The sequence below is a fragment of the Eucalyptus grandis genome, chromosome 8, assembly GCF_016545825.1.
Source record: "Eucalyptus grandis isolate ANBG69807.140 chromosome 8, ASM1654582v1, whole genome shotgun sequence".
In the NCBI taxonomy this organism is placed as follows: domain Eukaryota; kingdom Viridiplantae; phylum Streptophyta; class Magnoliopsida; order Myrtales; family Myrtaceae; genus Eucalyptus; species Eucalyptus grandis.
Window position 1 is genome coordinate 39,192,085 of NC_052619.1, and position 72,089 is coordinate 39,264,173.

At 40.1% G+C, this 72,089-nt stretch overlaps 2 protein-coding genes, 1 long non-coding RNA gene and 2 pseudogenes across 3 annotated transcripts; 4 read left to right on the forward strand and 1 right to left on the reverse strand.

Annotated features, from left to right (window-relative positions):
• Window positions 1-2,280: 2,280 nt before the first annotated feature.
• LOC104414384 (probable pectate lyase 1) lies at window positions 2,281-21,958 on the forward strand. The gene is made up of 10 exons (XM_010025465.3): window positions 2,281-2,391; window positions 2,493-2,632; window positions 2,748-2,770; window positions 16,254-16,525; window positions 17,256-17,306; window positions 18,017-18,099; window positions 19,478-20,120; window positions 20,243-20,346; window positions 20,552-20,690; window positions 21,001-21,958. Exons 1-10 carry the CDS (start codon window positions 2,281-2,283, stop codon window positions 21,220-21,222), a joined length of 1,788 nt encoding a protein of 595 aa, XP_010023767.2. The 3' UTR covers window positions 21,223-21,958.
• Window positions 21,959-47,430: 25,472 nt separating this feature from the next.
• On the forward strand, window positions 47,431-51,446 carry LOC120286557 (annotated as a pseudogene).
• A 3,139-nt stretch (window positions 51,447-54,585) lies between these two features.
• Window positions 54,586-58,407, forward strand: LOC120287713 (annotated as a pseudogene).
• A 4,337-nt stretch (window positions 58,408-62,744) lies between these two features.
• On the reverse strand, window positions 62,745-64,553 carry LOC104447864 (F-box protein At1g47056). The gene is given in 7 exon segments (XM_010061591.3): window positions 62,745-63,310; window positions 63,313-63,589; window positions 63,591-63,862; window positions 63,865-63,960; window positions 63,963-64,022; window positions 64,025-64,246; window positions 64,249-64,553. Coding segments are annotated over 7 exon segments (1,488 nt in total). The 5' UTR covers window positions 64,400-64,553; the 3' UTR covers window positions 62,745-62,900.
• Window positions 64,554-66,261: 1,708 nt separating this feature from the next.
• LOC104449289 lies at window positions 66,262-66,794 on the forward strand. Its single transcript, XR_005545535.1, has 3 exons — window positions 66,262-66,357; window positions 66,437-66,537; window positions 66,657-66,794. It is a non-coding gene; the product is annotated as an uncharacterized LOC104449289 (long non-coding RNA).
• The last annotated feature ends 5,295 nt before the right edge of the window (window positions 66,795-72,089 follow it).

Here is a 72,089-nt window from a genome sequence, read left to right on the forward strand (position 1 = left end):
ATTAATTGTACTAAAAATTCCTAAAAGCTACCCGGTAGGTTAGGTCATGTTAAAATCGAACCCAATTGAAATTAACCGCGAATTTGAACCCGATTTCAGAAATTGAAAATTATGTCATATCACAATTCATTTTAAAAACGTCGACTCATCCTCCGAAGAATTTTCTGCAAACCCGAGATTTTGGTGAAAAATCAAATTTAGGCATTTTTGGACCAGGAAAATTAGAGGAACGTTTTTTGTTGCACTTGTGACATTCAAGTTGGACTAATTGTCAAGGAAAAATGTGGAATGTGATGTGAGCACCTTGGCTGAATTTATGGGCACCAATTTGAGCTCAATTAGAGAGGCAAATGTTCAAATTCATAGCAATGGGGTGTAGCAACATTTTGGACACTTTAGATGGCTTCTAGGGGAAGTTTGGGGAGGGAAAATGGTTGAGGATGAGGGCTAGACATGGTGGGGGCATGGTGATGAGTGTTTGAGATATTATTGTGGACCTTGGAGGCCAATTGGGTCCCCCTCTTCAACATTTGTCTTCTTCTTCTTTAGGCTGCTTTATCCATTGTTAGAGAGTTTGAGAACTCAAAAATCTAGAGGAAAGCCAGCCAGCACCCCTACAGCCGAGCCAGCCGCCGTCCGAGCCCCTCGCCACCTGTTGAGCATTGTCGCTGTCGCCCGCGAGTCGCGCCGTCCCCCACGCACACTTCAGCCCATCCGCGTGTCCTAGTCGCCGTCCGAAGCCCTAAGCTGCCCTGGTCACCATTGCAACTTCGCCTGGCCGCCATTTGTCATCGTTCAGCCGCTAAAGCTACCACCGTCACCCGCTACAGCCATAGCCACTGTCTCCTCGCCATTTCAGCCCAACCCAGCCGCTCATCCAGCCTTCTCGACCCAAGACCAAAACCAAACTCCCACAATGGGCTATGGGCTTTGTGAGGCCTTTCCAGGCTCGTCCGGACCTCCATTAGTGTCACTCCAAGCTTGGTTCTCGTCCGTCTTGGTGTTGCCATCGCCGTGAACTCACCGACCCACAAAACCGGTAAGTTTACTCACTAAACCTTACTTATGATGTTAATTATGTTTAAGGTTTGATTAGCTTAGCCTAAGATAAGATTAGGTGGTTAGTTAATTTGGATTAATGATTTAATTACTTAATTATGCTTGTTAGGTGGTTAGAATAGATTGATTAGGGGCTAAATAGATTGTATTATTTATCTAAATAGGTGCATTAATTTTCTAGGCCCATTTAGGTGATTAGATTAGCATTTCCAACCTAGGTTAGCATTTATTGGATTTAATTTACATTATTTAATTATTTATTATTTTCCAGAAATTATACTGGAATAATTGGTGATTGGAATTTTGTGCTGATTGTAGTAATGTGCTTAGTTTATGCAATTGAATGTTAATTTGTGCAAATTGAGTGGTGATTGTGCTTTTGAGTATTTATTTCAAAATTACGAAATTTTGGTATTTAATTGAAATTATCGAGTGTCGGGTTTTGACACCAAAAATGTTTTTAGATATTATATCGACTAGTGGGATTTAAATGGGAGGATGTCAATTTTTCTAGTTCAAATTGATCATATCTCACACACGATTATTTTACCGTGTGTTTTTAATATAAAGAAAATAAGCTAAGTTCACTATTTTAATTGGGACATTTGAGTGCAATACACGGTATCCTTGGTCGGGATTAAATGATCGTGTGATGGATATGAGATCCCATCCTCAATATGAGTTGGGCAGACGTTGCCCCTATATAGAATGCCCCTGGACAACGAATGCCGGTCGCAGTAGATTCTGGACCGATGCTCCTTCGGAATTGCCGTCTCGAGGTAGACGTTATCATGCTCAATGGAGTGAAACGATGCCTGGTTACTCCAAAAGACCGCCAAATGTCAAGTAGGCCGTGCTCGTTGAGCCGTGATAAAATTGGAACGCATGGTTGAGTGTTTAATCGTGCTTGATTATGTGACAAAATCGTGCGGCATGGTACGGAACGTATCATAACAATTTAGCCTTATAATCGAGACCATTGTGTTTATTGAGATATAAGTTGAGGTGTTCCAATTGATTGAGTTTTATTATTGCTTATGTCTGTGATATGAAACGTACTAACATGCAAGAAGAATCCGAGACAAGGTGAGTCTTTGTGGTTGTGTGGTTGTGTGGTTAGGCCACCTTTGGGCGTATTTCCTTCCTAGTCGGAGTTTAGGGGGTGAACTTGCTGAAACATTATCTCACCCCGTCGTGGGCTCATTCTTTTCAGATCCTTAGATGGCGGTCCCTCCGATACGTTTTGGTCAGCCTCGAGGGGTTACTAAGTGGAGCATAGACGTCCCTGTCCCTAGGAGTCCTTGGATCTATGAGCTTGTTGTGACCACTGTGGCACTGTCTGGGTCGATGAGGGGCTACCTCAAATGGTATCTCATCAATTTAGGTCGTGATTTTACCATGGACTCAATGGGTATAAACAAGGTCCCATTCAGGGTTTTGATATCCCCACTATTGTGATCAACGCCGTTCAAGGCGAGGGTGCAGCTGACCCTCCTAATGGAATTGTGGAGGACACGACGTCCCCAGAGCTTGTGGAGGTGGAAGCTGAAGGATCGGTGAATGTGTCCGACTAGTAAGTCGTAGGACAGCTTCTTTTTAAAAGCCGATCTTTTTGTAGACTTTTGTGTACAACCTAGTTTGTTTATAAAAGTGTGTTTTCTTTGTGAATTTGTTGTCTTGCTTTTCAGTCACATGTTGTTTGCTGTCAAGGGTTTTTATTTTGCTTTCGCATGTGCAATAAAATGAAGGGAAAAAGTCACGAAAAACCCTGAACTTTGCTAAAAAAGACACATTTACCCCAAACTTTTTTTTTTACGTGAAAAACCCTGAACTTTGACAACCGTGACACATTTACCCCAAAATTTTTTTTGTGACACCAAAAACCCCGAGCTTTTGTTATGTAACACATTTACCCAAAATTATAGGGCATTTTAATCTTTTCATTTTTTTAAATTTTTTTTATTTTTTTATTATTTTTTTCTTCTCTCTTCCCTCCACCGGGTGGCCGGTGGAGGGAAGCCGCATCCGGCGAGGGCAACCCTTGCCGGCGTCGGGCGAGGGTCACCCTCGCCGGTGTCGGCTAGGGCGGCCCTCACCGCACTGGCGAATGGGGCCCTCGCTTGCATCGGCGAGGGCCATCCTCGCCCGATGCCGGCGAGGTTGGGCAAGGGTGTCCCCGCCCTCGCCGGCGTCAGTGGCCCTCGCCAGATCCCGGCGAGGGCCGTCCTCACTCGATGCCGGCGAGGTCGGGCGAGGGTGTCCATGCCCTCGCTGCGTCGGGCGGCCCTCACCCGCGTGCAGGGAGGACGACCCTCGCCCGATCCGGCGAGGAGGCCCTCGCCCGATGCCAGTGAGGTCGGGCAAGGGTGTCCTTGCCCTCGCCGACGTCGGGTGACCCTCGCCTACGTCTGGCGAGGGGTGCCCTTGCCAGCGTCAAGCGAGGGGAGCCCTCGCCCAACACCGACGAGGGCTGCCCTCACCCAACGCCAGCTTCCCTCTGCCGACTCCGCCATGGCCGGCGGAGAGAAGAAGAAGAAAAAAAGAAAAAAGAAATAAAGGAAAAAATAAAATAAAAAGACAAAAATGCCATTGATAGGGTAAATGTGTCATGGTTTGAAAAGTTTGGGGTTTTTCACATCACAAAAAAATTTGGGGTAAATGTGTCATTTTGGGCAAAGTTCAGGATTTTTTGTGACTTTTTCCCTAAAATGAATGGGTCAGCGACGCGTCCAGGGATGTCACAATTTTATTGATCACTGAGGAATGTGCGTGCGCTCGAAGTTCGGGGCGGACATGACCCTTGTCAAGCCTTGCTTGGTCGAGGGCGAGCCTTAACGAAGGCTCTCCTTTCACCATGGCCAAGCGAGGCTAGCCTACTCGACCATGGCCGGTGGTCAATCACCAGTAAAGGAAGAAGAAAGGGGACAATAAAAAATATTAAAAGAATCAAATATCAAAAAATTATTAAATATTATTAAAAATTATCCACATCGGTATATGTGATGTTACGTAAGTTGATCAGTGTTCATGTCAGTAATAGCCGGTCAAAATTAGTCATAATAACTAAATTGACTTCGAATCAAAATATTTAAGACTAAATTGGCGCAAAAAAGAGTTGTTAACTATATGACCTCAAATTTTAAATGGCTCATGAGAATCTCATATGTATATGACCAAAAAGAAAAAATTTGAATCTCATATGTAAAGTTTTCCCTTTTGATAAGAGCCTCAATTTTGTCACAAAATATTAGGGCAAGATTTCCGAAATATGCATCAACCTCTCTCTTAAAAGACATTTCGATCTGAGAATCCATAATTTTTCTTTCCTAAAAAAAAAAACTATTGATGAATCAAATTTGTTTTCTTTCCACTGTGATATTGTCGGTCATAATTAATACAATGTCAATTTCAAAACTTGCGATGTCTTGTGTTCTCGAGATTTGATTTGGCTAGATATTCTTAAATTATTTTTAGGCAATACCAAGTCATTTCCCTATATTATCATGTTTACAATTTTTGTTCTACCTAAAAAGAATAATTTTTTGGGTCGAATGAATTTTGTACTTCTATTCTAATGAATTTTCGATCGAAGTTTGGACTTGATTGAAAGAAATTCTCAAAGCTGGGTGGAGGCGGGTGAAATGTCCGAATGCTCGACAAGACAACGGCCCTCTTCGCCACGTTGCATGCGTTCATTGGTCCAGAGCAATAATGCACGTGCTGTTAGCGAGATAGGACGGCCCTCGATTCGTATTACCACACGTGTCCAAAGTCACCCAATCAATCAAATAATTGTTTAAACCCATGATGAGGCTTGTTAGTCTTGGTTTGGCGAACAAAGTTTTGAGACAGTGTCCTGTCTTACTCAATCCCAAAATGTAATGTCAATTCTCAACTTTAGAGTGGGTAAATAGATGGATGGTGTATGGGTAGACACTTAGGGTGAGGTTTGTAGGGATTAGACCCAAATAATTCACTTGTAACTCAACGTATTCAATCATTTTCATGCAAATACAAAATGCATGTGGCTTATACCCATGTGAAAATATTCCAACCTATGCCCACTCAATAATTCACATATATTAGGGCTATGTAATTTCACGAAAAGATAGTGTTGTCCACTTCATGTGGCCGTCGCCACCAAATTGGGGGGAGTATTTGGAGTCAACATTAGATCCCCAATGTGAGAAACCGGGTCCTTTGAGTTCAAGTCCTTGGCATGCGGACAAGGGTCCCTAACGGCTCACCCGGCAAGCTGGAACCAAAAACTTGACACCTCAACACCAAACCCTAGTACAAACCCTACCTTAAAGGCCACTAAAAAAGCACAAAAAGAATTAATGAAAATTCAAAGAAAATCATCGATGTCGGTGTTGCATAAGACAGCTTGCACTAATTAATTACAGCATCAATAAAAGGAGTATGTTTGATAATCGTCAAAATGTTTAAGATTAAATTAACGAAATTTAAATATCACACATCATCCTCATGAATCTTTGTTTGTTACAACTATTAACTTTCCATTATATTTTCCATTAGCACGTGCAATGCATATGACTTTTAAGCGATAAAAATGTACTTTTATCTCTTTTGTTAAGGAAATCTCTCTTATATCCTTGATTTTTGTAAAAAAATTAAAAATTAAAAAGGTCAAAATAAATCATCTAAATACTAATACGACAACCAATAATAATATTACAAATTAAAATTTTAAAACATGATGGAATATTTACTAAACCAGTAAAAGAAACACAATCAAGTGAAAAAGGAATAAAAAGTTTAATGTGGTTTTTGATCTTGAATTTTGAATATTTTCATATGGTTCGAAGTCTAAATTGAATATATAAAGTTTATGGATTAGAATGAACAAATTAAAAATTCAAGAATAAAGCTACACATTGGACTAAATTCCAAAGGCACATTGAATATACTAAAAGTTTAAAAACCATATTGTATATTGGACCAAAATTCATGTACAAGTTATGTCATTTTCCCTTCAATCAAAGTGGCTATTTTTATCAAATCTAAGGAAAATTATTTTTTAATATTAATAATCAATAATTATCTTTTCTACCCTTGGTAGTTAGTCAATCTAGTTTTCTATCATCATTCTTTCAAATTTTACAGTAATTAAAGGCAAATGAAAGATTTTCTTGACAAAATGAAATGAAAAAGTACTTTTACTTTACCCATTTAAAAATCACATGCTTTGCAAATGTCAAAGAAAAAATAACGGAGGGTCAATGACTGTAACAAAATAAAAGCTCAAATCATCATTACGATGTAACAATCGGCGGTCGAAGAGCAAATGAATATAACCGAGAAATTAGTTGGGGGCTTTTGTGGAATTTCTCAAAATAATAACAACAATAACAGCAATGGTAATAATAATAAAACTGGGAATATTCTTTATTAGCAGCCTTAAAAAAAGGGGCAGGCCGGTCAAGACCTGTCCAAAAAGCTCCTCATTTCAACCGCGTTTGCGGAATTTGCATGAGATGTGCGCGTCCGTCACTTTGAGGTAAAGCAAATAGCGAGACCAGGCCCGCCAAATTTCCGGCAACCAAATCAATCCCCCTCCCCCTCCCCCACCTGACCCTACAAAATCTCCCTCCTTTTTCCCCTCCCCCTTTTCTCTTTATCTGGCAAAAAAGAAGCAATTGAGTGAAAAAAGCGCCCCAACAAAAAGCTCTCTCTCTCTCTCTCTCTCTCTCTCTCTCCGTGGCGTGTGTTTCAAGAAATTGAGGATTTTGTCCGAAATTCTTGATGGGTTTCTGTGGGGACCCCCATGAAATATTGCGTTTAGTCACTAATCAAGGCGCTGCCGTAGACACGAGAGACAGGAGAAATTGTAAATAATGAACTCCTTTTTTTCCCCAGTGGGTTTTCGTGATATGGGGATGTGAAAGCTTCTAGCATACCCAGGGACAAGGTGGTTAAACTCTTATGATAGGTTGTTGTGTGCAATTTGCGAGTGATCGAGTGATTATTGATTCTCTAAAGATGTGTGCAATAAGCTCTGGCCTATCATAACGCTGGTTCCATCATCTTAAAGTATTGTTAGTGTTTGGCTACGATCCGATGTATTAGCAAATACAGAATTGTTAAGAGTGTACTTGTTACAGGAAATAGAAAAATGCTTTTTGGGAAATTATTTTTTTGTAAAAAATGTTTTCCCCTTTTTAGGTTGGAGGATTCAATTTCCTAACTTCAAGTATGTATATTTTATTTGATGGTATATACTATTATGTTGGTTGAATATTTTCAACAAATGTGTGAAAATCTTCAAAACGAATTTGCAAAAAATTCTTTTACTCAAACAAACACATCTTAAATGACATATTGAATTAACAATATTCCTTTTTCTTAGGTGCAAGCTAATTTGTCACAGAGGCTAATTTCCTAGAGTTCGAGAATAACAATTACATATTAGTTTTTTTCTTTGGTAAATACCATTCAAAATCCCAAACTAGCGCCCCACAACACAAATGTCTCAAACTAATTCTCATCTAGTATATTATGACATATTTATCCCCAAATTAATTTTTGTCTCATAAAAAAAAAAAAAAAAAACCAAACTGGTTACCCTAACCCAAATCTATCTTTCATTAGCATTCTACCTAATATCTCATTTGAATGTGATGGACGATCACAAGGTAGATCTCACTCGAGAGCAACCAATTCGACATGGAAAATGCACATGTGTTAACATGTATGTATTTTGACAAAGGATATTTGGGTCAGTATAATTGATTTAAGATGTTTTGTGCAATGAAGGGGTAAATCTATTATGGGAGAATTGATTTAGGACTTTTTGTGAAAAAAAAATTAACTTTGAGTTAAGGGTCATGTTGTGATCAATTTGTGATTTTTTTGTAAGGGGGAAATTAGCTTTTGGTGAATGGACAGTGGGATAGGGTTCGAAATTAAATTAACAATAGGTTTTTCCAGAATGATAAAATTTGTAAAACCCAACTAAATGATCATGTCACAAGATTCCTCTAGAATCTGGACCGTCGGATGGCGGGACCTGCAATGATCATCAGCGGTTAAAAAGTCAATGCGCGAAAAAGCCATAATAGCAATCCTAAGCCCGTGCCGAGCTGGTCCACGCAATCAATGGTCCCTGTTCTACCCCCGGAGAGTTTTGATCATGATGGAGGGCCGAGAGGGGCGCGAACACCTTTTTGTATGTACGCATGATGGTGGATCATGGCGAGGGTAAAACTGTAAATCCGGGGCGAAATCACAACAATTTTTAGATTTGCAATTTATTTGTAACTGAGGGGCGTGAAAGAGAAAAGAAAAAAAACTGCCATGATGGGAGCCACTTGGGATGTCGCATGGGGACATAATCCTGCCCCCCCTCCAAAAAAAAAAAAAAAAAAAAATGAAAAAGAGAAAAGGACTAGAAAAAAAAATGAAAAGTTGATGGGGCGATGATCAAGTGAGAGTAAAAAGAGAGTGAACCCGAAGGTCTCGAAGAAGTCGAATTGACTGTTCTTTTTTCTTTTTTACTTTAACTTTTTTTTCCGTAAAAAAATTGATTTTGCCTTTTCTTTGTGTATGAGGGTGAAAATCAATGGCACAGTTGGTTTGAACACGCGATTGGCGCTTCTTTCTCAAAATGGGAAAGAGAATGGCAACATTTTTACTTTATTTATTTATTTATTTTAAGGGTCGAGACTCTCTTGATTTAAAAGATAAATTGAATTTTTTTTTCCAGATTATGTAATTTGCCATTTGATGGCGGAGGTATTAGCATCTCAAGACCCAATGGTCACAATTCAATCCATCTCTACTAATCACACAAAAATAGTAATTTTTAGCTCACAAATTAGGAAACGTAAGAATTTTTTTTTTTTTTTTTAATGTATCAAGTTTCAAACTTCAAAATAGACTCCATTCACATAGATGGAGATTAACAATCCCATTAGACAAGTTTCGAGGAAAAGTTCTTAGACGATATTTCAGTGCATCCAAATTTTCAATATTGGTCTCATGTGCGATTCATATAACTTTAAAAATTAGGATATGTTGGATTGACATGTTTCATCTATACCACAGGTCTACCTAAAGGCAAACAAAAGAACCATATCGAATTGATTGGATCCTGTAGAAACTAGTATGATTCTTGATTCTTAAAATTCAAAATCAATGAATATTGGTCCGTTTCCAACTTTAGATCCACCCACTTGACTAATTTTTTTTATTCTTATTAATTTAAAATTCCAAAAGCCCAATTCTTATTTTTTGTCGTTGAGACTTATTCATGCATGCTTGTCGCTCCCGCCTCTCACTTTCACTTTCTCTCAATCTTAATCACGCACTGCTCATGTCTCTCTTGTGGCTCGACACCTCTCGCTCACACCTTCCTTGCGCTCATTTTATCTTTGTCCATGGAGATGATTATAATGTTTATCTTATCACTAGCTTGTTCTATTGACATTACTCATGTAATAGTTTAAATTGTGCGACAACATTTACGGTCTTGCAAAGAATACGGGGAAAAAAATGAAGGAAGAGATACAATTGGTTCCTAGACTCATCTAAAAACTAGACCGGATAAGTTTCTTAGTGAGTTTAGGATAAGGTGGGCCAATTTTCAATTTTAGGGAGGAACCCAACTCACCTTGAAACCGATCACCTCAAGTCATGCACCTTTGCTATGTAGCAAGAAATCCATAAACATTCTTGAACAATTAGAACGAACCTATCAATAAAAAATGCTCTTTTATACCAATTCAAAGATTGAGAAAAAAGAAACGACAACGCTCTCATTGATTCCTCTCTCTCTCTCTCTCTCTCTCCCCCTACTTCTCTCTCCCTTACTTTTTTTTTTTTCTTTTTGGGATATAATTCCATATGTAAATAATGCAGGGTTGCTTGTTGGGCATGCAACCAACCACGTCCGGGCTCGCCACAAGCACGCAAGATCACATGCCCTTTCCCTATAGATAAAAAACACGTACTCATTCCCCGTTCAGAAATCTCTCAATCCCCACAAATAAAGCTGATAATAGTTTGACTGGCCTTGCCTAATTTGACCTAATTTTTTTTATATAATAAATAATAAAGAGAAAAAAAATAATTATCCCCAAGATCTTCGAGGGTCACATGCGACCTTGCACTTGCGTGCATCGAAGACTGTACATATTAAATCATGGCATGCTTGAATTTAAATTAAGAGCCGAAATGGATAAGTACGGCGGGCTAAGTGATTGTGTTTCCGTGGGGCAGGGACAGCAAATTTGAAGCTGTTTTGCTTATTGTGAAGAGAGAGATGAAATTGATTTAAGACACGTATACTAAGCCAATATGTATATAAAAGAAATTACTCAGACCTATTTCAACTTCTTTTTCATTACCCCAAAAAGAGAAATGATTACGTGATAATCTATAATGTACTGTGAGAATAACAGTCTATTTTAAATTATAAAAAACTAAATTACAAATAATTAAAAATTATTATGGGACACATATCTTCAAAAATTTGTAACTCACAATATATTTTTATCCTCATAATACCCAATAATTGTCATGCTAGCAAAACCCCCTATAAATTTGTCAATTTAACTTGCTGGAGCAATGCGATACGTAATATATTGGAGATGGAGGTGAGAAATCAAGGGGAGAAAATAAATTTGAGGTTAAATTTTTATCAAGAGCGTTGAGCACAAAGAATTGGAAAAGCATCAAATAACATGGTCACTCCTCACTTAAAATTCATTAGTTTCACTATAAATTATGTAATTCGCACAACCCAACTTTAACATAAGAGAAACCTTTTACAGCTCTTTTGAAGTTTCATGGCTAATTAATTGTTTTTGGAAACTGTAACGAGGTTTATAAATAATAGGATTACTATCACAAAAAATTCAAATTAATATACCTGTGATAAATTTACCTCAAACTAATTTGTTAATCACTAAAAATCCCAAATTGGCACACATGTGACCATAAAAAAATTAAAAACCTGTATATTTATGATAAATTTACCACAGGTTGCCATCGGATGCTGCTTAGCAACCTTCAACCACTATCAAGATTTATCAAGCTCCTCTATCGTCACTCCTTCCATTGCCTCAACCTTGCATCTTCTCTAGATTCACGTTCTTCCTTTTTCTGGTTATCAAAGGTAAGACTAGATTTATCAAATGAGTAGGTTGGATCAAAATGGTCCAACCAAAAATTGACATTTGTTCATGCAATACATATCTAATGACCCATACCGATTCGACTCATACTCGACTTGACTCATATTACTAAAATATTTCCATATGCAATCCAATATAGGAAAACTTATACTGAAATTGAGATGAGAGCATAGAGTAAGTGAGTGTGAGATCAAGTGAGGACGCAAGAGAGTAAAGATAGAGTCATAGCGGTGGGTTAAGTCTAAATAAATTGTGAACCAATTTAACACTTATATCATTTTGGATTTTGCCATTTTAAACCGATTTATGATAATTTTACTGAATATAGCTAACTTATATAACAATTAAACTCATCAAATATGGGCTACGAAATGACTTTATAAACTATTTTGACAAGTCTACCGTCAAACACTCATGGTGCAAAGTGGAACTTTTAAAAGTTGAGGAAAAATGGTAAAGGAGCAAAATGTGGAGGAGCGTTCGGTAGAAATGAGACCGGGTAATGCGTTAGAAATTAGAATCTCAAAATCTCCTAATCCTATCCTTGTATGCTCGCGCCCCCTTCGCGTGGAGCTTATATGACCGGTGTGGACGAGACCATTTGCGTGTTTTCAAGTGAATTAGTCATAGCTATACAGTTTTTCACTATTTAAAATTGTATAGCTATAATATTGAAATTAATATTCTAAATCTTTTGACTTTTAAATATTCATATACACAAGGTAAAAAAACTTAACAACAAAATTTGATTGGTAATAGCACTAAGACTATTGTGTTTCAAGTATGTACACCAGATGGCGTGACCTTTACAAAATGGTATTTGTTTGACCACGATTTAGTGAGAATATTATCTTATAATAGTTGTAGAAGAAGTATGAAATATACTCAATTACTTTCTCGGTGCAAAAAAGAAAATGCAACTTTATGCACTATTGTGAATCGCATTCCTTTTGTTAAAATATTAACTTATCAACTTTTTTTTTTAACTAATAACTTAGCGGTTAACTAAAAAACATAGATTCAAGTTTCAGCCAATCAACATAAAGCCAAAAAAAAAAAAAAAAATCAAAAAGAAGAAAAATAAAAGTGTAACTCTATAATTGAAAGCTCATTATAGATTAATTGCAATTGTCACGAGCCTTTTGTCGATAATTTGTTTGTTAATACATTAGTGTTTGAGCAGATACAAAATGTAAAAAGAATGACTAACAAATAGTTAAAAAAGAAGAAGAAAGAACCATAGATTGGAAACTGGGTAATTTAAACATCTCATAAGTTTGATTCTTGTAAAAAAGTATACGTTCGCCAAAAAATAAAAAGATAAAGTCCCAACTTCAATATTCATTAAGATAACCTCACACTACTTCATGCCGCGACTCTTTCAATCATCCACATGCATCTTTGCAAGTTTCAAATTGTGAAAAAAAATGAAATCCGTTCATCATTTGGCACTTATTAATCTAGGAAAATTTTACATGCAAATGCACAATGCAAATTGAGAGAAAATAATAAAGTCTTCCATGGAAATACTTAGTAGGAAGAGTTGTGGGAAATGGTATAAATTTTCATAATCATTAACTTGCAACATCAATCTCATTAAAATTCATATACTTTTTTTTGTTGAACAAAACAGTGACATTGAATATGCTTTGAACGAGGCAAGCACAACACTCTAGTTGGAATAAAAAACAGGAAAGTGGGAAATGCAAGAAAAGTATCAATTGCAAGGAGAATGATCAACCTCGAGAAGATTTTGTTATTATATATGTATACGCGGCGTGCTATTTTCATGTCAAAAAAGGCAAGAGGTAATTAGATAGTACCAATCTTACGAAAAAAAAAAAAAAAAGAGGGGGATTCACCAAAAATTCGAACGGCGCACTTCATGGGTAGTACCACCAAAGGCGGAGGATTGTTAAGGTCAGGAAGAAAAATAAAATACAATATTCTTTAGGGCTAGCACGGCAATTCCAGTTGCTAAGAGAATAGAAAAACTATAAAAATTACTCGAATATGATAATCCAAAATTCATACAATTAGGCTATTGTTTTTTTTTTTTTTTTTAAACTCAAACTTTCGCCTCTATCAAACAAGACTTATATTTTTTTTTATCAATCACAAGAAATTATATTAGTTACTGTCACGTGACTTGAGGAAAAAGCACGATAGCATGAGAAAAATTTCTAATCATTTCGGTAATAATATTAAATGATATTAAACAATGAAACTAGTAATATTATATGACAAAAATTGCATGCAATAAGTTAATTGATATAGACATGGTAGACACAATAAATTATGTAAACGAAGTTGCAAAATAAGTAATTTCATGTAAGATTCGTCATGACATTCCGACCAAAAAAAAAAAAAAAGAAGATGAAGTTTCTTTTTTTTTTTTTGGCCTAAATAAAGATGGATTTTTTTTTTTTTGGTTGGTAACTAAAGATGAAGTTCATGTGCCAAAGTATTTTCCATTGGATAGTAGTTTACAAGTCTTAATTTGTGTTACAGTGAAACTCTCGTAGAATTATACACACCATGGAATTAGAATGAGATCTCTATACTAGTTAGTAGATAAAATATAACGAATTAGGAATAGATAAAACTTAACAAATACACGTTAAATTGATAAATTAAGTTCCAAATAAATAATATGGTCAATAACATAAAAAATCCAAATTGGCACATTAGTAACAAATTTATTTTAAATTAATTTTTGACAACAAAAATCCAAAACCGGTACATAAGTGACAAATTTACCTTAAACTAATTTTTTAACCACAAAAAAATCCTAAATTAGTACATTTATGAAAAATTTACCATCTGTTAATTTTCTTTAAATTTGATTAATATCACGAAAAATCACAAATGAATATATTTGTGATAAATATGGAGTAAAACTCCAAACCGGTATGCTTGCTAATTGCCACATGCTATGCAACTCGGTAATTAGATGTAAATTTAATGGAAACTGATAGAGGTAAATTTATTATGAGTGTATCAGTTCGAGATTTTTTATGATAAAAAAATTAGTTTAGGGTAATTTTTTTATGCTTGATAATTTAACGACAAAATTTAATGCAAACTAATGAATAGTAAATTTATTATAGGTATATGAGTTTGAAGTTTTTTATGGTTAAAAAATTAATTTGAAAAAATTTATCACGAACATATTAATGTGGTATTTTTCGTGATATTAACTCTAAATAAAATCATTTCGATGTTTCACAAATTCGTCTAATAGGGAAAAGTATTCTTCAAACCCCAGATCAAGACCGAATCCGGTAATTAGATACGAATCGAGGACCGATGACATCAATAATCACGCACGGTCTAACGTGCTCAGCACATAATTTCCTCCTAAAGATGATTTAAGTCCAAAAAGCCGGAGCTTCCCTCACCAAACCACATGGAACGCAAAAGAAATTCCAATTACGGTGCCCACTTTTGAAAGCTGTCGAGAGTCAACGACACGAACGGCCGTGATTGGCGCGCCTCGGACACCATCTTCATTTCCCTTCCGACATTTCTTATTCGTTTTTTTTTTTTTGGGTGTAAATATTATATATTATTATTTCCGGCAATTATTTATTATTATATATACCCATTGAATTTGCTTTGTGCGTAATTCAATGCGACGCCGCGATGTCCGCACGGGAACCGTGATATCTGGCCTCTTCCGTGAACCCCTCCGTACAGAAAACCCAAAATAAAAACATTCCCTTAACGGCCTCCGTTTAAAGGAAAAAAAAAAAAAAGACGGCCTCCGTTTCCTCCGTCTGTAACGGACTTGCTGACGTGGACTACGGAATCCCTCTTTATCTCATCCGGACGTGATTACCGGACGCCGTCAAAAGAGGCAAACGGTCATTCAAGTTAGCTGGTGCGGGGCTGTGCTTCGCACGAGGGCGGAGGCCCTGCATTTTACAGTGAAGCGAGGGGCAGCACGTGATCGCCGACGCTGGGCACGTGCGTGGCAGGGATGTTTTGATTGGACTGGAGAGAGAGAGAGGGAGTTGTTAAATGGCGGTTAGGGAGGTTATTGAGGGGTGGTTAAAGTAGTGGTTAGTGTCACCTTCTGAGGTTAATTATGGTGGTCGTTTTCCTTTTCGTGCTGGTGTTTTTTTTTAGTACTAACTATTTTCAAGATTTTTTTTGGGGTTTGTTGTAGTGAAAAGTCAAAAATTTTCACTTCATAATGGAATCGAATTATTACGAAAAGGCAAAATAAATTTAGAACTCGCATCTTGATTTCATTTGTTGCTTTTACGGACACGGAGTTGTGATATATCTATGTTTTATGGTTATTTAATTTAATTAGACTAAATTTGATTATTGATGTATAATTTTCAATTTTAAAGTAGAACTGCAAAAAGTATGTCCTTTCTTTATAATACAATGGAATGACTACATAAGGCTATATGTGAAATAATGTCACTAGTTACACGATTTTATTGATTCCCTCTTTTTATTCATACTAAGTAATTTTGCTTATGCTTACTTGAATGGCTTGCACGAAAAGAGTTATATTCCTTTCTCTCAAAATTTTGCCCATATATTATATGTGTGTTTTCTTTCTCCTATTTTTCTTTTCGTAGTACCTGAGAAATTTGAAAAGGCCGGACTTAACATGAAATTAATAATGAAATAATAATAGTCCAACTTTTGAAGTTACCAAATCCTCATTCTGAAAGGATTAATCAGACGAAATAGCAATGAAAAAAATTAATTTCACAACTAACATGATGATAGATTTAGCCAATCATAATTAATAGATAAACACAAAAATCATCATTTTGCAATTGCAATTAGTCATAAGAAAATCATGAACATCTATTTTACATCACAATTAATCTACGTCTCTGATAATAATTTTAATCATAAGGTCGTTTTTTTTATCCACCAACCGAAAAGGGAATAAAAAAAACGGAAAAAGAACAAGCTTTTAGTTGGCTAACGGCATTAGCGTGGGGGATAACGGCGTCGGGGTGTTTCCGTTCGGGTGAAAACTTTGTTGGCGGAGAAATTCTATAAAAGCGCCCATTTTGCCGCACCTTCTTCTCCGACTCTCCAGCCCTCTGCCTTTCTCGCTTTCGCTTCTTCCTTCTCTCTGCATCCCCGTCTTCTTCACAGAGAGAAAGAGAGAGAGAGAGAGAGAGAGAGAGAGAGAGAGAGAGAGAGAGAGAGAGAGAGCGAGTCTGCAACTTTCGAAGGCGAATGGAGGCGGCGAAGAGCCTTGTCTACGTGAGCGCCGCGGTGCTCCTGATGCTGTTCATCGGAGCAACAATCGCGAGAATGTCTCCGCTCGGGTACTCTCTCTTTTCTCTCTCTCTCTCTCTCTTACTTGCTCGAGCTCAAGCAAAATGCAGATTCCCCTCATACGAGGGGAAAAAAAGGAGGAAAGAAATGCAGATTCCCCTCGTGCATTTTCGCTCTCTAAATGCCCGAAACCGAGAATGCGCTCGCGTGTACTCGCTTTTCGAGCTCTGTTTCTAGGTATAAACTGCTTCTTTTTCTTCGGCGACGAAATTTACCCACCAGCATTGCGTTATCGCTGCACGAATCGAGAGATTCTCGAGGTCCGGCGAACAACGTACACCGGCGCATCTCCTTTTGACTACAATGCTTTTGAGCAGCTTCACTCTCCGTTTTTTATTCTCCTTCTTTCTGCACTTTTTGACCGTAAATTGGCGTCAATGAGCTTTTCCTTTTTCGTTCTCATCGAGGAATAACGCCTCTACTGGCTAATCCTGTGCATAATTCTCTAGTTTCCCCATAGCCACTATCTCGGCACGTTTCGAGCTTCAAAACTCCTGCATCATGTAGCGACTCCATTATAGCTATGTCGGCGATCTCTCTCTCTCCCCCTTCTCATTTCTCTACCCTCATTGAGGACCACCGGTACGAAAAGGCGAAAACAGCGCACAAAGCACTTTTGTGAAAACTTTTCAATGTCTTCTTGTCGAACTCCTCCCTGAGTTTCGCTGAGGCTAGGGGCGGTAATTCATGACATTCTCCTGATTTCGTTCTTTCTCGCAGGAATGTGGAAACAGAGAAGCTGAGCTCGAAGAACTCGTCAATGGCCGCGAGGTAACTCAATGGACTCACTCGTTACCCGTCCTTATTAACCTAACCAGACCCTACCCTACCCTACCCGACGTTGAAACAGATCTGGACCGCCGGATCTGCGATCGGACGTCGATTCGCGGCCGTCGGATTCGCCCGTTACCGGCTCGTAACTGGAAAAAAAAGGATCTCAGCCGATGAGTTCCGGATCCCCGGATCTGGACCGTTTGTTCGGTTATCTTAGGTTCCTTAGGATTCCCCCGGTAGCCAATAACTAATCCCCCTCGGCCGCCCTCACCAATAACTGTTAACTCCTAGTCCTACACCGCCACCAAAAGAAAAAAGAAAAAAGAAAATCCGGTTCTGGTATTTTTGGTGAATTCACGTGGTGTGTCGACGGGGCTATTTTCTCTCTCTAGATTTTTTATTTTATTTTCTTTTTTTATCTCCTCTCTCTCTCTAGACTAGGGCCTTTTTCGTAACGGTTTTTTCCACTGAGCTAGCGAGAGTAGCGACCATCAGCGGCCGCCCTCGCCCTCGGCCTTGAGCAGTGCACTCTACACTACGGCGCACTACCCGTTCTCACGAAGCGTACTATTTCTACTTTTTAGGCAATTAGGAGCGCCTGCAGTCGCTCCAGAGAGGGCGACACGTGTCCGGGCCCGTCGTTTATTGTCTTGCAACTGTCTCGCTTGCGGTTTTCATGACCCGTTTTCTGGTTGGCCCATTTTCAGCTTTTGGCGGAGGAGGAGGTGGGGGACCACTCGAGCCGGCATGCGGTGGAGGATCCGGAGGAGATTGCTTCCATGGTGGAAATGTGAGTGTTTTGTTTCGTTGAGTTGTTTAAATGCGATCAGCGATTTTTTCTGACGGCGACGGTGGCTCTAGGCTCTAGTCTTTTCGTCCGGAGAGAGTCCCGACTGCGTTGAACATGGTTTAAGAAGGACGTCGTTCGTGGGGGGTTGGGTGGGTAGGGGTTGTTGGTTAGGGATCGGGTGGGATTTACTGTTACCACCTACAGAGATCTTAAACTTGCAAGCTCGCCAAACACGCCCAGCCCATCTGACCCATCACTATCGAATTTCTTAAAATTGCTAATTTTTCCATTCGTTTCTCGAAATTGTGAAAATAGGCTTTGTCTTTGCATGAGAGATTTTTTTCCGGCCCGTTGGTTGGGGGTGGTGAGTTCCGTTTTTGCGGGTCATAGATTCTTCCGTCCTTTTCCTAATCCGTTGATTTCTACCCGCGTTCTTGCAAAGAGTTGATCCGCCGATGCTGCTTATGTGTACGTAGCAGCGTCTCTGATGATTGCGACCCCCCAAAAAAAAAAAAAAAAATCCCTGAGAAAAATGACTATCCTTCTTTCCCGGCTACCAGAAATGCCCTTGATTGTTTAGGACGATTTCAATTTGACCACATGTTCAAACCCACGTTTGACTAGCTTCTTAATGTTTTTGGCGTTGAAAGGGAAATTGATTGCGCCACTCCCCACCCCCACCCCCCAACTCTTCCGCATATTATGGCGACTCTTAGGATACATCAAACATCGATTGACTTGCATGTGAAAATTCTTATTACACACCGCAATGAGAATGAGAAATGGAAAGAAAAAAAGAGACTTTGTGCCAGTGAAGACTATGGGGTCCAAGCACCCATGTGTGTGCAAGAGGGGACAAATGGGGCCGCATCGACCATGGTCTCTCACTTGCCACTTCTGAAATCAAGCCAGTGAAATTCTATCCGTTACACTGAACAATAGATCCAATCGTTCTCACGTACCGACGAAATGCCCTACTTTTCTGGGCATTTGTATCTTGCCGTTGCACATCTGTCTGTAGATCTGGCTTTTGGCCGTTAAGAGTGGCAAGTCACCTCCACCGACACAAATGAGAGAACATTACTGGCCATTCCGCTTGTCCTAATTTTACTTTTTACAATCCAATTTTCTACTGTCTCTAACCAACAATTTCTTTGCTCTCTTTTTCCTGGCACATTTCCTGAATTAAGAAGGGGATAATTTCTTGCTGCGATCACGGGACATCGAACTAAATCATGAGATTAAATAAACATATCCCGATAGTTTAAACATTCAGAGAAATCTTGCCAGTTTCTTTTTCTTCCCTCCTATAGATTTTCCTGATAGAAGATATAGCCTTCTTCATTTGTGATTAAGAACAATGGGTTTGTTTTTACAGGAGCATCCGCAATAGCACTGAGAGGCGTAAATTAGGTTATTTCTCTTGTGGAACTGGTAATCCGATTGATGACTGTTGGCGGTGCGATCCCAACTGGCACAAGAATCGCAAGCGCCTGGCTGACTGCGGCATCGGCTTCGGTCGCAATGCCATTGGTGGCCGTGATGGCCGGTTCTATGTTGTCACTGACCCAAGTGACAACGACCCCGTCAACCCAAGGCCGGGCACCTTGCGCCATGCTGTGATCCAGGACAGGCCGCTATGGATTGTCTTCAAGCGGGACATGGTCATAGTGTTGAAGCAAGAGCTGCTCATGAACAGCTTCAAGACCATCGATGGCCGTGGTGCCAATGTCCACATTGCCAACGGAGCGTGCATCACCATTCAATTCGTCACCAACATTATTATTCACGGTCTTCACATCCATGACTGCAAGCCCACTGGCAATGCCATGATCAGGAGCTCCCCAACTCATTATGGCTGGAGGACTATGGCCGATGGCGATGCCGTATCCATTTTTGGGGCGAGCCATATCTGGGTAGATCACAATTCGCTCTCCAAATGTGCCGATGGTCTCGTGGATGCTATCATGGGCTCAACAGCCATTACCATTTCCAACAACCACATGACCCACCATAATGAGGTGCATCTGAATTTAATGATTGTTGCTTGATTGTTTGGAGCGATTTGCTTCTTGCTAATCAAGTGCTGCTACCGAAAAGGACATGTCCCGATTGATGATGTTACTTTTACTCGTTGAAACAGGTGATGCTGTTGGGCCATAGTGATTCTTACACAAGAGACAAGCAAATGCAGGTGACTATCGCATACAACCATTTTGGCGAGGGTCTCATCCAGAGAATGCCGAGGTAGAATCTGACTTTCAACCCCTCATATTAAATGACTTCATGTAACTCACCAAAACTAAACAAGATAACAGCAGCTGCATTTGGATTTTGATAGTGATGAATGCTATATATACAAAATATGAGAAAACGATAAAGTAGGATTCCCCAAGATTAATATTGGAAAGGAGGTAATCTAAAAAAACACAATTGATTGTTGTAAATGCAGGTGTAGACATGGTTATTTCCATGTGGTGAACAACGACTACACGCACTGGGAAATGTATGCAATTGGTGGTAGTGCCAGCCCCACCATCAACAGCCAGGGCAACAGATATGCGGCTCCGTCCAACCCATTTGCAAAGGAGGTAACAGTTCATCAAACTGCAAACTGCAAACTGCAAACTGCAAACTGCGTATACCTTTCAGTTGTCTCCTTGTGGAACCGCAAAAAAAGCATGCATTAGTATAAAATGTACAGAAAATAATCGCTTCACTCTCTCTTCATTGACGCGTGAACAGTCAAATTACCGGAATGCAATATTACTGTTATCATATCAATTTTTTATCTAGTGTGAGGTAGGACAGATCCCACATAGAGTTTGAAATGTCACCTGCTACACCGACTAAACTACATCCAGTAAAATGTAACGGGCAGATGTCGAAATGTTTTTGCAGGTGACTAAAAGGGTGGATACAGCAACAAGCCAGTGGAAGAGCTGGAATTGGAGGTCAGAGGGAGACCTGTTGCTTAATGGTGCCTACTTCACTCCATCAGGAGCCGGAGCCTCCGCGAGCTATGCTCGTGCTTCAAGCCTCGGAGCCAAGTCCTCCTCCATGGTCGGCTCCATCACTTCCGGTGCCGGTCCTCTTCCCTGCCGTCGCGGCCGGCAGTGCTAATATCTACCAAATTGGCCTCCAAATGGCGGTCAATTTTCCCTATCGATTGATTTCCCTGATTCGCAGTATAATATACTATATTCCTTTCCACATCCATTGTTTTCACATACCCCATCTACATGATTTGGCAAGTGTACAAATTCTACACTGTCATGATATATCACCCAAATTCCTACCCCACTTTCAATTTCCCCTGTTTTCAGATTTTCCATCTGTTTCCAACCTCGGCCTGCTTCGAATTCAACAAAACCTAAGCCATACTTAGAAGCAGGCGCGGAAGCGTTGTCGATTTGTTCCCTTCCTTTTCCCCGATTCGTGTCATCCCCCCAGTTCATCGTCCCCATCTTCTTCCTAACCATCATCATTCAAACCAGTCCATTTGCGCGTCTCTCCCCGTTGGTGTCGGTTTCTACATATCCTCTTTGCCTTTCGAGTCTATAGGTTGGTTCCGGACGATTCCCGAACTTGTTTACCTTCTTTTTTCTCTTAGCAATACGGGCGATTAGTACGAATGTGAAACCTCGAGTCCTGGAAAGACCTCTGTTACAGTTGATGCATAGAAATAGCAGTGTTTTGTTTCCTTGGGCTGTTTGTTCTCTGTCAACTCTTTGGCTGTTTTATTTTTGCGTCCTTTGCTTTTTGGCAACGGAAGCCATCTTTTCTTTTGGTCATGCGATTGTGTGAGGTTTTTGTTGGGATATCGTAATTTATTCTCTCTCTTGGTTTCGTTCTTTCATTCACCGGCAGCCTCGATTCTTCCATGTGCACGCCCCACATGCACATGCACATTAATCATTGCTTCTAACGAAACTAGGTCTTGCTTTTATCTCATATAATCTACCCTTTCAAATGAAAAATCTTCTCTCCCCAGTCTTGACGACCCCAATTAGTGTCATGCTTCTTTTGGCCAGCTGGGGAATATTTAATCATTTCGCTTTTTACCCTGCATCCATTATTACCTCCCCCTTGCATGAGTCGGGACATGCCATCATCATCATCATCATCGGCGAATTGCTTAATTTCAGGCATCATCTCAAAAGTTGCCGTAGAATCTATACCAATCCCTCAAAATTAAAAACAAAAAAGAAGTGCAATTACTGAGAAAAGCTTCACAGAGAGAGAGAGAGAGAGAGAGAGAGAGAGAGACAGAGAGATGATAATTACTTGATTTCACGTGGTGGATGAGGCAAAAGCAGGAATATTTGCCGGTGCATGTGGTGGATGGGGTCCATATGGCATGAGATGTGTGAGACAGTCGTCTCCCCACCGCCACGCCTCGTACGTGTGCAATGTGTGCAAAGCCAGCTTTCCACGACGAATGTATGACTTGCCGACACCTTCATTTCCTTTCAATCAATTCGGTCGCTTGGCACCTGTCACTTCATTAGCACCTGGCACTCCCCATTCCCCAGTCCCAACCACAGGAATTAAAAGTCTAGCCCCTTGCCAAAAAAATGGTTCTTTTCCTAACGTTTATCGCTACAATTCCGGACGCAATGCGGATGCAATCGCAGGGGAGTGACTCCATTCATTCTCACGTAGTGGTTCGTTACTTAACAAAGGACGCCCCTCGAATTCAAGGTCTAGGAATCGATCAAATAACGAAGGGAAACTCATTGAAACGGGTCTGGTGACGGACTTAATTTACTAATTCCGGAGTTGGTAAAAGGGTCGGTAAAAGGGCAAAGACAAGTCGCCGGTCTTCGGATTGGAACTCCTCGAATTGGATCGGGTTTCAGCTTTAATTCTCATCTGCGGTCGCCTTCTTCGAATGCACAAAACCAAGAACCAGGTCCAAGATATACTTGAACATTACATACAAAAGGTCAAAGAGTTACCTGTCTGAATGGGAAAATAAAAGGACCATTCGACCTTAAACCCAAATGCAGGCCCCCTAATAAAAGTCTCTTTCCAACGGCTTTGGATGGGGGAAAAAAGAGACCTTGCAAAAAGGAAGGTGCTTTTCCCTTATTCCTACTGGTTTGGTTGATGGTGAAGATTGAAGGAATCAAAAGCAAAATGTCGAGCCATTGCTGTTTATTGGCTGGCTGTAGAAACAATAGAGGCAAAAGAAAAATTCTAAAAGATAAGAAGGGGGGGTGGGTGGCGCAGGTTGAATTGACTTGAGAAAGCAAAAGGGCATCCATTCTTTTCCCTTTCGCAATGTCTGAACATGTCTAACCTTGCTGTCGATGTAGGCCCACCTGAGAAACTTCTGAGCGAGTCTCGAATGAGGCCCGCCAATCGCGCCGAGGAACCTCATTCGAAGATGAATCGAACGAAAGGGGGTTTCCCTGAGAGTGAGTCTGGCTTGAGTGGGACCGGAGGCTGGTTGATGCATTTTGGAGGTCCTCGCAACCCGATTAGATTACGCATTCGCCTCATGGATTGCAATCGAGGATGGAGCTTTTGCATAATTTGGGTCAACCCTTTGTGAGTGTGAGTTTCGGTTCGCTCAAATTAATTATTGAGTGTGAAGTTTTAGTATTCTAGAGAGAAAGTTTACAACATTCAATTGGACGAATATATCGTGTTCTCTGAGCACCGCGTGAAATCCATCTTATAATTTCCCTTGTTTATATGGTAATTCTTGGATGGATTTTCTCCACATAGCGGTTTTCTTTTCCCTTCCTGAAAAGTGGTTCTAGGTCTAAGAAGTCAACTTCCAGCACATTGTTCTGTTTGTTTGGAGCAGGTAGTCTGCTTCGAAGTCAAAAGTTCCTTTATATCGTGCATATGAGAACATCTGCCAAAAGGGTACGTTGAGCGAAAAGTTACTTTATCCTGTACACGTCAGGGCGGCAGCTTCCTTCAAGCATCACTTGTCATCGTATGAATAAATACCAATTGTAATCTATAGCATCATTTGTTAACGTACACAACACCACTTTATATTTTTGCAGTGACCCCTTTGTTTTGGCTCTAAAGTTCGTGCTCCGAACGTGACCTATTGGTAAAATTCATGCGCATCGGTCTTGCATAATGCACGGCGATGAATGTGTACAAGATAACATTAACAAAATACAAGGGCAGCTTCCTTCAAGCAAACAAAAGTGCCTTTGGCCTTGAGATTTCAAAACGAAAGCCGCTTGTGTTCGGAGGTTCTTGTTTTGGCACATTCAACACCCAGAGCTTGTAAATAAAGAAAGAAAGAAGTTTCCCTTGATGCAGGAGAACGGTAAAAGACAGATATGTAAGCAAGATGGGGACTAAATCAAATGGACGTGCACGTATAGATCGGCTGGGGTATTGGGTTTGGAAGTCTTTATCCTCATCATCCACAGTTTTTTTTTTTTTCCTTTCCAGACATCAACAGTTTAATAAGGGTATTCTAGAGTAGGCTTTTTATTTTATTTTTTATTTTTTTGATCGAAAAAGTCCTCATTTCATTTTAAGTAGTAAAATTAGAGGAACAACCCAAATGGGCTTCAGAACAAAGAATATCCAAAAGAGATTGAGGGGGACTAGAGACCCAATTTCGAGGTAGAGATTGGTGAAGCTGGGCTTTGGCAACCCAATCGGCAGTTTTATTTAGATCTCTTAGTCCATGGGTCAATTTTAATCCAGGAAATGAAGCTAGAGTAGCCCAAATCATAAGCGAAATTTTGGCAATCCCCATGATGATCGATGGCTTGCCTTAGCATGATAGAAATATGTAGAAGGGAAATAGAGTCTCTTGAATAGTTTACTCCATAAAGACGAGGGGTTTTCTATCAATCGCCAAGCCTATTTGCCTAGTATTGCTTTATTAAATGTAATTAGATCTCTAAAACACATTCCTCCGCTATCCTTTCTCATCTTCAGCACATTCTAACTTTTCCAATGAATTCCAGCCTTGGAGTCAATGTTCTTCCACTAGAAGGAAGCAATTTTTTTCTCTACAGCTTTACAGATTGAAACTGGAATTTTAAAGATGGATATCGCATATTGGGATAATGCTTGAACTACAGCTTTCAATAGAGTTTCTTTCTCAGCTTTGGACATTAACCTTTCCTTCCATCCTTCTAGCTTCATATTCACTTTGGCCAATATCCAATCAAACATTTGTTTTCTAGATGTTCCCTATCCGATGGAATGCCTAAATATTTCCCTGTTTTTATCAATTTCCAATACTCTCAATTCCCATGCCATGTTTCTTCTTAAAGTCCGAGGACATCCTGAACTAAAAAATATCCCGGATTTGTTCAAATTGATTGCTTGACCAGTAGCCATGTAGTATTGATTGAGAACATCAGCCAACTGTTGGCATTCCTTCACCTTTCCATCCAAAAATAATATCGAGTTATTTATAAATAACATATGAGATAGAGTTAGGCAATTATTGTTCAGTCTTATGCCTTTCACTCTCTCTTCCCCAATTGCTTTTTTCATAAGAAGAGATAAAACATTTGCTACTAATATGAAGAGATAAGGGGAATAGGGATCACCTTGACAAAGTCCCCTTGATGGCTGAAAATAAGGCAACGATTCTCCATTAAACTTGACAATAAAAGAGATCGAAGTCACACAATGCATAATCCATGAGACCCACTCCTGGCAAAACCCCATCTTCAACAAACAAGTCTAATAAAAGTCCTATTCAATTCTATCATATGCCTTCTTCGTATCAAGTTTCAGCACTGCTTGAAATTTCTTCTTTCTTTTCCTGATTCTTAACTAGTGGAGTACCTCCTGAACAATAAGAATGTTGTCTTGGATTTGTCGCCCTTTAACAAATGCACTTTGCTTCATTTCTATCAACTTCGGAAGAAAAAAACTTTAAGTGATTATAGATGATTTTATAAGTAAAATTGCATAGACTAATTGGTCTATATTGATTAGGTGTTTCCAGATTTGGGACCTTAGGAATGAGGGCAATTTGGGTTCTATTGAAATCTGGATTGACATGATTTGTCTCCATAAACTCCCCTACCAACCTCAATAAATCCTCCTGGATGTCCTTCCAATGATTGCGGAAGAAGTGACCATTTAAACCATCCAGCCCTAGAGCCTTGATTGCTCTTAATTGAAGAACAACATCCTTTACCTCCTGTAATGTAACTTTTGCTGTTAATGCTTCATTTATCTCCTCCTAGACTAGTGTAGGATATTAGTCTATCATTGGGTAGAAATTATGAGGACCAACCGTGCTGAACACATCAGAGAAGAATTGAACCGTCGCCTCTTTTAATTTCTTGGTGTCTCAACACCACTCACCATTTGGCAACTGGAGCATGGAGATTTTATGTCTTTGTAGACATTGTATTGTTGTGGCACGAAAGTATTTAGTGTTTCTATCGCCCCACTTCAGCCACATGATCCTCGAACGCATTCCCCAATACACTTCTTATCGTTTCCATTGTTGTTCAATTTGTCATTTGATGCTTTGGACCCTTTTCCTTTCGTGATCAACCTCTTGTTTGTTTGTGATGGATTGTATTTAGCTTTGAGAATTTTGATTTGTTTGTGGGCATTTGAGAATTTTTTGTTCCATTCCACAAGGGTTCCATTCCAAACTCAGGTATTTTGCATTGGATTTTGCCAAAGTTGATATAATAATATCCTCATATTCTATGTCTTCTGCTCAGAAAGCTTCGTATTTGAATTCCTTCATTCGTTTCACCATTTTGGCTAATAGCGACACCAATAGGGGGCTGTGATTAGATCCTACTATTGGGGGCTTTTGTGAAACCCTCCATTCCATGTTGCATAATGCCCAGCCAAGTTGTTCTTTGATATAATCATTTCCTACCCGATCTGACTATTGAAAAGCAAGAAAGAACAATCATTTATAACTTCTTGAAATAGCTTTAATGTTCCGCATTCTCGACTTTCTCCCAATGGTAGAGAAAGAAAGTCCGATCATCATTCCTGTACCTTAGTTCATCCAAGTTGTTCTTTGATATAATGCCTCCCATATGCAAGTAGCATTAATAAAATCAACAGCAAAAGAGTCGATTGATAATGTTATGTCTTCATTCCACATTAGCGCAAGCCCCCCAACAATTCCTTGTGGATTCACACAACAAAAAGATATTGGTATTTTAACATTTTATTTATCTTTTGCACCATTGATTCCCTATTTTTTGTTTCCATCAAGAAGACTACATTGGGCATTTATTGAGCCATTAGAGCTCTAAGTTCTTGAATTGTCAGGGAATTGCCCAACCCCTAACAATTCCAACTTAAGATTTTCATTAGTATCTTGGTGGCTTATTGACCCTCTGTCGTGACCAATTTTTTTCGGGTGATGTGAATCACCTAGAGTTTGGCTAATGGATTATTAAGCCTAGACTTAACTCGGGCTCTCCCAAGCCCATACCAATTCGCGACTTAGGTTTAAGTTCTTAACATGCAATTGATTTTTCAATTAGGAGTCGCCACTAATCTATTTTTGGTGGGTCGATTAGAAACCCAAGTAAAATAACGGGAGAATTATTTTACTCCTACGAACCAGAGACTATGGGTACGGGGACTTGGTTACGCTAGAATTCTCTAACGCCCTTTCGGTACCTTTTTTTTTTTTTTTTTTTTTGAAAAATGTTCAACAAGCAGTTTGGTTTGATTTTAAACTAGTTCCCTAACATGTGAGGTGTTCATGCAGGTACGCGAACCACCAATTTAACACCCAAGAAAGCAATTAAATAATGCAGGACTTACCTCAAAGCAACGAAAGCATCTGCAGTGTTAAATTAAAATCCACATCAACAACCCTAGATATGGTTTCTAATTAACACGCAATTTTTTTTTTTGTTTTCACTTTTTTAACGAGACTATAATCCATATGCAATGCAATGCAATGCTTTTAATCTAATATGAAATGATATGGCATGGCAACATGTCCTAACTATATGAATAAAAATTTTGTGATCTCTTAATGAACATGCAATTGTTAAATATGCAATCTAAATTAACCAAAATGACTTAATTCTAATGACGTGCAATGCAATGCAATGACGTACAAAATTATTTCAACTAAAATGACATGCAACATGCAATTTAATATGCGAGCTATATGTCACGTGACATTTATTAAATGACCTAATCTAATGACGGGCAATTTCTAATTAAATGGACCTAACAATAATCACTAAAATGATGTGCATTTCATGGACCTAATCTTATATGACGTGCACATGATTTTTTAATCTAAAAAAATGCAATCTATCCTAGAAATTGCAAGTAATTTATCCTAAGACAATTTTTTTTTTTTTTTATGAAATGCAAAATATAACTATCTAGATTAAAATTCTATCTAGCTTATATTAAGGATCGGGTCAGACTAAATCCTAATTTAAACTAAGATATTATTTTAACCTAGCAAGCTCTAACCTAAGATGCAAAAATCAATCTAAACTTAATGCAATTTATTCTAATATGTCATGACGTGCCAAGGATGCCATAATTCTACATGGTACATGCATGATGATTTTTTTTTCTTTGGAAAATTCGAAATTTAAAATCGCCAAATAATTAAACGTGCCATTTAAATTAAAGAAAACTAACATCCTAAATGAACGCATTTTTTGGATTTTTTTTATTTAAAAATTCGAAATAAGATCGCAATTCTAAACATGCAAGATAACCCTAAGACTAGGAATATTCTAAAACGAACCCAATCCTAATTCAATTTTTATTTTTATTTTTTCCTTTTTACGAAAACAAGATCAACTCAAACCACACGATAGCAAATCAAACAAGATAAGATTGATATCCAAAAATTGGCGAACCATATCTCGCGCATGAGATCGGGTTGACCAATTTTAAAATTAAATCACGAATCAAATCTCGGGCATGAGATCGGATTGTCGATTTTCGCAAGAGATTGCGAGTCGGATTTCGAGCGCGAAAATCGGACTGTTAATCCCTAATTTGAGGAGCACTTTCATGTTGGAATCTCAACCATTCATTCAAGAATAATTCTAAAAAAAACACAAAGTAAATAAATGAAAATAACATTAAAAAAATAAGGTAAATAAGAAAAGAACAACTACCTAATTGATTTTCCTAAAATCCAGGGATGGACTATGGTTGAGATTCGGGGCGGCACGGCTAAGGACGGAGGCTGCGGTGGTCGGAGGTAACCATCGGTCGGAGGTCCCAGTCGTCGCAAGTCGCGGACCGCGTGATGAGGAGCCCAAAGAGTAGCTCATGATTTGCAGGCGAGTCGTCACAGGACTTGAGTTCTCGAATGATGGTGCACGGCTTACCCGTTGGAGGAACACCAACATGGAACTTGGTAGAGGACGCCTACTGCAGCAAGATGTGTTTTTGAAAAAAAAAAACAAATACCTTATCTTCTCTCTTGCAAGTGGTGGTCAATAGTCGTGGTGTCCTTTGATTCGGCCTCAACCGAGAACAACATATTCCTACAGGTGTTGTTCCACGTGCCTATCTTCTCTCCAGAGGAACGATACTTGGTCGCTTGTGACGGTGGCTTGGCGGAGAGGTGTAGCAAAGACGCTGGACTTGAGGATGTAGGCATCAGAACTTTTGTCTTCTTGTGAATCTCAAAGTCGCCGACAGAGAAGCAAAACGATGATGGCCTACTCTATCTCTTTCTCCATTGAACTTCTCCACCAGTTGTAAATATCTTGACCACCGCTTGACTCCTCGCGTGATCTCGGCTGGCGTTTTCTATGATGCGGAAGATGTAGGCATAACCCTTAAAAAAATAGGAAAAGAACGATAGTGGGATGCAAATATGCAATACTGATGAAGGATCGGCCTCCCCTTTCGTCGTCTACGAAGGCTTCCTATGTCTCTCTCTCCCTCTCGGCTTCTTTGCTCTCTCAATGGCCGTGTGTGTCAATATGTGTGGCCCCTTTGCTCCCCACCGTACGCGACTCCTTTTATACACCGAAAAATTGTATCTCTGTGGTATATTTCATTGCCAACTTTGCTCGTGCAAAATACTATTGAATATATCATCCCACCATGCGCAATATTTTGTGTTTTTTTCCAATATTTCATTCGAGAATTTCATTTTCATCAAAAATACATCACTCGGTGTAATTGCCTAAATATATGAAAATCCTAACAGAATATGTGAAAAATTTTGCACTTGCCGTCGGTCCAATAAAATAAACAAAAATGTTTCCTAAACTATATGCCATGTGATTTTATTTTTTCAGGGATAAAATTAACCCCTAATTTTTTAGTACGATAAATGTCTAAATGGGTCGCCAAAATTTAGGTGTCAACACCCTCTCCCTTCACCATTTGGACAAGGGTTTCTAACAGCTGAGTTTCATCAATTAATAACTACAAATCATTTTCTGGAGCATAAGGGTTGAATCTATTTTGCTTTTTAGCACTTAATTTAACCCTTTTTCCTTCTTCTTTCTGGGTTGTTTCTATAGATATATAGGAGTTTTCCCCTTATCAGGCCATGTTAGTAGCAAGAAAGGAGGATTAACACTTCCCTAATTGTCACCTAAACTCTCGCTATCCATTTCCTTTCTCTTTTTAGCTCTGTCTAAATGAGTAGGTAGGGGGCGTGCTGTTTGGATGATCTCCATTTGGTTCGGAAGGTCTTGAGTTTCAAGCATGGCTTCCTCTGCCGCCCTCTCATCCCATTTATTTCATAAAATAGCTTCCAAATAGGACTAAACTCCTAGCTTCTGCTTTCAGCTATAATCCAAACCTTAAGTTCTCCATTTTGTCTTTGTCAATCAGAATTTTAGTACAATGGGTTGTAAAATGACCTAGTTTGCCACAAGCATAGTAGAAATTGGGTAATCTCTCATACTTATTGATGCGGGTGCATCCAACGTAGCTCCATCGACCAACTCAGAACCATCGATACTTATCCAAGCCAATAAAGAAGTTGGGCATTATGTTCTTCGATGGATCATTTTGAATGAATAATGTTAATTACTTATCGGTACTTTGTGGTATATCGATAGGTATCAATGGGAGGCCATTTTAGATGTCTCGTATGACCAATTGATGAAGTTTCAGGAGGATTATTTTCTGGTCAAGGGAGGAGCTCGAAGTGGGAAGGCTAAAGGTTCACGAATGCGGTTCAAGAATATGGAAAGCCAAAGGTTCAAGAACACGGAAAGCTAACGGTTCGAGAATGTGGAAGGCCGACGATTAAAGGCATTTAGTTCCCGTGTTAATTTGCTTTTTATTAAGTTCCTAGCTGTTTTTATTTTTATGTGGCTCAAGAGTCGAACGTTTAATTCCTAGGTCATTAAAGTTTGTTTTTAATATTTCCTAAGGCTAAAATCTTCCTATAAGTAGGGGAAACTATCCAATGTAGGGGAGATACGAATTTCATGAAAGAGAATGGTGAGATTTCCTCAACTTGAGTGAACTCCTTTGAGAGTGGATAACTCCTTTCGGTTTCTTTATCCTTGGAGCGTAGATCACTCCTTGGTGGTGAGCCAAGAAGCCCTTTATCCTTGGCTGGTGGAATCTTTAGGCCTTGGTGGTGAGCTTCTCCTATCCCGAAGTGCTTTATCATTGGCTGGTGGAAGCTTTAGGCCTTGGTGGTGAGCTTCGTAGATCTCGATCCTCATCCTCGGTTGGTGGCGTGGCCTTTATACCTTGGGAGGAGATCGTTCTATCTTTTCTTATTCATTTTTGTTTGTTTATCATATACACTACTCCATACACTTAACCACAAAAATCCCCTTATAAAAATTTTCATTCTTGAATCACTCACCCCATCACGCATCACTTATACTCTACCCAACTTCTTTATTGGCTTGGATAAGCATCGATGGTTCTGAGTTGGTCGATGGAGCTACATTGGATGCACCCGCATCATCCTCCCGGGGTTGTTTGAGATTTGTCCTCAAATCTAGAAGGTTTTCATCCTCTAAGTAAGGAGAAAGGTCTCCCACGTTGAATGTTGCTGAAACTCCAAACTCTCCCAGAAGGTCAATCTTGTAAGCATTGTTGCCAATTCGCTGAATAACTTTAAAGGGACCGTCAGCTCTAGGCATGAGCTTGTTCTTTCAACGAAATGAAAATCTCTCATTCCTCAAGTGAAGCCATACAAGATCGCCCGGTTGAAATTGAGTCTTCTTGCGATGTTGATTAGCTTTCTTCTTGTAAGATTCGTTGGCCTTTTGAATGTTGGATCGAATCTGCTCATGGAGCTTCTTCATTGATTCAGCTCTTTTCTTGCCATCAAAGCTCACTTGAGAGTTAGACGGAATTGGAATCAAATCAATAGGTGTGAGAGGATTAATTCCATACACAACTTCAAATGGCGATCGACCAGTAGTATAACTTGGTGATCGATTGTAAGCAAATTTAGCACGCGCAAGCTTTAAATCCCAATCTTTCAATGATTTACTCACCATACCACGAAGAAGAGTGGTTAGAGTACGATTTGTTACCTCCATTTGGCCATCCGTTTGGGGATGACAAGCTGTGCTAAATAAGAGTCTTGTACCAAGCATTCTCCATAGAGTCCTCCAGTGGCTTAAGAACTTGGAATCACGATCCGACACAATGGTCTTTGGTACTCCATGAATGCGAATAATCTCTTTGAAATATAATTCAGCAATATGAGATGCATCATTAGTCTTGTGACATGGCACGAAATGAGCCATTTTAGAAAACCGATCGACGACTACCATGATAGCATCTTTTCCTCTTTGAGTTCTTGGTAGAGCCACAATGAAATCCATGCTAACATCCTCCTAGGGCTGCAATGGTATCGGAAGTGGAGTATACAAACCTTGATGGAAATGGCTTTTTGATCTTTGACAAGTTGCACACCTTCAGATGATAGCATGCACATCTCCACTCATCGTTGGCCAATAGAAATGCTCTTGAAGAACCTCAAGAGTTTTGTTAATACCAAAATGACCGGCCAATCCTCCACCACGCGCTTCTCGAATTAGCAATTCGCGAAAAGAACTCTTCGGCACAAATAATTGATTTCCTTTAAAAAGAAACCCATCTTGCAAAGAATATATACCTTGAACTCCTCGCTTGCAATTGTTGATGATGGATGAGAACTCCACATCTTCAAAATAAAGTTCTTTCATTGATTGAAATCCAAGAATCTTAGAGTCCAGAACCGCAAGCATAGAATATCTTCTCGATAAAGCATCTACTACAACATTAGTGTGCCCCGGTTTATATTTTGAGACGAAAGAAAATGATTGAAGAAATTCTACCCATTTTGCATGTCTCGAATTAAGCTTACGTTGGCCGCTAATAAACTTAAGCGCCTCATGATCAAAATTAAGGACAAATTGCTTTGGCCTCAAATAATGACTTCCATGATCAAGAGCTCGGACAATGGCATAGAACTCTTTGTCATAAGTCGAATAATTCCTTTTGGAATCGGATAGCTTTTCGCTAAAATATGCCAATGGTTTTTGTGCTTGCACCAGAACAGCACCAATACCAACTCCACTTGCATCACACTCAACTTCAAATACTTTATCAAAATCAGGAAGTGCAAGAATAGGGGACTCACAAAGTTTCTCCTTGATTATGTCAAAAGCGTTTTGAGCAGCCTTTGTCCATTCAAAAGCACCATTCTTCATGCATTCAGTTATAGGAGCTATGATGGTACTAAAGTTTTTGACAAAATGTCGATAGAAAGAAACAAGTCCATGAAAACTTCTTACATCAGAAATGGACTTCGAAACTGGCCAAGTCTTTATAGCTTCCACCTTGGTTTGATAGACAGAGATTCCATCTTTGGAAACCACATAATCAAGAAACACAATGCTTGGAGAGAAGAACTCACATTTCTCTATTTTAGCATATAGTTTTCGTTCTCTCAAGACATTAAAGACCTGTTTTAAATGAGAGATATGCTCCTCCTCGTTCCTGCTATAAATAAGAATATCGTCGAAATAAACAACGACAAATCGACCAATAAAAGAATGAAGAACCTCGTTCATAAGTCTCATGAAGGTACTCGGAGCATTAGATAATCCGAATGGCATAACCAACCACTCATAAAGGCCTCCCTTGGTCTTGAAAGCCGTCTTCCATTCATCACCTTCTCGCATTCTGATTTGATGATAACCACTCCGCAAATCTATTTTTGAAAACACAGAAGAACCATATAATTCGTCAAGCATATCATCAAGTCTAGGTATAGGGTACCTATACTTAATGGTGATGTTGTTGATGGTTCGACTATCAACACACATGCGATATGTACCATCCTTCTTAGGCACAAGTAGAGCCGGAATAGAACAAGGACTCATGCTTTCTCGAACATATCCTTTGACGATAAGTTCATCGACTTGTCTTTGCAACTCCTTTGTATCCTCCGGATTGCATCGATAAGTTGGCTTGTTTGGTAGCGGAGCACCGGGGATCAAATCAATTTGATGCTCAATACCTCTTATGGGAGGTAATCCAAGTGGCAAATCCTCCGGAAACACATCTGCAAATTCTTTCAACAAGCAATGCATTTTTGGATTTATGGGTCGCTCTATCTCACTCTTTTCTCGACCACAAGCAAAGCAAATACATTCTTTTGTTTGCTAATGGCTCTCTCAACCCGTGTCTCACTCAAGAACAGATTTTCCTTACAAGTGTTTCCCTCCCCAGGTTGATTATTATGTATCGAATAAGGATTCAATGGTAAAAGAGTAATGTATTTTTGTTCCTTATGAAAAGAGTATGTGTTTTTCCGACCATCATGCATAGCATTTATATCAAATTGCCATGGTTTACCCAATAACAAGTGGCATGCCTCCATAGGAATCACATCACATACAACCTCATCTCGATAGTTCTTCCCAATCGAAAATGATATAAGAACGCGTTTGGTTACCTTGAGTTCATTCCCTTGATTGAGCCATTGGAGCTTGTATGGTTGTGGATGTTTCATTGTTGGAAGCTTCAGCTTGTCGACAAGAGTTGTCGAAGCAACATTGGTGCAGCTCCCACCATCGATGATCACCGAACACACTTTTCCTTTAATAGTGCAACGCGTGTGAAATATATTCTCCCTTTGCTCTTTATTAGGAGAAACTTCAACATGCAATGCTCTTCGAATGATCAACAGCTCACCATCATCGGCTTTCTCCACAACTTCTTCTTCCCGATCAGATTCGGAAATATTTTGGTCTTCATTGTCAGCCTCTTGAAGTGCTGAATTGATCTCCTCAATTTCTTGAAGAGTCATAACTCTCCGATTTGGACAATTTGCTTGTAAATGCCCAAAACCATGGCACTTAAAGCATTTCCTTGCATCACCTTCAAACTTCTTTTGGACTTCTTTGGAAGGCTCTGCATTCTTTCCCTTGCCTTTGTCTTTTGTCGACGTACTCTCACTCTTGCTTGACGAAGCACCCTTAAAATAGGATGTCGCCTTTGTTGAGGTTCTGGAGGAAAACCTCTTGCTCTTCAATTATTTTTCGACTTTTATGGCTAACTTGCATACATCCTCAAAGGACCAATACGGTTGAAGTTCAACCATATCAGCAATTTCTCGATTCATGCCGCCAAGGAAATGAGCGATGGTTTGCTCGGGAACTTCTGGAACTTCACTCCTCATTTTGAGTTGTTCAAACTCAAGAATGTATTCTTCAACGCTCATCCCATGTTGTCTTAGGGAGTTCAGTTTGAGGAAGAGATCTTGCTTATAGTTGTCGAGCAAGAACCTCTTCTTCATCAACTTCTTGAGTTTTTCTCAAGACTTGATTCGGCCTTTTCCTTCCCTTGCTCGTTGTTGCTTTAGATTCTCCCACCATAGAGAAGCATATTTGGTCAGCTTTAGGACAGCAACCTTACATTTCTTCTTATCCGAATAGGATTTGAAGTCAAAAATTCGTTCGGTTTTGTGTAGCCAATCCACAAAGTCATTGGGATTAAGATTACCGTCAAACTCCGGGACCTCCACTTTAATGTCTCTTTCATCCTCCTTATGCCTCCCTCTCTGTCTTCGTCTTCGAATTGAGGACTTGCTCCGTTTGTTGTTGAAGATTTTGGATTGCACGATCTCGCCTTTTGTTGTGCACTTGCTCCAGCGTCAAGCCTCTAGGAACTTGTTCATCCATAAGGAATTTGTAACAAAAGAAAGAAAGGAATCACTCAAATGAGTTCAACCTTGAGCTCTGATACCAATATTTTGATGCGTGATGGGGTGAGTGATTCAAGAACGAAAATTTTTATAAGGGGATTTTTGTGGTTAAGTGTATGGAGTAGTGTATATGATAAACAAACAAAAAGGAATAAGAAAAGATAGAACGATCTCCTCCCAAGGTATAAAGGCCACACCACCAACCGAGGATGAGGATCGAGATCTACGAAGCTCACCACCAAGGCCTAAAGCTTCCACCAGCCAAGGATAAAGCACTTCGGGATAGGAGAAGCTCACCACCAAGGCCTAAAGATTCCACCAACCAAGGATAAAGGGCTTCTTGGCTCACCACCACCAAGGAGTGATCTACGCTCCAAGGATAAAAAAACCGAAAGGAGTTATCCACTCTCCAAAGGAGTTCACTCAAGTTGAGGAAATCTCATCATTCTCATTCATGAAATTCGTATCTCCCATACATTGGATAGTTTCCCCTACTTATAGGAGGATTTTAGCCTTAGGAAATATTAAAAACAAACTTTAATGACCTAGGAATTAAACGTTCGACTCTTGAGCTACATTAAAATAAAAACAGCTAGGAACTTAATAAAAAGCAAATTAACACGGGAACTAAATGCCTTTAATCGCCGGCCTTCCACATTCTCAAACCGTTAGCTTTCCGTGTTCTTGAACCTTTGGCTTTCCATATTCTTGAACCGCATTCGTGAACTGATGCGTGATGGGTTGAGTGATTCAAGAACATAGATTTTTTTCAGAGGGGATTTTTGTGGTTAAGTGTATGGAGTAGTGTATACGGGGAAGAAATGGAAAGGAATAAGAACAGATAAAAACAATCTCCTTCCAAGGTATAAAGGCAGCGCCACCAACCAAGGATGATGATCGAGATCTACGAAGTTCACCACCAGGGCCTAAAGCTTCCACCAGCCAAGGATAAAGCACTTCGGGATAGGAGAAGCTCACCACCAAGGCCTAAAGATTCCACCAGCCGAGGATAAAGGGCTTCTTGGCTCACCACCAAGGAGTGATCTACGCTCCAAGGATAAAGAAACCGAAAGGAGTTATCCACTCTCCAAAGGAGTTCACTCAAGTTGAGGAAATCTCACCATTCTCTTTCATGAAATTCGTATCTCCCCTACATTGGATAGTTTCCCCTACTTATAGGAAGATTTTAGACTTAGGAAATATAAAAATTCGAATTTCGATGGATAGTTTCCCCTACTTTGGGTTTCTTTATCCTGGAGCGTAGATCACTCCTTGGTGGTGAGCCAAGAAGCCCTTTATCCTCGGCTGGTGGAATCTTTAGGCCTTGGTGGTGAGCTTCTCCTATCCCGAAGTGCTTTATCCTTGGCTGGTGGAAGCTTTAGGCCCCGGTGGTGAACCGTAGATCTCGATCCTCATCCTTGGTTGGTGGCGCTGCCCTTTATACCTTGGAAGGAGATTGTTTTTATCTGTTCTTATTCCTTTCCATTTCTTCCCGTATACACTACTCCATACACTTAACCACAAAAATCCCCTCTGAAAAATCTCTGTTCTTGAATCACTCAACCCATCACGCATCAAAATATTGTGGTATCAGAGCGTAGATCTGATGGGGTGAGTGATTCAAGAACGGATTTTTTTATAGGGGATTTTTGTGGTTAAGTGTATGGAGTAGTGTATACGGTAAAAAAACAAAGAGGAAAAAGAAAAGATAGAACGATTTCCTCCCAAGGTATAAAGGCCAAACACTCCCTTTAGGGAAGTAGATGGGTCTTTACGAGCTGTCAATATCAATTATGAGGGTGTTCTTCTTCTTCATGCTCTTAGCCTTGTCGTTAGCCTCAGACATGTACATCATCATCAGCTACAACTAGGCCTACGACAACGAGCTTGGCCGGTGCACCAACATGAAGGTCATGGCCCTCTACGGGTTGTGGCTCGTGAAGCACGGCAAGGCCTACAATGCCCAAGGTGAGAAAGAGAGGCGGTTGAAGATCTTCCGGGGACAATCTCCATAACATCGACAAGCACAACTCTAGGAATTGGACCACCACACTAGCCAGGCTCGTTGCATTTGGCTAGTACATTTGATGGCTAACATAAATCGTTTGCTAGTACATTTGATGGCTCACCTGTGTACGCTAATGCACGCCGATGGCACGCCAGTCGCTCATCCAGTTGCTCACCCATTAGCCAAGGCAAATTAGAGTTTTGTCAACCGTCATTTTTCCAATGGCTCAGCGTTCTTCCTAAATGAATCGAGTAAAGCTGGTTTCTCTTCAAGTTACATAACGAACATCATCAGCGTCATTTTCCAAGCATTCTTGAATTTTAATATGCATTCCCCAGGAGACTAAAATTGAGCTTACAAATTTTGTGCCCACTTGCATCAGCAACCAATTTTCTTTACTATAATTTTTGCAGGGTATTTTTCATAACATTGCGATGCTGCACTGGACCATAGGGGAAGTAACTGCCATAGATATGGCACGGAGAATAGCATGAATTACTGGATCGATAAGAACTCTTGGGTAAAAGTTAGGGAGGCAAGGTTACATCAGAATGAAGCGTAAGCTTGACCAATACCGTAACTGTCAGGCATGGGATCGCAATGGAAGCATCTTACCCCATCAAAAATGGCCCAAATCCCCCAAACCCAGGCCGTCTCCCCCGTCTCAATAAAACCGCCGATTACTTGCGATCGTTATTATTAAATGTCCCGAGCGACTGCTTACTGCGTCCCCATCAATATGCCAACTATTGCTTCGCCTGGGATGCTACCCCGCTTGAGGCTGCCACATGTGAGGATCATGAAAGTTGCTACCCTCATGACTACCCCATCTACAACGTCAATGAAGGCACCTGCTTGAGTGATAATAAACCATAAAATTTTTTGCTTTGATCAGTTAACATTTCAGTACTAACCTCGTTAGCATCTGAGGTATTTCTTTTTATGTGTTTGGATTGGATTTTGCTTATATTGATTTTTCCCATAGAGCAAGAACAACACTGTCAGTGTTAAAGGCATTGAAGCGTACCCCAGCACAGTTTCACTGGGCCTTCGGGAGTGGTGGCAAGAGAATAACAGGTAAGTGAGAAGGTTTGCCTTTTAAGTATTGGGACGAATAGCTTTGCCAGAGTGAAGCAGTTGCAACTTGAGTCACTTTGATACACCTATTTCATTTCACTATAATAGGGATCGCAGCTGAGCCCTATCGGTATCATTAAATAATTGGAAAGTTCAATTGATGTTAATCCGGATGAAGAATATGTACATAGTGCCGTATTTATTGTTAGGTGCTTCATTTGTCACAACTGAGCTCGGTGATGCATAACGAAGGTCATGGCCCTTTACAAGTCATGGCTCGTGAAGCATGGCGAGGCTTAAAACGCCTTAGGCCGAAGGAGGGACAATTCAAGATCATCAAGGACAACTTTCGGTTCATTGAAAGCACAACTCAAAATTGGACCTACATCGGCTGAGCTTGTTGTGTTTGGCTAGTACAATTGATGGCTAACATAGATCGTTTGCTAGTACATTTGACTTGGCTCGCCTGTGGCACGCCGATAGCACAGCAATCGCTCGTCCTTACTTGCTAGTGGCCAAAGCAAAGTTAAGGCTTTCATGGACATTTATGGAATTGAAAGTTGAGCAAGAATAAAGTTCGAAGAAAAAATCTATTTCAAAATTGCAGCATTCAAAAGTACCTCTGAATCTACCTTAAGTTAAAGGCCTTAAGAGACTTTTAAAAATGCAATTGCATATCCCTAAAGCACCCCATAAATTTCGCCACACACATCAAGGAAAAGAGAAGAAGATGGGTCTTTACTGTCCATCATGATCAATTATGGGGGTGTTCTTCTTCATGCTCTTGGCCATTATCATCAGCCTTGGACATGTCCCTCTTCAACTACGCCCAGGCCCATGGCAACAAGCTCGGCCGGTGCACCGATGCGAGTAATGGTCCTCTATGAGTCATGGGTTGTGAAGCATGGCAAGGCCTACAATGCCCTAGGCGAAGGAGAGGCAGTTCAAGATCTTCAATGACAATCTCAGTTCATCAACAAGCACAACTCTAAGGAACCAGAACTATACTGGCCAGGCTCATTGCATTTGGTTAGTACATTTGATGGCTAACATAGATTGTTTGCTAATACATTTGATAGCATGTTAATGGAACGTAAGTTGCTCGTTGGTTACTCACCAAAACTTGAGACAAAGTTAGGGTTCTCGTGGACAATTTTGGAATTATGAGAAAGCTGAGTGGGGCAAAGTTAAAAGAAAAAAATTTATTTATATTTCGGAAATGCAACATTCAAAAGTACTTATGAATCTACTTTAGATTAAAGGTCTTGAGAGAGTTTTAGAGATGCAATTGCATCTTCCCAATACCCTTTTGGAAAAGAGAGGGAGAAGGAAGATGGGTCTTCATGGACCATCGAGATCAACAATGAGGATGTTCTTCTTTTTCATGCTCTTGGCCTTGTTGTCAGCCTCAGACATGTCCATCATTAGCTACGACCAAGCCCACGGCAATGGCCCAACCAGCACACCAACACAGAGGTCATAATGTTCTACCGTATCATGGCTCGTGAAGCACGACAAGACCTTCAATGCCCAAGGCAAGAAGGGAGGCAGTTTTCAAGATCTTTGAGGACAACCTCCATAACATCAACAAGCACAACTCCAGAATTGGACCTACAATAGCTAGGCTTGTTGCATTTGGCTAGTACATTTGATGGTTAACATAGATCGTTTGCCAGTACATTTGATGGCTGCACTTGTGACATGCCAATTGCATGCTGATGGCACGCTAGTCATGCTCGGTTACTTGCCAATAGTTGAAGCAAAGTTAGGGTTTTGTGGACATTTTTTGGAATTGTGAAAGTTAAGCGGGAGCAAGGTTGGAAGAAAAAAAATATATTTGCATTTTGGAAATGTAACATTCAAAGTATCTCGAATCTACTTTAGGCTAAAGGCCTTCAGAATTTTAAAGATGCAATTGCATCTTCCCAAAATACCCCAAAAATTTTGCCAGACACTCTTTAGGAAGAGGGGAGAGAAGATGGGTATTTATGAGCCATTTAAGATCAATTATGGGGTGTTCTTCTTCTTCATGCTCTTGGCCTTGTTGTTGACTTCGGAAATGTCCATCATCAATTACGACCAGACCGACAATGAGCCCACCAGTGCACCGATGCGGAGGTCATGAGGCCTCTACAAGTCGTGGCTCATGAAGCACAACAAGCCCTACAACTCCTAGGCGAAGGTGAGGCAGTTCAAAATCTTCAAGGATAACCTCTGGTTCATCAAGGAGAACTCCAAGAACCGAACCTACACAATCAGCTTGAATTGTTTTGCCAACTTGACGAATGAGGGTAATGGTCCATGTGCCTAGGGGCCCGCCCCGATGCTGGGACGTAGCTCACCAAGAGTTGGAGCAGCCACCACTATGAGCCCTGACTCGTTTGGTGGCATCGTTTGGAGTGACAAAAGAAGGGAAAGGGCTCGTAAAAACATGGCATAAAATGTGAATGTTGATGGCTCACCTGTGACACACCAATCGCACACCAGTTGCTCATTGGTTACTTACTCACCGATGACTGAGGCCAAGTTAGGGTTTTCGTGGACATTTTGAAATCATGAAAGTTCAGTGAGGGCAAAGTTGGAAGGAGAAAAATTTACATTTGAAAATGCAACATTCTAAAATACCTTTGAACATATCTTAAACTAAAAGCCTTAAAGAGAGTTTTAGAGATACAATTGCATTTCCCAAAGTACCCCAAAAATTTCGTCAAACACATCCTTTAAACCCTCCCCTTCTCCTTTTTCACCATCGTCACAGTTGCCATCATAACCTTTTTGGCTCCGGCTCCAAGAGCATTGACGGCCTCTCAAACTCTTCTTCATCTCCTACTCCTAGTTTGGTCCCGACTTCCAACTCCGTAAGCCAATGATTTTGAAGCAAAAAGGCCTAGAGTCTGGATATTCCGATGGCAATGGTGAGTTTTGGGGTCCGGCGATGGCCGCGAGATATTTGTGGTGGAGAGAGAGATATTTGAGTTTTATAACCCCATCATCGTCACTCATCGCCCGCACTCCAAATTCCACCCTGGAAAAGCTCCATCTTCAAATGCACGCGCGAGAGAAGATGGGTCTTCACCGGCCATCAATATCAATTATGAAGGTGTTTTCTTCTTCATGCCCTTGGCCTTGTCATTGGCCTTGAACATGTCCATCCTCAATATGGCCAGGCCCACGGGAGCTAGCCTGACCGGCACATCGATGCAGAGTCATGGCCCTCCAAGAGTCGTGGCTCATGAAGCATGGCAAGCCTACAATGCCTTAAAGCGAGAAGAAAGAGGCTGTTCGAGATCTTCAAGTTCATCAATGAGCATAACTCAGGAACCAAACTTACACAGTCGACCTGAACCGTTTCACCAATCTAATCAATGAGAATTACCGGTCCATGTACCTAGAGGCCCGCCCCAACGCCAGGAGGAGGCTCGCCAGAGCCGGAGCAGCCGCCACTATGAGCCTGGCTCGTTTTGGTGGGACTGTTTGGAGTGACAAAGAGAAGGCAAAGGGCTCGTAAAAACATGGCTTAAAATGTGGACGTTGTTAAACTGACGATTTAGTGGATTGCATATGATCAAAGTCTTCTTTGGCCATCCGAAAATCGATCTCGTTATACCGGAAAAATTTATTCGGTCGATGGTTTAGTTGCAAAAGTTTGGATGGTATATTTTCTCGAAGCAAGGAAGAGTTGATGCGAAACCCATGTGGAGGATTAAAATATATTTGTTCAATAGAATCATTGGACATTTTCAAAGTAGAACTGAGTTTTTGCCAACAGACATAGATATAGTATTTGCTTCCTTAATGATTTCTCGATAGAATTTAAATAGGGTTTTTAACTGTCTTTTTTTTTTAATCTTCATGATTTTTGAATCTTGATCGATTTTATTCAAATAAACAATAGTTTATCAGTTAGTTAGAACTTCCTAATTTTTTCCGAACGTTCTCATGCAAATAAATATATACGGCTCTATCTTGATGTAATTCACCTTAATTTTTATTTTAGAAATAAAGAAAAAGAGTTTTCTCTGAGTGGGCATTGTTTGCACCCCAGTGCGGACGTTGCGAGTTTACTCGCGTTTATCCCGTGTGTCATCAAAGAAAATTGCGATATAAAGATTTGAAGAAAATAATTAAGTATACCACATGAGAAAAATTTCGTTTCGAGAATATATTCAATGAGCTTTCCACGGGAGTGCGTGAACTTTAATGCTGTCTTTATTTCGAAACAACTACAAAAGTTAGCACCATGCATATGTGTCACGAGATGCCCATGCCGCATAAGTTTGAGTGAACAACTTCCATATAAAAGCCACTCCCATTTGAACTTTCTTGAAAGGGTCATTCTTCTGTTTGTGTCATCTTAACATAAAAGGTTTTAATTTTAATGTTTTGAACTGAAATCTGTTTGACTTAGCTATCATCTGCAAATGATGTCTTAAATATGGGATTATATCAACACCATCATGAACGAGAGAGAGAGAGAGAGAGAGAGAGAGAGAGATGGATTTTAGGGGCAATTCCATGAGAATGACGATGGCACTTTTCGTGCCAGTGTCTCGTTACTCCTTGAGGCACTAACCATCATAGAGGCCGTATCTCTCAGGGTTCACTCTTCTGCAGATTGGTTTATTCAGTGGCTCGTGATCCACCCAGTAGCTAGAACGAAAAGAGCTGTTTCACTAGTAATTAGCAGCGCAAATAACAATTGACTAGTGCAGTTGCCTTCGCAATAGATCACACTATTTAGATAGAGAACATTATACATCAACATTAGATTGCTTGCTTGGCTACAAGAAGGTCATCGTTTTACTTGAACAACATGATACTCAAATGCAGCCTACATTGTTAATGGCAAAACCTCATGAAAGTTAAACGAGAAAGACTAATCCTGGGTGGGTAAATTTTGAAGTATGTCGCGCCCATCTTCAGTGTATAGGTTAGTTAAACACAACTTCATATGAGTTTCTGCATAATTCAAGTGTATCGAAGAAAAATTGATCTTTAATGCTTTTGACTACATATTCTAGCAATTCGTTGTACGTGACTTTTTCATTAAATTTTTAAGTTTCACATGACATTTAAAAAAAAAAGTTTTGAAGTCCAACTGGACAAAGCCTTCCGGTCAGATCATCATTGAATCTTTATCTTTGGTTAACAATTTACATTTTTCCATCTCTTTTCCAATTTCAACCACCGTCTATGTCCCAACGCGACCAGCAGTATCAAAAGTTAAACCACATGCTTCGTCTGGTCTCTTCTTGTAGAGATCTTTAATTTTCTCTATGTATATGATGTAAAATCATCACGATACATATGACAGAAACCTTAATTTAAGTAATTAGTCATGTTACTTGTTTGAAAAAGCCAAGTGACTGGCATTTAAACCACCGTCTATGTCCCACATGGCATTTGAAAAAAAAATTGAAGTCCAACATTGACAAAGCCATCTTCTTTGTATTCATCTTTATCTTTGGTTAACAATTTTACATTTTTCCATCTTTTTTCCGATCATTTTTTCAACAACCGTCTATGTCCCAAGGCGAACAGCAATATCAAAGTCAAACCACATGCTTCGCCTTGTCTCTACTTGTAGAGATCTTCAATTTCTCACTAAATATGTGATATAATATCATCACGACACATATTATGACAAAAACCTTAATTCATGCAATTGATCATCTTACCTAGTTGAAAAAGCCAAGGCACTATCATGCATTGGATTTGTGTGTGCACCTTGTAATTGGAATTTGAGTTGAGGTCAAACGCGTGTACTACGATGGATTTTCAATTAGAAATCTTACACCTGAATGGCATGAGATAATGGATAAAGGATTTATTGAACATTTGATATCTATATTAATACCAATCGCATTGACTCGTCCTCAAACCAAATTAAATATCTCACAACCAAGAGATACTCACATCTACTTGTCTTTTTCTGACAAGCGCGTTTTGCTTGACAAGGAAAATCAAGAATGGCGACATGATATGTAGTGTATGGTGCTTGTGCTTAGTCGGATCTTACAATTCTCGCCGATATCAAAATATCAAAGCACCATGCTATCAAAGGGACCGGTTGTCTTTTATCCCATAAATAAAATCAAAGATCCGTAGAATCTATTGCATGGCCCACGCAGCTACATAATTGCAACGTCCTTTGGCCCTTTAGCCATGACAGGGACGGACACCATTCAGTAGGGAGATCCCTAAAAAATCAGGACCCATAGATATTTGTCATTTGTTAATTGATGTCTCTTTTGAAGCAAGGATTCGTGAACGATATATTATTTAGAAAATATTTTCATAAAATCGATTATTTTATCGCTTAAATATATATCGTTTATGAAAATATTTAAATATAAATTGTTGTTGATAATGAGAAAAGAAAATGTTAAAGAATCGTTAATTTTCGGAAAATAAATGGGCTTATAATTTTTATACGGACTACAAATTTATAGTTAATTGTGAACATTCTAAGGGCAGAAATTAAACTATACTTAATTAGAGATATATGGATTTTCAAGATGTTGATTATTTAAATCACTCTCGTTTGCTTACAAGGAGTGTGGATACTTGGAATCAACTCGAAAGATGACAAATCCATTCGTTTAAATGGGATTATTTGAGCTTAGTTGATAGCACAGAATATGCTTGTCTCGTAAAAAGAAATTTTGATTTTAAAGGCGTTTTGATAAAAGGAAAAATTGGAACCCTTAGTTTAAAGTACCCGTCATTACTTAGAAATTTAACGCCATAATTGGTAGTGGTGATTAGAAATGATAAAAATAATGCATCTAATTATGGAGGACAAGAAGAGAAAGGATATAGTGTACCGAATATATTTTAAGTTTTCTTTTTAGGGGAAATGACGTCAAAATACCATTACTTGCACAAGGCGCTCTCACTTCACTATAGAAACTTTTCAAGTAATCCCCTAAGTTTCATATCAAATGAAAATTGAACACTTCAATGTTTCTGGCGCCATATTCTAACAACTCGTCCTTTGTGCATTATTTGTTTGCTTTTTCAGTTTGACGCGACATTTTTAAAATATAATTTTTGAAGTCCAACGTGATTTATAAGTCAAGCTAATTATAGTAATTGAATCTTTTACTGGTTATAGTTATGTCAAACATGTTCTATTTTTGTAATTCAAAGCATAGTAGGCTTTAGCACTTACGCAAAACTTATCAAAAGAGGCCCTAATCGTTTGTTTGGTACAACTTTTTCCTCCAACAGTTCCACATGTAAAAAGAGGCGTTGTGGCTTCTATAAGGTGTTTTGCAAGCATAGTGTAACCTGACAGACCATCCCCATCAACGAGAGAATCTAATTGCTTTGAAGAAGCTATCCTATCCAATTTTTAACTGCTGCGACATTTAAAACACGTATTCTTAAATACACAAAAAAATTCAATCACAAGTAACGTCAAATGGATTCTTAGCTGTAATGATATTTGTCGGTGATGAACTTTAATTTCTTGACATGGTCTCAGAATAAGGAGGATTCCTGTGTTCGAATCTAAAGAGGCGACTCCAAAACTAAGAGGATCCTTCAAGTTCCAATTATTTCAAATTAATCTATGTTTGGCTCAATTGCTTTTCCCCGCTTCATAAGACATAGGCGATTAGGCCGATACTAAAAGAATTACATGTTTTTTTTTTATGATATTACAAATTCAATTCACATCACAAGCGAATCTTCGAACGATTTATGATGTGTGGCCTAATATTGATATAATTCATTAGTATTGTGAGGGCTCCAATAATGGATTTGCTAATCTTAAACTTTTGAATGTGGCCATTTTGAGGGAGCCTAGCGCCAGTTGCTCCTCTTCTTTTACTTGTCGAATGGGTACTACCGATTTTTACAGAGTTTTTCTCACTAAAAGAAGAGAGCCGAAAAGAAAAACAATTTTCCCCGGGTTTAAAAGAAAAAGGAAAATGAAAGTCTCAAAAAGGTTCAAATTGCCGTGGGGTGGGGCTGCCCTAGCTTTCTTATGTCCACTTCTGGCCAATCACACCTCATCCACATGCGTCGCACGTGGCAGACCATCACTTGCTAGCCTCCGATTACCAATTATGGCTGAAATGCCTCTATCACCCCCCATTAATCCCTTTGTATTTTTCCTCATAAATTACGTTCCCTCATATTTCGTCCCTAATAAATCTCTCTCTTCTTTATAAACCCACCATCCTCACTCGTCACCAGCATTCAACCTTCATCTCTCTCGCCCCAGAAAACCCCCCTATCTGCCAAACGAGAGAGAGAGAAAAGATGGGTCTTCACGGGCCATCAAGATCGCTCATGGGGATGTTCTTCTTCCTCATGTTCTGGCCCTATCGTCGGCCGCAGACATGTCGATTATCAGCTACGACCGCGCCCACGGCGGCGACCCCGGCCAGCGCACCGACGCCGAGGTCATGGCCCTCTACGAGTCGTGGCTCGTGAAGCACGGCAAGGCTTACAACGCCCTGGGCGGAAGGAGAGGCGGTTCGATATCTTCAAGGACAATCTCCGGTTCATCGACGAGCACAACTCCGGGAATCGGACCTACACGCTCGGTTTGAACCGGTTCGCCGACCTGACCAACGAGGAGTACCGGTCCACGTATCTTGGGACCCGCCCCGATGCCAGCAGGCGGCTCACCAAGAGCCGGAGCAGCCGCCGATACGAGCCGCGGCTCGGGGGAGCAGCTGCCGGAGTCTGTCGACTGGAGGAAGGAAGGCGCGGTGGTCGGCGTCAAGGATCAGGGAAGCTGCGGTGAGTTTCTCTGGGATTCTCTACTTTTGATAACTCGCGATTTCTTGGGAAAAAAGGGACCTTCGGACAACTTGGTTCGACTCCGAGGGAAAAAAACCGAAAACAAAGAGAGAGTAATTTATAGTTGAGCTCTACATGAAAATCGGAAAGTTATTTTCATTTTAGAAGATCGCGAGAATTTTCAGGTGATTGAAAAGGTTGATATTTATTAAATAAAGCTTCCGATAATAATAAATTTTAAATTGGGAAAGTAAGGAAGAAGCTGAAAACAAGAGGTATGCCAACTAAAAATGCCCATTTTTTTCCTTATTTATCACGGGGTTGGCTGTCTTTTGTTTGTTTTTATATCTTGGGGTTATTTATCTGTCTTCGTCGGAGTTTCCCATTTCCTTTTGTCCTCGCGCGAATCATTTCTTGCGTCCAGAGGGGTCTGGAAGACGACAATATATTAGGAACGTGCTTCTTGGGTTGTTCGGGATGATAATTACGAAGGATTGCGAAGGGCGGTCTTGTTATTATATTAAAGCCAGAAGAGTGTCGTGTTCCAGTTGTGCACTGCTTCGTCAGGAAGGAAGAGTTCATGGGGGGTTAGGTTGAATTTGACTTTTCTTAGAACGTGACACCTGAGTCATTACGCGAACTTTTTAAATGCTGCTCGAGTAGTCTCGGAAAAGAAGAAGAAGAGTCGTTTTGGGGTCTATTAACACGAGATTTTTTTTGGTAATAAGACTGCTTAATCATGGGATTTGCCGGGCAGGAATTTATCTGTTCTGGTGTAAGGTGGTTTGGTTTTTGGAATACTCAGTCAGGAGTAGAAGTGAAGGAAAAAAAACTAATCGGGAACGTGAGATTAGAGACGTGAACATGTGAGAGAGTGTCCATGAAGCTGCTTGTGCCGAACTTCTTTTGAAAATGATCGTTCGGCTCTTACGCAGCAGAGAGGTTTTACGTAACTGACCCACTTGAACCAGCTCATGGAAATAAATTGAGTTTGAATCAAGACACTAGAGTACGGTACTCGTTTCGTGGTAGATCAGATGATAAGATGTGGGGAAAATATTTTTCTTTCATGGCGATCAGTAAATCTCATCGTCTATCTGATTTATCTTCTGCCGAAATAATGGAATTATCTTAGATCATATTACAGTTAAAAAAAAAGAGAGAGAGATCAGAATATACCTTTGGTACGTGTAAAATACTGTTATTAGACACAATGAACCAGCGAAAGCAAGAGCATGAGAAACGTCATTAGTATGGTATTGCTTCCATTACACAACTAACAAGTATCCCCATGCCTGCCTCACACTTGTTTATTGGCCTGGTGACCCATTAGGCTCGGCGTAAATGAACAGAGATCGAAAGATGTATGCAAAAATGGCGCGTCAACATGGCTTAAGAGGGACGATAAACATTTAGATGATGAGACCTCCTGAAGTCTCAATCTGATCAGAACTTTTAGGGTCTTCATGTCAACCCAAGCTGTGTAACTCACTTCAGGATTGCCATATACTTAAAATCGCATTTGTTTAATGAGTTTTTGGGGTTGTTGAAGTCTTAATATTGACCACTAATACTTCATGTTCAAAGATATGTGATTGTGTTTGAATTGACTCTGATAAAATCAGGAGTTGCTGGGCCTTCTCCACCATTGCTGCCGTGGAGGGGATAAACAAACTTGTGACTGGTGATCTGATCTCGCTGTCGGAGCAGGAGCTGGTGGACTGCGATACTACTTATAATGAAGGTTGCAATGGAGGTCTCATGGACTATGCTTTCGAGTTCATCATCAACAATGGTGGCATTGACTTGAGGAAGATTATCCGTATAAAGCTGTCGATGGCAAATGTGACCAATATCGAGTCAGTTTTGATCCATCTGTCTTTCGGTGGTTAGAGAGAAGCATTTTGATAAGGATTGTCTCATGTTTTTTCCTATTCTGTTCTGCAGAAGAATGCCAAAGTTGTTACGATAGATGATTATGAAGATGTTCCAGCGAACGATGAGAAAGCATTGCAAAAGGCAGTTGCTAATCAACCAGTGAGTGTGGCCATTGAAGCCGGTGGTCGGGCATTTCAGTTGTACCAGTCGGTAAGATCCTCTCCCAAGCATGACAACTTTTGTGTCTCTTTCCAAGAGAGAGATTAACGAACATGAAGTAAGCTGTGAATCTGCAGCTTATACAACTTTAAAACCCTTTTCATGAATAAGTTCCCTGGGTTAACTCATGCATTTCTCAAGCCTTCTTCCTAAATGAATTGAGTAAGCTGGTTTGCTCTTTTAGTTACAACAACAGAACATCATCAACCATCATCTTTCCGGAAGCCTTTCCAGAAGCATTCTTCAATTGTAACATGCATCCCTCAGAAGACTAAGAATTGAGCTTAAAAAGTTTTGTGCCACTTGCATCGGCAACTGATTTTCTTAACTGTAATTTTTGCAGGGTGTTTTCAGTGGACGATGTGGTACTGCACTGACCACGGAGTGACTGCCGTAGGATATGGCACAGAAAAAGGTATGAATTACTGGATCGTAAAGAACTCTTGGGGCAAAAGCTGGGGAGAGCAGGGTTATATCAGAATGGAGCGTAGCTTGACCAATACTATAACTGGCAAGTGTGGATCGCAATGGAAGCATCTTACCCCATCAAAAATGGCCCGAATCCCCGAACCCAGGGCCATCTCCCCCGTCTCCAATAAAACCACCGACCACTTGTGATCGTTATTACTCTTGTGCTGAGAGCACGACTTGCTGCTGCGTCTATCAGTATGCCAACTATTGCTTCGCCTGGGGATGCTGCCCGCTTGAGGCCGCCACATGCTGTGAGGACCATGAAAGCTGCTGCCCTCATGACTACCCCATCTGCAATGTAAATGAAGGAACCTGCTTGATGGTAATAAACCGTGAAAGCTCTTGCTTTGATCAGTCAACATTTTGATATTGGCCTCATTACCATCTGAGGGTATTTCCTTTTATATGTTTGGATTGATTTTGCTGATATTGATTTTTCCCGCAGAGCAAGAACAACCTCTTAGTGTAAAGGCATTGAAGCGTACCCCAGCACAGTTTCATTGGGCCTTTGGGAGCGGTGGCAAGAAGAGCAGCGCATAATGAGAAGGTTTGCCAAAGTGAAGCAATTGCAGCGAGTCACTTCAATATGCCTACTTCATTTCACTATAGTAAGGGATTACAGCTGAGTCCCTATCAGTATTACCAAACAGTTGAAAAGTTTAATTGATGTTAATCAGACGAAGAATATGTATATAGTACTATATTTATTGTTGGTGTTTTATTTGTCAACAGACTGATTGTTCCTGGCTTCCAGCATGTTTGTTTATGGATCCAGTTAAATTTACTTAAGAGGAAGTATGCTCAGTCCTTTGAATGCTTTCTGTTACTTAATGCTGCATATGCTTTTGTGCCCCTCGTTAGTCTTCATTATGAGAATGTGGAGGGATCAGAGAAGATCTTTTGCAAATCCTCATCGACAATCATGAATGTTGAGTACGGTTTCGGGGCATATTGTCGTTCGAATAGGCACATGCTGTTAAAGCACTAACCTCAGCTCCGCCACAATATCATACCACGTCACATTCAAAGAAGAACAGCGCATTGGAGAAGATGCTCGAAACTCGCCATTTGGGCAAAAATGTTGAATCGGTGTGGTGCAACGCCTCTTAATTAGTTTGGTGGAGCAACATGGTGACTTGCCATTGTACTTCTGCAACAGGTTTATTGGGTTTTTGCGAAGTCATAATACAGTGACTCGATGTATTAATGAAAGTAGATGCCTCCTTGCAGATTGCATGAGATGGTTGAGACAGTGAGCTAGATAGAGATTTTTCACCCGAACTTAACAAGAATTAATGATCCAAAAGTCCATCACCAAGAAAGCTCTTGGACGGAGAATACACAATATCATCAGAGACATGAAAACTTGTCTGGAAAAGGGTATCCATGGTTAGCTTCAATTTTACCTCAAGGATTTGCAAAAGTGACGCTCATACATTTGTCCAACGGGCATCTTTAAATTAGTACTTCCTTTGTATCCACTGCTCTCCTAGGAAATGCTAGATACTCGTTCTACCACGCTAACACAGCCACACGCATTTTGGAAGTTTTTGTCTTGGTCTTATGTGCCTAAGGAATGCTCGTGAGTGTACTGCATCAGCTCACCAACAGAAGTACTTGAAATTTGATCGTTGCATGGTACTGAACAAGCGAGCTTCTATGTGCTGATACAGATAAGGTGATCACTGTACATATAAACAAAAGATCACTCTTTGTTATTGGACCATGAGTCACTGATTTTGCTTGGCAATCATCAAAGGGACAAAAGAGTTTATGATGTCTCAAGACAACCGATCGGCTTCTCACCAATGCTCACGCGGTCTTTTCTTTGTGGGCTATAGATGTGCTGAAGAAGTCCTTGTTAGGGACCAATGATTCCCTGTTTTCTTGGTACCTGTCCACTTTGACCTCCTCTGCATTCTTTAAATAGTTCGATGAATAGGAATGACTAAACCAATGCCCAGTGGCTTCTGATTATCATGAACCCATTTGCTCGAGTGTTAATAGAAAGAGAAAAAACAACTTCATCTGTTCATTCGTTTGCACTCGGGCAGCAGCAACCATCATTTGCAGCGTTGTCCATCCCTATATCCCATCCCCACCACTTTCCATACAGTTCAGCAACGTATCTGGCAACTTCTGGCTCCTTTGAATAGGCTCAACCGGCATATCGGCCTTCAACTCAGGGCTCGAGTTACTGCCCATCAGGTAAACTCGATTCGCCATCTTTAATCTTTTTAGAAAATCTTCAGGGAAGAGTTACATAGAAACATCGTGCATGCGTGTCAATGGAGCAAAGTTCGTTTTAGCATGTCTAGTTACAACTTACATTGTTGGCCGACATTGTTTCTGGGTTATGATAAGAAAACCTCATCCGTAGTTTTCCCTAACTGTATTAAAGCTTGAACACGTCATACTTTAGCTAATGGCCTTGTGTTTTTTCTTAAGTCCCATTGATGGTTCACGGTCATACCTACGCCCATAAAAGAAGGTGATTTAGCAAGAGAGTAGCATCCAACTTGAAACTAAAACACTCATTCTCGTATGCCCTTTTCTTTTTTATCCAATCGTGACGTTATACTAAATTAAAGATAGAGCGAACAAGCATAATCCGCTCGTTAGATTCAACAGTCGGGTCCATCTTAGGAAATTTAATTTTTATGGAATCAAACAAAACCAAACATCAATCGAAACTAAACTTTAAATTCACCATTAATGAGAACGAAGAAAATTGTGCAAACATAAATCTAAAGCATTCTGAAAAAAAAAATAAAAAATAGAGCTTAATTTCTTTTTTTGATTATTTTTTGTACGAGGTTTTGCATGAGTTCTTATCAATGATCAAAACAAGTTTACAATCTTTACTACCCTAATTCTTCACTTAATGTATGCAACTAATATTCATTATTGAGTAAATTAAGCAATTGCTTGACCAACACACGTTAACATGGCCTGCTGAAATAATAAAGACAATTTCGTGATCAAATAACAAGTCAAGAAATTCCAGTCGCGTCTTTTATTGATGATGAGAATTTGAGGTCACAGATATTTGAACAACCTTAAATTAACAAAAATATACATCATCTACGAAAAGGACAAAGGCAAATGCAGCTTCGGAAACACATGAATATCAAGAACATTGACAAAACTTCTCCGAACACGACACGACAAAGTGCAATTCGGACCCGCACAAACTCTCCACACACAAACACACCCCGAAGCCCTTGGATTTTCAGATCCGTACTTCCGAGTCCTTGAAATTGGCACTTTTTCTCCAGGCGCTCTTGGATCCACAGAGAGGGAGAGATGGAGATTTTCGGGATCGACTTCAGCTGCGCTTTCGGATCTCTTCGCGATGGAAGATCCCAGAAAAGACTGTCTCCTCCCCGCTGCTGTCCAAGCTCCCCGGCTATGCCATCGTTGCTGCTTCCACCACCGTCAAACTGCCTACAGGTTTTTCTTCTTCTTCTTCTTCTTCTTCTTCTTGATGCCGAGACCATAACCCTTTTCTGTACCATGGCCAATTGGTATTCCCCTGCTACTCGCGGAGTGCCTGAGAGACACAGCCCAACCTTGATTTCTTCTCTTAGAAAAGAATGCGAGATTTTCTTTACCCAAAAAAAAAAAAAAAGAATACGAGATTTTGATGCAAGGCTTGACCCGGTTTCTGCGAATTTGATAGCTCGTGTAATCGGGTTCGAATTGTTCGTGTCGGAAAATAAATTTAGAGGTTGATTTGGGGGTAAAGTTTGCATCTTCCCGCAGGAGACGCTACTTAAAGAACAAGATGCTGCAGGGTCTTCAATTGTATTCATATCGTTGGCTGATTCTGTGGTTTTGGGCGTATTCTTGTAGATAATGAAGATTTTGAAGCATAACAGTATTAGGGCCTTAGTATGGTGGCTTTTTGAGCTTGAAGTAGTGGGTTACACTATTGCTCTGGCATACTGTCTACACAAAGGGCTCCCTCGGCTTATGGTGAATTGGCGTTTCTTCTTATCCAAGGTTTGTCTTAATCTGCATTCATGTATAGGCGATGTTGGAAATATCTGTGTTGTAGTGTGGTGCTTCCCATGGGTCAAACACAGTTTATTAAACTCTGAAACTTAAAAAGTGTAACACATTTGCACTTCATGTACAAGCATCAATTGACTGGGCTGGGGGATAGTGGAACCAGAGAGGAACCAAAGCAGATGGTATTTATTTATTTATTTTTTACATGGACCAATTGTGCTAATCTAATGTAGTTAGGATAAGGGAAAAGGATAGGGAAAAAGCAATCTGTCTGAGCAAATTTTAAGAAGTGACAGCTTGTGTGAGCTCTTCCTTATGGTTATTGTTACAAAGTTAAGACATCTAAAAATTCCCAAAAGACACATTCGTCTAGTCACATCAACTTATCATTATTGGAAGCATGTGCATCTTTTACCAAATAGCAACAGCTGTATGATTATGAAAATTCCATCACTGGAAACTATATCTTGCTACTAACCTATTAGATGTAAGCCATAGGGCTATATTTTCCTCCATTCTTGATTGAGGAATTTCCTCCAACCATGTCTTTGATTAGTTGATTACGAGACATGACACGCATGCAAAATTCAGTATGGGCGATACCCTTAGTTGTAACCCCTAATCAAAAGCCTGGTTGGAGAAATTTTCTGCCTCTAACCAGAGATGAAGAAAATGTGGCCCTTGATGAAAATGGTGATGGTAAGTGACCGGCACCTTTGTGAAATCAAACTTTGAGGAATCTCTCTCTCTCTCTCTCTCTCTCTCTGTAAATAGACTCCGTGAAGATTCTGTTAATTGAACAATGGCTTCTTTTCTTTTTCTTTATTTAGTGACAATTTCTGTATATTTCCAGCATACCATGTAATGCACTTGAATTTTTTTGCGGTGGCCATAGTCAATATTGAATTACGCCTTCATTTGAATCTCCTTAGAATTATGATGCTGCAAGTTCTGGTATCCAAGAACAACACCAACTTGAGCTAAGTTTGAGCAGTTTCTTGGCCATGAACCCAAGAGAGAGAGATTTAGGTTTTAAGGATTTTAAAAATTCTAGGAGATCTATTTCTGTATGAAACAGAAAAACCTTTCCTTAGGATTGTGATCATGGATGTATCTAGCGAATGAGTCTAGGCACCATCAGAGTATATTATTCAATCAGTATGTTTGTCAAACTACAAATGGCGTTGGTATATCTTTTTTGCATCTTATGTTTTAGATAAGTGCATGTACTTCTATGTTTTATTCTATTCCAAGAAACTCTATCCTACAGGATCTAATTCTATTGCTTGGCTGCTTTCCAGCTATAATTTTAGTTGCTATCATCTATTACTTCTCGCAACCAATGGGAATCAAGATGTGGATCAGGCCTCTAATGTATCCTTCTTCTGTTTTGCTGGTTCACCTTTAGTTTGTCTTATAATTTAGAGTCTTTATGATAGTCTGAGCTGCTCTCCTTAACTGGGTTTCTCAGATACTGTGCAGTAGCACCGACCATTTTAGCTGGTCAAATTGATCCTGTTCTTTTTGAAGCATTATATATGAGTACCCTGTAACAAGTGTCTTCTTCTCTCCAAGTACCATCCTGTGCCTTTGAAGCTTTCTTAAAATTGAGATTCTGTCTTGCAGGCATCTCAGCATGCAATATTTTTCTTCGCGAGAGTTCCACAGATATGGGAAAACTTCCAAGTAAGTGGAGGCCAAAAAACTTTCATGCAAGAAATTGCGGTGCATTCACTGTTATAATACTAAGTTGTCTAGTTGTAGTAGGTACTCCCAAAGCTATCTCAGAACCTAAGTGTCCCATATGATTTTGATAGAAATTATTGGAGGAGAGGAATTGTACTTTTATATTTTATGATATGGTCCTTATCCTACTTAATTTTTATGTGAACTTTAAAAGAACAATACTTGAACTTGCCAGTTGTGGATAGAGAAGGTCGTGGTACCTTAGGATTTGCACATATTGGTTCTTTGAGAATTGGGAATTAGTTCATGTCCGCCCTGGTATAAGATCATGGATATATGGTGTTGCTTTATTAGGTCTGCGAATGTTGCAAGAGACTTGCTTCTGGCTTGTTTTGGTCATGCCGCACCACTGGATGTGCTCCTCGTTGGCAACTCTTTTAACTTCTATCTTATGCATGTGCATTCGAATGCATTATATTCCATTCCTTGCAAGAAGTTTGAAAATCCTTTCAAGGGCATCGGAGTTTATAAGCAATCTATCTCCCTTTCCAATTTGAATTCTATTTGGCATCGTTGGTCAATCACTGTATGTGTGTCTTTAGTTGCCTCTGTCGTGAAAAAAACGATTGCAATCTTTTGTTGCAGAACAAAAGCACAGGGGAACTCAGCTTTTGACATCATTGATGAATTCTGCTGGTTCTATGGGTGAGTCAAATTGCCTTTCAGTAACCAAGTTGGCATTTCAAGGATGACTTATGCGATTGGTTTACGTATTTTGGTTTGATATCTTTTGCAGTTAGAGTTTTCACGAGCATCCAGGAAAAAGCACCTACAAGTGGTATCCTTAACTGTTTCTTCCTACATACCCCGCGTTGAGAGTGCCTACCATTGAAAACTAGTTATTTTTGTGCGCGTTGCATGGACTTGTACTCGATACTTATGTCATTTAATATTGATTAGAGACCATCAGTAAATCAAAGAATAAAAATAAATGAGTAGTTATTCTATTTTGACTTCTTGAAAACCCAAGAAATTATTATAGGAAAAGAAATTTATTAAATTATGTTGTAATTCCATAATACTGAAACCATTGGCCAAAAAAAAAAATAGAAAAAATCAATGTTCAAGATGTTTCCAGTAAACACTGCATCTCCTATTTGCTGTGCTGCTGTATATGCATAGTTTATATGTGGAATCTTGAAATTGATTGTGGAATAGCCACGCTTTCTTATTCCCTTTCCTCTTACTTTGTTTGCCAGCAAATAAAAGCAATTTTGACTTATTTTTTATAATTGTTATCATTTCTTCTGTGATGTGAGTTGTTCTTGAAGGTCTCCTGTCTCCACAAGAATTTTGTTTTGAACTTGCAATCGTTCTTTCCATATTTACTAGTTGAGCGACAAACCAACCATTGGTTCAGACCATTTGTACCTCTATTTTCAAGATGGAAGCTTAGGCACTGTAGATTGACTGTTTCCTTAGATTCTTTCCCTCTATAATAGGAGCCCTTCATACCACTTGTTCAATTATGAAGCATTTGGTGTCCTTAACCAGTTTTTCAGTTGTTTTGGGCTCAGTCATTGGTATTGTGACGAATGGAACAATCTTGAGTCAGATCATTTTGTACAGCAAGCCACAAGCAGCAAAAGAGAAGAAAATGAAGTAGAGAGACTTTTTGTATGCTGCCTTCCTGGTGCCGCTGGTGACATATTTGCAAAGGAAGTGTGCATTCTTGAAGATTTCTTTCTTTTCTTCATCTTCGTTATTTCGAATTATAATTTAATTAGATGCTCGACAGGTGAAGTAACTGGATGAAATGTGATGCAGATGCATATACGACACCATCTATAAGTCTCTTGTTAGGAACTTTTGTTTTCCAGTCTGAGTGGTAGGAATATCTGGAAAGCACTTTCTGAGTGTTCTCTGGCAAAAATCTGACACACCATGATACTAAACATGTGTGTGCACCTTAGATAATGCAATTCCCATCTCATAATTTTAATCACATGCTAATACAATATCATCATCTTTTGTATCATGTAGCTGCTGTTGAGGCAACAGTGATTGCTCAGTGGTATGGTAACGTGCAAGTCCGAAACCTTATGAATTTTGTTCTGCTCTTTATCTTTGCTGCTTTTCTTTTACTAGTGTGCCTTTGAAACTTGCTAAAGATATCCTTCTTTACGGTCACCTGATGGATCTCTTTCCATGCAAACGGAATTTTTTGGCTTCAGCAGCTTAAATGAATGGGGATATGGAGAAATCAAATTCCCATGTTTGTGCTTACAAACCAGCGTTTCTAGTGAATTGGTGTGCTAATCATTTAACTGCCCTTTTATTTATAGGTAGAAATGCTATTTTGGTTGATTTGCCTGCTTGATTTTGAACCCGGGAACTTCTATGTTCTGTGTCATCACTTGTTAGTGGAGATGCCGAGGTTTCTTCGAATGAAAAGATGCCGTCGAGGGTTCTGGAGTTTTTCAGTGATATGATACTGATGCTAATAACCAGTTGAGCGAGGTCATTACTGTTATTTCCGAGTTTCTAAAGTCCTGAGTCAGAATATTTTTATACAAGGCAGTGGTGGCTGAAGAGTTGGTCGTTCGGAATGGTTAATTTCTGTCACTTGTATTTGGTAGTAGTTTGTTCTGTGTACCGGTTGTGTAGAACTTGACCAAAATAAAAGGGCAGGCGCTTTGACATTTTCTGATGTTCCGGAAAACTAATTCAAAACTAGATCTTAATTAGGTGCGTTTATTTTACAAAAACTCAAAATTTTGGATTTTTTTCAAGAATTAATCACTAATATCATTTATAAAAATGAATTAATAAAAACTATTTTGTATCCTCATGAAAAATAGTTAAACATAAATTGTGCTGATAATGAAACTATGTTGCACTAACTAATCCTTTTACGTAAGATAATCAATCATTTTTCAAAAAATGATTTTTGAATTTTGAATTTTCAACGAAATGAATGCACCGTTAGATCAAAGTCGCTTTTCATTAATGAATGTGGGTCAAGATATTCCATCAATTGCCCTTGGCTTGAAAATTGACTAGACGAAAGAGCAGGTCATTTAATCTGCACATCAACCACGTTTGAACCCACCAGTCTCATTGCTCTCTCATGCAACAACAGAAGTCGAGAACCCACATCCTCATGACTAAAGCCATGTCACGAGCAATTCACGTCACATGATTTCCACCTTTAAAGTTCAAGGCAAATGACCAGTGCAGGTGGTGCAAAATCTTTATGTGCTTTTCCATGCTTCTCTACACGGATGCGACCTGGCTGGGGCCAGCCTAATTTGGGTCGAGATATTCCTTCAATGGCCCTAGGTTAAGATTGACAAGACAGGAGCAGGTCCTTTAACTTGCGCGAGCCTGACATCTGAACTCACAAATCTCATTTCTATCTTTAACAACACTAGAAGTCTATAACCCATGTCTTCGTGACTAAGTCATGTTATGAACTTATCATCACATGATATCCGCCTTTTTAAAGTAAATGACTTTTTTGAGGGTGCTGCATAACCTTCATGTGCTTTTCCGTGCTTTTTCTACACGGAATGACCTGGTTGAGGCCAGCCAATGCGACTTTCGGGCTAAAGCCACCATTTTCAATTACTAATATAGCATTGGAGAAAAGACCCAAAAAGCACTCCCGAACACATGTAAAACGGGGGACCCTGAGCCATCGACCACTTTTCCTTTTCTTTCATTTTTTTTCTTTTTTTGGGGGGACGGGGTCGAAAGCCATCGACCACTTACACATGCACAAGCCCTATTAGTTTACCAAAGTTCCAAGTCATTTATTTACAATTTCACATTGCGAAAAGAGATCGGAAACAAAACCATCTCACGAACTTGGAATAAATTACAGCTAGAATTCTCCCCAAAGCCCAGTTGACCAGCCTACATAAACCATCTTTATTCAGTATCGAACCCATGTTTATCATTTAAACATCAAAGCATGTTTACATGGCTCCTATGCCCTGATTCACATAATAGTATGAATCAAGAGTCGTCAAAATATACCCAAACTTGTAAATGGAGACACCAGTCGAAAAGGAATTGGGCATGCGTTGATAAGAAAGATATTGTGCCTCTTGAACGGACACTAGAATGGTTACAAATAAAAACAAAGGTTAATAGCACACTCGAAAAACCCCAAACCTAAGTATTACACTTGCAGACAAATTTACTCCTAAATTATTTTTTTGACTACTAAAAAGCTCAAACTGGTATACATTTGACAAATTTACCTCAAACCGGTACATTTGTGACAAATTTACCCTCGTTAGTTTTCGTTAAATTTTATTCTTAAATTATTAAGTTAAATGACACGTGACAATTAACCAGTATACCAATTTAGTATTTTACATTCCGTTTGTCACCGTTTATAATTTTTGTGATTTTTTTGTAGTGTTAATCCAATTTAGCATATGGTATATTTGTCACAAATTTACCATTTTAGGATTTTTTGTACTCGAATAAATTAGTTTGTGATAAATTTGTCATAAATATACTGGTTTATGATTTTTTTTTTTATAGTCAATCGAAGTAAATTTGTCACAAGTGATATCGTTCGAGTTTTTCACAGAAAAATAGTTTTTGATAAATTTATCACAAGCTGTACTCGCCGGTTTTTTTCAACGTATTAACCCTAAAAACAATTATATGTGGAACTGCCTACTTGTTTCGCAAAATCTCGCATCTTTCGCTCAAAAGAAAGTTAAACTAAGGCGTGTTTGTTTTCGTTTAAAACAATTTCAAGAAAAAGTTTTCCTCATTTTCCAAATTTGATTCATTTAAAAATGAGTCAACAAGAATGATTTCCTTCCAAAACTTAAATTCAAGAAAACGATTTCTCCTTCGAAAGAACCGAAAATGTTTTCAAAAATGTTTTAAAATCTATTAAAAAGATTTTCTAATTAAAAATTTTGAATTTGTTATTATTATATCTTTTTTCTTTTTTTCTTGTTTTCTCTTTTCTTTCTTTGCCTATGAACGTAAATCCTAACTTCTCCTCCCCTCCCTCATTCTCCTTGCCCCTTCCCTTTTGTTTTGACTTACTCTTGTAACCGGAAATCATGTTCATTTTCAGAAAATAAAAATAAAAATAAAATGTGTATAAATTCAGGTTTCCTTTTCATTTTGCAAGTTCAAATTCTAGATTTACTAAACTATCAAGTAATATAGACTCAACAAATTAATTTAGAAGTAAGAGGTACACTATCGTCAATTGTTAGGTCAAATGTCATTCAATCATTTTTCAAATGCGATTCAAATACCAGAAAATACTTTTAGTTATGTATCACAAAATTAAAGAAAACTAACCCTTTTCCTAAAAAATGATTTCCCGGAAAACATTTTCCAAAAACGTTACGCTTTTCGTCAAACAAATACACCCTAAGTCACTTTCCTCCCGCCAGTCTAGATAAAGGCAGAAGAACTGAAAGCTCGGGTGATATAAATCTTCACTACAAGCAACAAGGGCATGTATATGCACAAAAATGTGGCTCCTTGAGAAGCTCATCGCTTACCACTCACCCGTAATTTTATTTATATTTTAAACATCCTACTTGATGTTGGAATTTTGACAGAGCAAAGTGAAAATTAACTTCATCACGCTCTGCTCTGCACGGATTGATCAACTGATCACTACATTAGCAGCGTCTCGGCTGATAAAACCACTGCCAACCAAAGTGTAATCGAACTCTCAACCGTTAATGCATGTTGACTTCTGCACGCGTTCAGCATAGAATGGAGATCAAGAAAATGAAAGGATGAAGGAAATGATACACAACTGTAAGGTGTAAAGAACTTCATGGATTGGGCTATCTGCCATCACTTCAAGAACTTACCTATTAGAGAGATGGGCATAACAAAAGCTCTATCCTTGCAACATGAGCGACCACGAAACGAGATGTGGAAAATACATGCAGGTTTCAGGTACAAATTTCTTAGGCCAGATGTCCCAATAGTACAAGTGAGCCTATTTTCTTACAGCTCTGTTTGACAAGTTTTGATATTGTACTGTACTACAATCTCAATGATGATGGAAGAAAAGGAAATAATTTCTATGAAATAGAATATAACAGGAAAGTGTTCAGATAACCTTCCTGTCGGACATAAGGGAATGGCAAGGCTTACACCTACCTTTTTTTGGGTCGGAACATCTACGCCTACTTAAAATGAGAGAACATATAAAACTATCCTCTAAAGATTTGCCATGTTCATAATCCTTAATCAAATGTTTCTTCATCCTCCAAAATATTACCATAACTATACTGGCAACATCATTTATTTCGCTCTATTGTCAGCATCATAAGTTCACTTTGACAATAACAACAACAAGAATAGGATAAATACGTTTAAATATGGACGTGGGCAAACACGAACCAAACCTTTAAAGTTAAAGATTGGATTTCAATTCAGTAACCAGAAACCAACATTACATGATGACATTCAAACAGAATTGATAAAAAGATACAAAATCAATGTGGAACCGATAAAGGTAATGATACCGATTTCCTTTTTGCAAATTGCAGAAGTCTATTTACTTCATGAAAGGTTACTGCCATTTGACCACCTTCTAATAGTACAAGCAAGATTCTTTCCACTCAGCATCCCAAACCTAGATTTGAATAATGAAGATCGAGTAGGACCATTACTCGATGAAGCAATATTAGCAGCAGCCAGTTGGCTGACTACCGGTGGAAATTCAACCCCATTGTCTTGCGCTCCGCCGTCGCTTGTACTGACGTCAGCATTTTCATGTTCACCGCTGTCTAAGCTAACTGCAAGAGTCCCCCTGCTCGTTCTCAACCACTCAGCAAATTCACAAGTCACTCCTCTACACTTCTTAACCTTCACTTTTACCAAATTAGGGAACCCGTTAGCCAATGCTTCCATACCATCGTTCGAGACAGGGCAGCTCTTAATACAAAGTTTCTTCAAGGCTAAACATTTTCCGCAATGCACGAAATCTCTACATCACCAACAGTATCGCTACCACACAATGCCAAGCGCTCCAAGTTTCGGCAATTTGACGCCAACAAACCTAAACTTGATTTGGTGGGATTGACACCAATAAGAACAAGTTCTTGCAGATTAGCACAATGCTTAGCTACAGCAATTAAGCCCTCATCGCCAATGCGATTTGCCTTGTATCCATCAATGTGAAGCTTTCTTAACAGCTTGCAACGTTCAGCCACCGACATGAGCCCCATATTCGTACACTCTACTGTCTTTTACAAGATGCAAAATCTCTAGATCAGGGCAATTAGAGATGGCGGAAAGACCGATATCGCTTACCTGGAGTCTCTCAAGATGGATCTCAACCACACCATTTGCTTGGTCCGCCATCAGTTGGAGCAACTTATCCCACTCACCTGAGCACCTAAACAGTCTCAAAGTCCTTAAATTCCTGGAACCTATGATTAACGGACCAAAACACTGTCCATTGTACAGCTCCTTCAGGCAAATCGTTTTGAGTGAAGCTGCAGCTACGCCGGGCCCTATGGCTCGGCCGCAGCCCCATCGCCAGCGAGGCCACGGAGCCGCTTCACCGATAATTCTTCCAGGGATGCGCAACTATCGAGCACCGCGTTCATGCCCCTCGCCCGAAGGCGCAGGATCCACACGAGAGCTTCTTCAAGCTCCTGCAGTTCTTAGCGAACCCGCCATGCCGGCGTCGGTCAGATCGCGGCACGCGCGGAGCTTGAGGCGCGTCAGGTTCTGGCACCTCAGCGAGATGAGGTCCAGCGCCTCGTCGCCGATGCTGGCCGATCTGCGGTCGCATTTCAAGGCGAGCTTGGTGACGGCATCGAACCGCGAGAACAGGGACGTGACAAGGGGGAGGAGATCCGCCCGCGCGTTGAGCGAGAGCCGGTGGCGGCTCTGCCCTCGACGGCGAGCCACCGCCGGCACACGAGGGAGCACCGCTTCCGGTCGCCGGTGCCGAGGCACTGGAACACGCAGGCCAGGCACTCGTCGGGCAGTTGGGAGATGTAGTCGGACGCGTCGGCCGCGTCGGCCGCGTCGGCTCCGTCGGCGAGCATCGGCGAGAGGAGGGGCGACGCCTTGACCCGAGCGGCGGCCGTGGCCGTGGCCGTGGCCGGGGCTGTGGCCGGGGCTGGTGGAGTCGCGGCGGATCTGGAGTGAGGCCGTCGAAGCTGACTGGCCCATCCACGCGGCGGCCCGGGAGGAGGACGGCGGCGGGGTCAAAACGGCCGGTTCTGGCGGCCGCGGCGGCTTACCTTCTTCTTCTTCTCCTTCTCCTTCGTTTTCTTCGCTTTCAGTGGGTCGAAGTTTTTTCAGTGACGGCGGACTCCAAATCCGGATTTCAATTGGTCGGGATAGTCGAAGTCGCTGGGGCGGTAGTAGGGGGTCCGGGGCGAGCGCCCCCACGGAACTTCCCGTGGGCTCGAACGGGGAAGCCGCCGCGGGCCCTAGGATGTCCCTTCCTTCTGACGTGGCGCGGATCTGACCGCGAGCCCGGCTGCCGTGGGGGAGGGGCTCGTGGGCTCGTCATCGAATGGTGCGCCGCAGGTGATTAGATCTCGATTTGCGTGGAGAAAAATTCGAACGACGACCTCGATGTTGATCGAAAAATCATTTTATTTTTTTCCAAAAACTTTTTTATTTCCTTACTGGTTACGAGTATGTCGTCATGCGTTGTGTCCGCTCGAAAGATGGACAAAAGGCCGCCTTACCATGAAGGAAACTTTGAATTTTCCGACCCAAAAAGAAAAAAGAAAACTTTGAATCATTCAAATAACGGATTGATGAAGATACACGACGCGAAAATATTGCACGATCCATTTCGGAAAAGAAATTCCAAATATTTTTTCCTGTAGGGTTGTTTTTATAAATCATTTTTTGGTCAGAGTTGTTTTGTATTTGAAAAGATTTTGTTGTGAGAAGGGTGTTTTTTTTTTTTTTGGTCGAAAATGATAGCTACTTTCATTCATTAAGTGCGAAAATTACAAGAATTCGATAGGTAAGATTCCGCACATAAAATTTCCGAAAGAGCTGCAGGAGGGGAGGATTTCCAGCTTTGAGGAGTGAACTGTCTTCGGTGCATCTTCGCAATCAGATCCGCTGCGTTGTTTGCTTCCCGCGCGCAGTGAGTCCAAGTCTTCAATTTGGAGTTGGAGAGCTGGTTTCTGCATTGTTCAACGATGGGCTTGACTGTCCAAGAAGGTTCGGCCTAGCCCGTGATTATTTGTTCAGCGGATAAGCTGTCTGTTTCACACCAAACTAGTTGACTCGATGTACTTTGTCGACTTCCTTCTCTCCCACGTGCAGTTGTTCTCTTCGAACTCCGAAACCGCAACCCGTGTAAAATCGCTAGGTTTCTGGGTTTGAAGAGGGAGGAAGCTCGGACTCACAGTTGTGCGAAGCCATCGATGAGTTGGCCATATGTGTGATGAGATCTCTTTTTTGTTCTGCCATCAAACGTAAAATGGTTTGTGTTGAAGTTTTGGAGTGGGAATAAGTGTGCTTGTGCTTTGGAGTGGGAAGTAGATTAACCAAGTAGTTTGCTGTTATAAATGCATCAACCCAAAACTTTAAAGGAAGTCTTGCATGATAAAGCATAGCCGTAATTCAATCTCAATAATGTGTCGATGTTTTCTCGGATATGTCCACGATGGTGTTTGGATCCGAGAGAAGTTGTCCACAAAAATCACATAATACTTGGAAGTGCTGAAATGAATTAACGGGAGAAGGGATGTGTTTGGCTCTCAAAATCGAGTTGTTGTAGTAAGGCATCACCAATATGAGTAATAGGTAAGCATAAGCCATTACCAATCATAACAAGATTTACCATTGTTTAGAGGAATCAACGATGGGCTTGACTCGGATACCATTCACTACCAGTTCTTCAAGATGGTTCGGCCTTGATAAGAGTTGTCGCAAGTGATCCTAGCGACGGATCCGACCTGTTCTCCGTGGATCCAAGAGCCGTCTACATTAAGTTTCAGCTGTCCTTTCTCCGGCGGAATCCATCTTCGCGGTGAGTTCGGGTTTGGGGGTTTTGCTGTCTCTTTTTTGTTCTGCCATCTGTTGAAGTTTTGGAGGTGTGCTTGTGCCAGGTCCACGATGGTGTTTGGATCCGGTTGTTTGGCTCTGAAAATCGAGTTGTTGCGGGCTTTCCAGACGAACCACAACACCGTCGCCACCAACTCCTTTTCGGGTAGGTCTCTAGTACCTGCGAAATTCTCCATCAACCATTTATCTATCCGCGTTATGCAGTTAGGATTACAAGTGAGATTGAGCCGTGGGTCTTTCCATATGTTCTTTGTCCATTTGCAGAGTAGGAACAGATGCTCGGTCGTCTCCGAACTTGTATTACAAAGCGAGCATATTGGGTCAGGTAACAGCTTTCGCTTGTAGAGATTCTCTCTTGTTGGGATAGCGTTATGGCAGATACTCCACATAAAGATGCACAACTTTGGGGGTATAGATAAATGCCATATCTTTGTCCATAATGTTCGAGGAGGCTGAAATGATATTGATGCTTTGTTTTGTTCTGCTACTTTGGTCTGTGCACATAACGTATTATATCCGCTTTTGACCGTGTATTTTCCAACCTTGTTGCCCTTCCACATTAGTGTATCTTCCTGCTAGTTCAAATTTAGAGGAATAGATAAGATTTCATTTGTTATTCGTCTTCAAACAAGATTCAAGACCACTCGTTTCTTTCCATCCCCGTTTCCTCACTAATTAGTTCAATTTCTACGCCTGGGGTCATTTTGATTAGCCGAGCCACCTATCACACCGATTTCTAGCCATCGATCCTCACGTATGCTAATATTCTTGCCATCACCTACCCTCCATTGAACCTCCTTTTCTATAGTTTCTCTCCCCATTAGGATGCTTTGCCAACCCCAAGATGGACGCCGCCCTTTACCCGCCTTCCACATATCTCCATTTGGGAAGTAAACTCCTTTAAGTATTCTCGCTCCATAAGGTCAAGGAGACCGAGATAACCTCCGTGCTTGTTTTCCCAAAGATTGCTTTGTTGAAATTTACTAAATCTTTGAATCCTAACCCCCTTCATCTTTTCTTGTTTTCAAAACTTCCCACTTCTTCCAATGCAAACCCCTGCTTGTATCATTTTGTTTCCACCAAAAAGAGGCTATTCTTCTTTCAATTGCTTTGCATATTGAGATGGGTACTTTAAAGAGCGACATGGCATATTGGGGGAGAGCTTATACGACGCTTTTGATGAGCGTTTCTTTTCCTGCTTTGGACAGAATTTGCTCTTTCCATCCCTCCATCTTCATGTTTACTCTAGCTAGGATCCAAGCGAACATCTCTTTTTTTTAACGGCCCCAATCCGTCGGGATGCCAAGATATTTTCCTGTCTTGTCTATAATGGGGACTCGAGTTCTTGCGCCAAATTTCTTTTCAAATTCAAAGGGCAACCGCCGCTAAAGCTCACTCCCGATTTATTTAGGTTAATTGCTTGGCCCGTAGCATAACAATATTGATTTAGGATTGCTGCAAGGTTTTGGCACTCTGAAATGGTCCCATCCAAGAAGAAAATAGAGTCGTCGGCAAAGAGGAGATGTGATAAAGTAGGGCAATGTGTATTCAAGGTTATTTCTTTTATGCTCCCGTCTTTCATAGCCTTCTGCATTAGCCATGACATGACATTTGACACTAATATGAACAGATAATGTGATAAAGGATCACCCTGTCTTAAACCCCTGGAAGGTTTGAAGTATTCCATAGGCTCCCCGTTTACTTTCACACTAAAAGTGGCTGTGGAGACACATTGCATTATCAACCCTACCCACCTTGGATCGAAGCCCAATTTCAGCAAACAAGCACTCAAAAAATCCCACTCCACTCTGTCATACACTTTTTGCATATCGAGTTTCAAAATAGCTTGAAACTTCTTTTTTCTCTTCTTGATTCTGAGTTGGTGAATAACTTCTTGAACTATTAAGATATTGTCTTGAATTTGCCTCCCTTACACAAAGGCGCTCTGTTCAGAAGTAATGATGTCTGGTAGCCATCTCTTCAGTCTGTTTGCCAGCACTTTAGCAATAATTTTGTAACTGAAATTACATAGGCTAATAGGTCTGAACTGGTTTATACTTTCTGGGTTTTTGACCTTTGGAATTAGGGTGATATATGTTTGATTTAGGAAGGGATCGAGAGTACCTGTCTCAAAGAAAAGCCGTACTAGCTTAAATACTTCATTCTTCAATTCCTCCCAATAGTGCCGATAGAATTGCCCATTTAACCCATCGGACTCGGGGTGCTTTGAGTGCACCCAACTGGAATACCGCCTCCTCTACTTCTTCTATTTGCACATTTTCCATCAGATATGAGTTCATTTCTTCATTTACTGGGCTGGGGCACTAATCTAGTACCGGCTGAAAGTTCCTCGGGCCCACAGTTTCATAGAGAGTTTGATAAAAGTCCCTGATATGTTGCATCAGCTGTTTCGGTTCCCTGCACCATGTATCTTCATTAACCTTCAACATTGTTATTCTATTTCGATGCCTTCTTTGTACTGTTGTAGCATGAAAGTACTTGGTATTTTTGTCTCCCCATTTAAGCCAATTAATTCGCGCCCTTAGCCCCCAATACTTTTCCTCCTATCTCCATAATTTTTCGAGTTGATCCACTACTTGTTGATATTCCTCCTTGCTGAAATTTCCTGACTGTCTATTAGTGAGCTCAGTTAATTTCCTCTTTAACTCTCTTATGCAAATAGCAGCATTTGGAAACTTTTGCTTGCTCCATCTTGCTAGTACTTTAGAGACATCTCTCACTTTATCTGAGAAGCTGTTTTCATTGAAGAGATTGCCATCCCATACTTGCTTTATAACCTCCCTACAATCTTCTTCTTCTAGCCAATAAGCTTCAAATCTGAATTGTTTTTTCCGTTTCGATTTTCGTGGTGCGTTACTAGAAGAAGTGGACTATGGTCTGAGCCTACAGTTGGGAGAGCCGTGAGCTTCAAAGATTTGGAAACGCCACCCTCCAGTCCATGGTACATAGAGCTCGATCTAACCTTTCTTTCACCCTCTCCTCTCATGCTCTATTATTTGCCCAAGTATAGGCACAGCCTTTACTTTCGATATCTATTAGGGAGCAATCATTCAAGAGTTCACGAAACGCTGCCATTCGGTAGTAATCAGATGCTCTTCTGCCCTCCTTCTCCCAACCATAGAGAATTTCGTTGAAATCCCCCATACAAATCCATGGGATATGATTTTGTGATTGAATTCCCCTTAGTTTGTCCCATAAGATAAGCCTCTCCCCATAGTTGGTAGGAGCATGGAGAAAAGTAATTCACATGAGACATCCACTTGTCCGATCATGACATTCAACATCTATGAGAGTTTTGTTGCTGGAATTCACTCTTAAGTCCACCTCTTCACTCCACATAAGTGCTAAACCTCCTACGATACCTTCCGGATTCTCTATAATTTTGTTCTGGAATTTTAGGCGTTTTATGATGCCCTCAACCTTTGACTCCTTGTTTTTAGTTTCCATTAAAAAGAAGATAGTAGGCCTTTCATGAGCAACTAATGCTCTCAGCTCTTGGAACGTCAGGGGGTTACCTAGCCCCTAACAGTTCCGGCTTATGATCTTCATGATGTCTTCGGTGGCTTATTAGGGCTAGCCACCAAAGCCCAGTCATTTCCTTCCTTCACTATCTGAACAGGTGTTTCTAGCAGCTCCATGTCTTCAATGTGGAAAGAAGCATGGTCCACTGATCTCTTTTGTTTTTTGGTTTTCTGAGGCTTCAAATGTTTTGCTGTCCTCGGTCTGAAAGATAACTTTAGGAGGATTAATGCACATGATTTGCTTGCCTTTGTCTTTTTTGTTGAGGTCCATGGTAGAGCCTTCGAGTAAATAATGAGAATCATCACAGTCTGCTCTTTTCTTGTTGCGATTAGTAGTAGCCCGAATCTCCGAGTCATTTCTCATGCCGCTTTCCACCTCATTTTCTGTTATAGGCATTTCAGGGACTACATCTTCAGCATCATAAGTTGTCTCTAATTTCCCATAGAATGCTTCCCAATGAGGACTGTGATCCCGCACTTCCGCTTTTAGCCAAGGTCCGTACTTCCCTACCTTGTTTTCGGCCCATTTGGTCTGGTCATAGGGAATTTCCTCACAATTTGTGGCGCAATGACCAATTCTCCCACATGAATAGCAATAATGTGGAAATCTTTCGTACTTAAATTCCACCCAGAGCTTCTTATGCCCTATGTCCAATATAGCCCCTGATTTCAAGGGTAAAGTCAAATCCAAATCTACTTTCACCTTTCCTGCTCTGTAGAGTTCGTTTGCTCTTGCTTCTAGCTGTATATCTATAATTCGTCCCACTCTTTCCGCCAAATCAACAAACACATCCTCTCTGAACCATCCCGGGAGGTATTCCTCCCATTTGAACCCAAAGCGCAACAAGAGAAATCATAACAAGTGTTCGAATCTCGGTTTGCACTGCTTTAACTAGAAGATTACTTGCAAACGACCATGGACCAGTTTTAAGGATTCTATCTTTCTCCTCTTCATTTTGAAAAACAAAGGAGAATAGCCTAGCTCTTTTTGTAAACAAGCAACTGAGTCTACTTTCCATGCTTTCTTCATCGTGCTAGAAAAGGCTTGGAAGTTAACATTAGGTTTAGAGAATAGCTTACCAAATAAAGTGAGATTGCATTCCTGTCTTTTGTTAGGAGGGATTTCTGTTGACACCTCAACAACATCACTTGTCTGACCTAGAGGTCACCTGGGCTTTTACACAATGCAGCTAGTCGCAACTCATTCTCGTTCTCACCCGCCATCTCTTCCTTTTGCAGGTTGTCTCACTACTCTTTATCTGCAACAATTTAGGGCTGAATGCTGCTAGGAATGAGAGCTTTCTCGAAACCCCAAAATGGGTTCCTTGGTTGGTGCTATGGTTGAAACGTTGAAGTTTGGGGATGAGATTGAAGGGAGATCTGGATGTGGTGAAATGATTAGCCTGAACGACGACAACTGACCGAGGCGAGTTGCGGAATGGGGGAGGGTTTCCGATGATGGTTCGTGTTTGGTTAGTTTGTGTTTTGGAAGAAACTGAGAAATCAAGGGTTAGGGTTCTTGGATTAAGCAAACCAGATCCAAGAGTTCTCAAATCCATCCTGGGGTGAGTGTCTACCTTAATCATGGTGGTTGCAGGAGGTGATTTGCGCTATCCGCCGTTGAAGCAGAAAGGAAAGAAAAATGTATTAAAATCCCTTAAAAGTAGGAGAATCTCGTTTTGACCGAGGAAAATGCTTTTATCCTATTTTCGACGGGACGCTCGTGGCGATTGCATTGGCAACGGCGACACCTAAGAATTGGGAATTTCAAAGCCTACCATTTCACTTAGCTCGGGGGAATTAGGTTGCATCCAATCTTTAGAAAATAAGATCGGATAAGATTGGAGAGGATTTTTATATAGTATAGGATGATGCATATCTATCACTTGTTTTGAAATTGATTAGATATGAGTATATGCTATATTATTGTTCGTTGTTTTTATTTGCACGTGAAAAAGATTGAATTCGATATTAATGTAGTGATAAAAAGAAAATTTTCATTATTTTTTGCCCAAAAATGTTGATTTTTTTCCATGTTAGTAAATTTCAGTAAGTGTCGATAGGTGTCAAAGCTATTAGTGAAAAAAGATAGTCACTTCTTTTTTACTCAAATTAATAATATTGGTAACTTCCTAACACTATCATGAAATTACTA

Coding starts and splice junctions, on each gene's coding strand:
- LOC104414384 (XM_010025465.3), top strand. CDS start 2,281: ATGGCGGTCCCTCCGATACGTTTTGGTCAGCCTCGAGGGGTTACTAAG. Junction 16,526..17,255: donor GCGAGAATGTCTCCGCTCGG/GTACTCTCTCTT, acceptor TCTTTCTCGCAG/GAATGTGGAAACAGAGAAGC. Junction 20,347..20,551: donor CTCATCCAGAGAATGCCGAG/GTAGAATCTGAC, acceptor TTGTAAATGCAG/GTGTAGACATGGTTATTTCC.